General features: G+C 43.7%; 1 protein-coding gene, 1 non-coding gene and 6 pseudogenes across 2 annotated transcripts; 7 read left to right on the top strand and 1 right to left on the bottom strand.

The window, feature by feature from the left end:
* Nucleotides 1–6,018: 6,018 nt before the first annotated feature.
* Nucleotides 6,019–7,017, top strand: ORNANAV1R3193 (vomeronasal 1 receptor ornAnaV1R3193). The gene has a single exon (NM_001253585.2). It carries the CDS (start codon nucleotides 6,019–6,021, stop codon nucleotides 7,015–7,017), a length of 999 nt encoding a protein of 332 aa, NP_001240514.1.
* On the top strand, nucleotides 17,167–17,783 carry ORNANAV1R-PS3329 (vomeronasal 1 receptor ornAnaV1R-ps3329 pseudogene; annotated as a pseudogene).
* Nucleotides 31,070–31,952, top strand: ORNANAV1R-PS3330 (vomeronasal 1 receptor ornAnaV1R-ps3330 pseudogene; annotated as a pseudogene).
* Nucleotides 38,991–40,226, top strand: ORNANAV1R-PS3448 (vomeronasal 1 receptor ornAnaV1R-ps3448 pseudogene; annotated as a pseudogene).
* Nucleotides 47,675–48,307, top strand: ORNANAV1R-PS3447 (vomeronasal 1 receptor ornAnaV1R-ps3447 pseudogene; annotated as a pseudogene).
* On the bottom strand, nucleotides 51,622–51,757 carry LOC114808410. The gene has a single exon (XR_003756258.1). It is a non-coding gene; the product is annotated as a small nucleolar RNA SNORA7 (small nucleolar RNA).
* On the top strand, nucleotides 60,073–61,045 carry ORNANAV1R-PS3243 (vomeronasal 1 receptor ornAnaV1R-ps3243 pseudogene; annotated as a pseudogene).
* Nucleotides 65,157–66,061, top strand: ORNANAV1R-PS3242 (vomeronasal 1 receptor ornAnaV1R-ps3242 pseudogene; annotated as a pseudogene).

Genomic DNA, 72,089 nt, shown 5'->3' with positions numbered 1-72,089 from the left:
GAGCATGATGGGATATATTCTCTGTGTTCTGGAACTGTGATATACAGGCAATGGCAAATTCCAATTCTTGACACCTAGACAAATCCTCTAGACTTTAAACTCATTTTGGGCAGGGAATGTTGTATTGTACTCTCTCAAGTGCTTAGTTCTGCACACAGTAAGTGCACAATGAATATGACTGATCTATTGATTGATAATATTCATTTAGCTACTTGGTTAAATGCTCCATTCATTTCTTGCATCACTAATGCGAATTGGAGGTTTGGCAGTTGGGAGAGAAGTTTAGTCTTTCTGTGTAGATGTTACAAACTCCTTCTGCAGACATTGTCACAGCACCGTGAGTGACATGGTAATTGCTGTGCTGGAGGGAAATGAGCTCATTCCTCCTTGTCCCTATAATTGCTGTCCCAGCCAGGACCTTCCACACACACAGAAAGGCTGAATCCACTGATTCCCAGAGAGGTGGGAGCCAGGTGAGTGTCTTCCTGTGTGTCACACTTTGGTGTGGGGAGGGGAGGTAGAAATAGAGGAGGACAGAAGTAAGGCTAAGAAACACAGGACCGGGGAATGGGTCGGTATAATGGGGAAGTTTTTGAATGGAGTCTGAGGGAGCAGGTAGGTCCTAACCTGCTCTCAATCCTGCTCCCTGAGCATGACTCACCCAGGGGCGTTAGCACCGACTGAGGATTTTCAGGTTTATCTCTGTGTCGCTGCCCCAGTGACAGTTGTATTCCTGCTGTTCTCTAGTCTACACCTCCCTTAAACATTTCACATGGACCTGCACCAAGCCAAACCTTCACCTGCCCCATTTGGAATTTTCCTAATCTCAATTTGTCAGAATTTATGGATTCCTGTTTTTTATAGTTCTTCCCACCTATCTTGGAAGAGATTCCCTAGCTAAACTCTGTCATGACCCTTCAGATCAGCGGGGTACACCAGCCACCATGAGGCAAGTAAAAATTGTGGGTCAATCAATCAATTAATAAGTGATATCACTTTTAGTCAATCAACCAATTGATCACTTTCACTGGGGCCCATTTCGTAAAGGGGTGAGGAACATAGTGGAGGAGGAGGAGTTCAAGTCTGCTGGCAGAGCGATTCTGCCCTCAGAACCTCCGCCAGAAGAGTCCACAGTCCTAACTTGAAAAGCAGCTTGGCTCAGTGGAAAGAGCACAGGCCTGGTCATGTGTTCTAATTCCAGCTCTGCCGTTTGTCAGCTGTGTGACTTTGGGCAAGTCACTTAATTTCTTTGTGCCTCAGTTACCTTATCTGTAAAATGGGGATTAAGACTGGGAGCCCCACGTGAGACAACCTGATCACTTTGTATCCCCCCAGCGCTTAGAACAGTGCTTTGCACATAGTAAGTGCTTAACAAATGCCATTATTATTATTATTATTATTATTCTTAACTTTCTAAAATGGATTCAGCCATCCCAGGCTTCCTTCTGGACCTCTTCCCTCTCCTCCACATCAATCATTATTAGCCACTGGCCCCTTATTCCAGTGAGTAGCTTCCAATAAATCAGGCAGTGGTTCAGAGCCAATGAATTTGCAAATTGTCTGAAGCTTCCTTCTAATTCCTTGGCATGTGACCCTTGCCCTGTCACCTATATTTCTATGTGAAGGCTCTTCTACAGTTATGGCTTCAGAAATTCCCCATTGCTATTTGAAACTTTCCTCACACTTGAAAGTGTTTCCTACTTGGTTCCACTATCCTCGACACCCAAATACATATGTCTGCAATTAAGAAATTTATCTTTATTTTGAGCACTCTAGATGTAAATATCTTAGGTTTACCTCCCCCATGGGTATTAAAGCTCCTTGTGGGCAGGAAATATGTCACTTCTTTGTACTCACTGAGTGCTTAGTACATTTCCTTAAAACAAAGTAGGTGCACAATAAATGTGATTACTGCCATTACTGTTCTATGATTTATCACTGATCAATGTTATTGACATTTTCAGTTAATCTTTCAGACTGCCTTGTCAATACAGTTATCTGAATTTTTTAGCTTGCCCTTCCCTATTTTCTTCTCCTTCAAAATTGTTATGCTTCTTATATTTTTATCCATACTCAAGGGTCGAACATCCATATTCATCTTTTTTGAATTCTGTTTATTCCAGGAATAATGATCTGAATCAGCTGTTCTATTCTTCTAAACTACTGATAATTGTAAATTTCCAATCCCTATAGCAGATATGTATACATATCTAAAGGCTGTTGCTTTCTCCTTTAAGTAATTTATTTTAGTGTCCATCTATCCCACAAGGCTGTAAGGTCCTCGAGAGCAGGAATTACATCTAACAACCCAATTATACTTTTCCAAATGCTTAGTGAGGTCCTCTTCACAGTGTAAGTGCTCAATAAATGCCATTAATTGTAAACATTTTCCATTCTTTCTGTAAAACTGTGCCAGCATGATATTTGTGCCACTTCCACAAAACACTATTGTAATTCTCTCATTAGTTTCTATTTAAATGATCAACTTTATCCTCCTTTAATCTGACAAATTATGAGAACTTTCGCTTTCCCATACTTTTCTTGGAGTTTCTAGTCATTGTCACAGATCATTCTCTCATATCCTCTTTGTCCTTGAATTCATTTCTAAACTTGTTGCATTTCCTCTTTTGACTTTCTTCTTGAATCATCACTCTGTAGCCATCCCATTGCCAAATGAGTTGTTCAGTAATTCTACAATGCCTAGTATTGTTTCTCTCTGGACTGCTTTCCCCTCTGCTTTCCCCACCCCATCTTATCCCCTAAAAGCAATTATACCCACTCTTGTCCTGGACTTCACTGCACTGCACTGCTCTCCTCGACTGCTTATTCTTCACCTCTTCCTACAAGCCTCTCCTATGATGGAAAGTCTTCTCTGAATCAGAGAAGCAGTGTCACTTAGTGGATGGTGCTTGGGCTTGGCAGTCAGGAGGACCTGGGTTCTAATCTTGGCCCTGCCACCTATCTGCTGTGTGACTTTGGGTAAGTCACTTGAGTTCTCTGTGCTTCAATTAACTCATCTGTAAAATGGAGATTAAGACTGTAAACCTCATGAGGGACAGGAACTGTATCCAATCTGATTTGCTTGTATCCATCCCAGTGCTTATAACAGTATTTGGCACATTGCAAATGCTTAACAAAGGCTATTATTATTATTATTATTATTGAATCCCACTGCTCCTTCTAGCTAATACCTCATCTCCCTGCTCCCATTCCCATCTAAACTCCTCACTTACTCTCTACCATCTTGCTTTTTGACCTACTACAGTTACATTTCCACCCACTTCATCCCACTGTGACATACTTTCTAAAGTGACCTCAAAATAATAATAATAATAATAATAATAATTATTATTATTATTATATTCATTGAATCCTTAACATGTGCCAGGCATTGTTCTAAGCTGTGGGGTAGATACAAACAAATCGGGTTGGACTCAGTCCCTGTCCTACATGGGGCTCACATTATTAATCCCCATTTTTCAGATGAGGAATCTGAGGCCCAGAGAAGTGAAGTGACTTGCCCAAGGCCACAGAGCAGACAAGTGGCAGAACTGGGATTAGAACCCATGACCTTCTGACTCCCAGGCCCATGCTCTATCCACTGTGTCATGGGTTCTAATCGATAATAATGGTACTTGTTACTTACTGTATCAAGCACCTTTTCTAAGCACTGGAGTAAATACAAGTTAATCAGGTTGGACAGTCCCTGTCCCACATGGAGATCACACACTTAATCCTCATTTTACAGGTGAGGTAACTGAGGCCCAAAAAACTGAAGTGACTTGCCAAAGGTCACACAGCAGACCTGTGGAGGAACAGGGATTAGAGCACAGGCCCTTCTGACTCCCAGACCTGTGCTCTATCCACTAGGACATGCTGCTTCTTACCAAATCCTTTGCACTCTACCCAAATCCTCTTTGATTTCTGTGTTGCTTTTGACAATGTGAGCCACCCACTTTTCCTTGGATCATAATCAGATCTTGATTTTAATAATGATAATGATGGTACTTGTTAAGTGCTTAGCAAGTCAGGTCCTTCTGACTTCCAGGCTTGTGCTCTATCCACTAAACAACACTGCTCTTTTACTGATGTGGTGCTCCCCTGGTTCTCCTCCTGCCTCTCTGACTTTTCCTTCTCTGGATTTATTCTCTAGATTTGTATTTATTTCTCAACCTCAGATCATGGATGTTGTCAGGGCTTCCCTTCTGTGTCCCCTGGTTTTCTAACTTTATACCCATCCTCTAAGGAAGCTCCCACAGATCTATTTCCTTAACCACAAACATTCTTCTGCTACTCAGTCTTGCATTTCCTTTCACCCTCAAGGCATTTTTACTTTATTGGAGCTAGGGAAGGGAAACAAGCAAGGGCCTGGCTATATGAGGCCAGTAGCAGTTCTGAAGTTCTACTGATGTTTATGCTCAAAGGAGATTTAGAGGCATTACATCTTCATCCTATGGATGGTAGCTTCACCACATTGGCTCCTCAGATGGGTACAAGTGCTAATGTTTTCTTATCTGATTCTTGTTCTATCTACTGCTCTGATTATTTATAAACATTCTTGTCTAATTCCCCATGAGGTTTCGAGTGGACTTTTGTTGTACTTTCTCAAAGGCTTAGGACAATGCACTGTTCTCATTAACTGCAATCACTGCCCCTGCTATTTCTAAGATGACTGCTACTAATGCTTCTATATATGCATCTATCTATCTATCTATCTATCTATCTATCTATCTATCTATCTATCTATCTATCTATCTATCTATCTATCTATCCAGCCTCTGCCCAGCAGTGCAAGTAGCATGGCTCAGGTATATGACCCCCACTTTCCTCAATATCAGGCAGGATGTCACCTAGACAGAAACCATGTGCCTGGTTAACAATAGTATCAACAAAGATGGGAAGGTTAGGAGGAACTTTCTGTCTCCTGGAAGTTTTCTGGGTGCAAGGAGAACTATAAGATCAATAGCAAAGGAGAGGTAGATTGGGGTTTCAGCCACCTAGGGGTGGAGACTGTTTCTGTAGGTGTAGATGATCTCTCTGGGAGAATGAGAGTAGATAAAGAAGAGTAGAGGACCAAAAATGGAGCCCTGCGGAATGCCCACAGCTAGTGGATACACAATGGAATTGGAAGCTATGAATAAAGCTGAGAAAGAGCAGACAGTGAGGTAAGGGAAGCAGGCAAATACTCTTCCAGTGACACAAATGAGGTCATTCCTTGGAGCTCTCAAGATCCTATAGAGATCTAGATAAACACTAGGTCTTCAGTCATTCTCAACAATCTGGAAAGTCCTTGTCTTCCCCTTGAATAGATGAGTTTCTTCAGATAAAGAAGGGCATGTGCAAGATAGTTAACTGGGGACTACTTGTTGTCCGGGAAAGGATGACTGGATGTCTGTGTACCACCCCACTGAAACATAACCTACAACAATAACAACTGACAGAAGTCATTCTAGTTTGTCCTAAGACCAAGTGGAGTGATATCTAAGAAATGTTCTGGAAGGGTGAGCAGAGAATGTCTGAGCCTAGTTTCACGGTTCCCCAAATTCATTCATTTGTTCATTCAATCGTATTTATTGAGCTTTTATTGTGTGCAGACCACTGTACTAAGTGCTTGGAAAGTACAATTCAGCAGCAGAGATAATCCCTACCCAACAATGGGCTCACAGTCTAGAAGGGGGGAGACAGACAACAAAACAAAACAAAACAAGTAGACAAACATCAATATCATCAATATAAATGAATAGAATTATAGATTTATATACATCATTAATAAAATAAAATAGAATAATAGATATGTACATAGATACACAAGTGCTGTGGGGTGGGGGGGGTAGAGTAGAGGGAGGGAGTCGGGGCGATGGGGAGGGGAGGAGGAGCAGAGGAAAAGGGGAGCTCAGTCTAGGAAGGCCTCCTGGAGGGGGTGAGCTTTCAGCAGGAATACCTCCAAGTGAGTAACAGGCCCTTTCTTGCTTCTCCTTAGTGTGCTCCCTCCTCTTCGATGCTGAAGAAAATGAGAACATGTTCATTGAAGAGTTGGTTGTGGTATTAGTTGCTTTCACGCAGACTGGGATGGGCCTACTGGGGAACTCAGTATTGGTCTTGGGGTATGTCAGAATCCTCATATTTCAGCCCCAACTCAAGAAGCCCACTGACTTGATCCTCACACACCTGACTGCAGTCAATATAGTTACACTGCTCACCCATGGTGCCACAGCACTGGTATTTGCTACCGGGATAGAGAATAGATTGGAAGACTTTGGGTGTCATATTACAGGCTACATAAGGAGAGTCACACGAGGCCTGTCCATCTGCACCACGTGTCTCCTGAGCATGTTCCAGGCTGTCACCATTAGTCCCAGTACTTCTCGCTGGGCCCGGCTCAAACCCAAGGCTTCTGGTTACATCATCCCTTCCTTAGTTTTCTTCTGGGTCCTCCACCTCTCAATGTACATGAACATCCTCACCACAACAGTCGTCTTCCAAAATGTCACTAATCCAGTGAACAGATTGAATATGAAATATTGTTCTGATATGTTCTCAAAGAAATATTTGACCAACGTAGCATTTGTAGGTGTGATAACTTTCAGGGATGGTTTCTTTGTGCTCCTCATGAGCTGGGCTAGTGGTTACATGGTGATTGTGCTCTACCGACACCACAAGCAAGTTCAGCACATTCACAGTGTGAGTCTTTCCACCCATTCGTCTCCAGAAACCAGAGCCACCCATACAATCCTGCTTCTTGTCACCTGCTTCTTTAGCATTTACTGTATGAGCTGCATCATTAGCCTGGCATCAACACAAGTAGAGAATAAAAATTTCAGGATGACAGATGCAATAAACCTTCTTGGAGCCTGTTACCCAGCCCTCTCCCCCTGGGTGCTAATCCAAAGTGATCCCAGAGTCCCCAGACCTCGATGTGTTCTTGGGAAGGTGAGAAGTCCTTCTCCACCCCTGGATCCCAGTGGGAAACATCAGGTCAGCTCTTCACCCTATTTTTTGCCCCAGGCCCCACTGTGAAGTATCTCATCGTGGAGATGTAACACATTCTGGGAACACCTCTCCCCAGGAGAACCACACTCTATATTGCCAGCGCAATAGTAGTAATAGTGTGCATTAAACATTTCCTGCCTGCAGAGCACAGCAACAAGAGAACAGTAGGTTATGGAAAACTTGATTAGAGAACCTAGAGGGATACATCACTCTCCTTTTCTCTGATTTCACATCTGGGGTGGAACATCTCAACTGATTCCTACTTTATGCCATTTGTTTTCCGACTCCATTGACTCATTGAAGAAGAGCATATTTTGAATGCAAGACAGGTGGTAGTGGAATGACCATGCAGTCTCTGGACATCCTCTATCTATTGTGAGGAGCAGATTTGAAAGGGAATCATTCTCAACAGCAGCAAAGCAATAGCAGTATCAAAATCTGCCCTATTCCATTAATGTAATCTCATCAAAAGACTATAAAAGTCATAAGTTGAAACTGGGGCCCTGCGAGGTAAGCTGAGGCCTCCAGAAAATGTTAATGGAAAAATAAAATCAGAATGATGTGCAAATTCATATAACCAAGTTCTGTTAGCCTGCAAGACAATAAACTGTGTTCTCTGGGGCAAAGCTGCAATACTATCCTTGGATGTTGAATTCCAGTCGTTAAGGTCACTTTCAGGGAGAATACAGAGGTGACAGCTCACTCCAGAGCACCAGACCTGTAACCCCCTTCTGTAACCCTCAGACCATTGGGGTGCACTTTAGGAGAGAGGGGCCGGAGGAGGGTGGGGAGGTATCAGCTCTAGGGTGGTGACAGCATTGAGCCCCCTCTTAGCACAGCGAAGCCCAATCTAGGCCAAGGGGATGACAGTGTGGATAGGATTTCCCTTCCCACACTGTGGAGCTCAACACAGACCACATTTTAGAATGGGGGAAGGGAAGGAGGGGGTGGGGAATCAATCATTGTGGCAGCCCAAGAATGCTCTGTGGCAACAGATATTCCATGCTCAGTACTCCATGGTGGAAGCACCGGGGGACTCTCCTCTCTACCACAGAGACGGACCCTGAGAAGGATAACAAGCAACTGAGAAGCAGACTGGTATAGTGGAAAAGGCACTGGCCTGCGAGACAGGTTCCCTAGGTTCTAATACTGGCTCTGCCATCTGCTTACTGTGTGACCTTTGGCAAGCAATTTGGCTTCTCTAGGCCTCAGTTTCCTCATCTGTAAAATGGGGATTAATTGTCTGTTCTCCTTCCCCTTTATAATGTGAACCCCACGTTGGACAAGGACTGTGTTCGACCCAATTATCTTGAGTTCACCCGAGTACTCAGAATAGTTCTTGGCATGAAATAAGCACTTAATATAATAATGTTGGTATTTGTTAAGCACTTACTATGTGCCGAGTACTGTTCTAAGCACTGGGGTAGATACATGATAATCAGGTTGTCCCATGTGAGGCTCACAGTCTTAATCCCCATTTTACAGATGAGGTAACTGAGGCACCGAGAATTAAGTGACTTGCCCAAAGTCACACAGCTGACAGGTGACATAGCCGGGATTAGAACCCATGACCTTTGACTCCTAATCCCATGATCTTTCCACTGAGCCACGCTGCTTCTCTCACTTACCAAATACCACGATTATAATGTTAGTATTATTATTTTCTCATACAGTTTAATCTCAAGCTGAAGTGGTGTGTTGTGAGAAATGTCACAAGCAAAGGTCATGCCATGAGGAAATCCAAGTTCTAGTCCTGACTATCCTTTTATGTTTGATGAAACACTTATGACTTTAATTTTTCAGTATGAAAAATCACGGTAATAATTGCTTCCCCATCTGACCTCACAGGGTCAACATGAGGGTAGATTGAGACAATGACTGTGATTTAGTATCATTCCTCGAGACCTTAAGCTCTTCGTAGGCAGGAGCTTAACATCTCTGTTGCATTGTAATAATAATAATAATAATTATGTCATTTATTAAGTGCTCGCTATGGGCCAAGTACTGTTCTAAGTGCTGATTAATATAAGTTAATCCTTCTGTCCCACGTGGGGCTCATAGTTTCAACGCTCATTTTACAGATGAGGTAATTGAGGCACAGAGAAGTTAAGTGACCTGCCCAAGGTCACACAGCAGACAAGTGGCAGAGCTGGGCTTAGTACACACGACCTCTGACTCCCAAGCCAGTGATCTTGCCACTGTACTCTACCAAGGGCTTAGTACAGTTCTCTGCACACAAATGCTCAATAAATACCAGTAACTGTTCCCTTATCTAACCCATTTTTGTGTCTGGAAAACTGTCTTTCCAAAGGACTTTAGTAGCATGGCCTTGATTGTACAGGCTATACAAATCTCATGTATTGAATTCCCTAGGAAAATGATTATATAAAAGCATATTCCTTAGATTAATAGGTAGATTCAAAGGCTAGGTAAAAGCAGGAAACTGATCAACATGCCAACGAGAATGCACTTAAAAGGAAATTAAGCATTTGCCTCTCCAGGCTTCTTTTTGGAAATTCGGGAGGGCTAAGGATAGGGGATAGGATGGGCTGTGTTGGCCACATTAGCCAGGTCTTAATCCAGGGGGCTAGTAAAGTTTAGATTCAAACATGGTCGACGTGCTGTAGCACAGTGAGGTGATAAACAGTTGGAAGCCATAGAACATCTGCTGCTCGAACCCCTTTCTCTCTGCCTCCCCACCTGCCTGCTGTCTCATTGGTTTTGCTGCTGCAATGTCTTGAAAAGACAGGGACCTAAGGAAACTGGTCTACAAATTTGTGCTCATGTCCCAAAGAAGCTAAGCATTATTGATTCACTTTACAATGAAAAGAATAGACATATTACAGTGGAGTGGTATCACTCCATAATTAGATTTGTTGCTGGATATGGAATGCACAATCTGTAAACCCCAGTGGTAAGACCACAGAAGTGGAAAATTTCCCTGGATGAAGCAATATCAATTAATTTCTACATTCAAGGACAATGGCAATCACAATTTCCATTTTTTATATGTGTCACACAAAAGAAATGTTGCCTTCAATTAGTCACTTGCTTACCTCATCAATTAATTTATTGCATCACGAATGTGCTTTGAAGGGTTTGTAATGAGAAAAAAGTGTGTGCCTTCTTTGCAGCTGCCTTATACTCTCCTTGCAGACAGTCACAGCAACAGCAAGTGATGCAATAATTGCTGCCCTGGGGGAAGATGATCATAGAACTCCTGGTCCCATAACTACTGTGCTGGTCTGGACCACCTCTACACACAGGCTAGCTGAGTCCTTCATCTGAAAAGCACTGTGTGTGTCAGCAGCACTGACAAGACCAGGTGAGAGTCTTCTTACATGTCCTGTTCTGATGCCAGATGGGGAAATAGAAATGGAGGAGTGGAGGAAAGGATAAGAAACTCGGTGGATGGGGTGTGTGGTGTTATAATGGCTTTCTTCCCTCCTTGACCAACATCTTCAACTATTTACTTTCCAGTGTCTTCTTCCCCACTGCTTTCAAACTCACTCATGTACCCCTTGCCCTAAAAAAGCAAACAGACATCAAAGCCTTCTCTTGACCCAGTGACCCCTTCCGGTTATCATCTCACCTCCCTCTTATCATCCAAACACCTTGAGCAAGCTGTCTACATCTCCTGCCTCTATTTCTTTTCCTCCAAATCTCTCCTTGACCCACTCCAGTCTGGCTTCCACCCCTTTCACTCCATGCCATGGATACTTCCCTCTCTAATGTTGTCAATGACTTCCTTCTTGATGGCTTCTACCCCATCCTTTTTCTCCTCAATCTCTCAATTGCCTTCGTTAGTGTGGACCCCCCTTGTACTTGAAATGTTATTTAACATTAATTCACTGAAAATAACCTCTCTTGGTTATCTTCCTCTTTTTTTGGCTACTCCATCTTAATTCCTTTTGTGGGCTTTTCTTCTGCCTCCCCGCATCTAACAGTGGACATTCCGCAAAGCTCAGTTCTGGGTCCCTCGCTATTCTCCATCTAGACCCACTTCCTCAGAAACTCATTTGCTTCCATGTTTCCAATACTATCTTTCCACATATGATTCCCAAATGTACCTTGCCACCCCTGACCACTCTCCTTCTCTGTATTCGTGCATTTCCTCTTGCCTTCACGACATCTTTTCTTGGAGGTTCCACCAACACCTCAAACTTCACAAGTCCAAAACAGAAATCCTCATCTCTACCCAAACCCTGTCCTCCCCTGGTCTTTCTCATCACTGTACATAACACCAATATCCTCTCACAAACTCATAACCTTGACATTATCCTGAATTCATCTCTCTCGTTCAACCCACATATTCAATTTGGCAGTAGATTCTATTGGTTCTATCTTCACAACATCAATGAAATCCTTCTTTTCCTCTCCACCCAAATAGTTAGCATGCTGATACAAGCACTTATCATGCCCTGCCTTGACAACTCCATCAACATCCTCACTGGCCTCCCTCAATCCTGTCTTTCCCCATTTCAATCCTTACTTGTCTTTGCTACCCAGATCATTTTTCTAAAAAAAGTTCAGTTTACGTCTCATCACTCCTCAAGAACCTTCAACGATTTCCCACCCACCTCTGCATCAAATAGAAACTCCTTACCATTAGCTTTATCACATAGTAAGCACTTAACAAGTATGATACTTATTATTATTTTTATTACCTTATCTCACTGATTTACTACTCCACCCAGCACAGAAGATTTTCTCCTCTAGTACCAACATACCCTCTGTACTACGATTTTTGCTATCTCACAACTGACCCCTTGCCCACATCTTCCCTCCTTCCTGGAACTCCCTCCCCTTTCACATACAACAGACTACCACTCTCCCCATCTTTGGAGTCTTATTAAAACCATATCTCCTTCAAGAGTCCTTCCCTAATTAAGCCCTGTAATGACACATGCCGTCGAGTTGCCCAGATTCCGGAAAAGGAAGCAGACCATGCCACTCAGGCTTAATAAGATATATATAAACGTGGTTTATTTGGGGAAGTTACTTACGGGACAGCTCTGGGTGGTGGCAGGGCACAGGAGACACACCACGCCCCACCTAGCTAGGGCCACCCCTTTATATGCCACGTGACATCACTACAAAAGCAAAATAGCTTACATAAGGTGTTTACCTGCCCAGACTGCGTATGCCCAGGGTGCATACCATAAAAGCGAGGGTGCAGCGGTGCTCATGACTTGGCCTTGAGACCGTGGCGGGTCAGAGCCGGGGCACAATCACCCCTACAGCCCTCATTTCCTCTACTCTCTCTCCTCTCAGCATTGCCTATGTACGTGTGTTTCTATCTTCAAGTTCTTGATATTTATGTTACCCTCTGCTCCATAGAACTTTTGTAAGTATCCATAATTTATTTTAATGCCTGTCTTCCCCTCAAGAGTGTGAGCTTGCTGTGGGCAGTGAGAGTGTCTACCAGCACTTTCTACATTATATATCATATTGTCCTCTCTCAAGTGCCTAGTACATTGCTCTGCACACAGTATGTGATCAATAAATACCAATAATTGATTAAGTGAAGAGATTAAATAATGTGGGGAAGTGAGGGATACAATGTTCTCCAAACCACAAGTCCTCAAGTTTTTCCTTGTCTATTCCCAATTTCATTCCATTTCCAAGAGTTTCAGCCCTGACACCCATCTTCCCAGCAGGCTTCACTGACTCTTGCCAAATCAATCCCCTCCAAAATCATTGAGATCATGGTAAATATCACAGATTTTGAATTCATCCCACTCAGTAGGCGGAATCTCCTTCTCATCTTTTGCAGATGGAATGTACTGGCTGACGCTATTAAAATCAGAGATTCCAGAGATGCATCATGGCCTAGTGGAAAGAACATGGGCCTGGGAGTCTGAGGACCTGGGCTCTAGTTTTGGCTCCATGAATTGTTTCATATGTGATCTTGAGTAAGTCACTTGGTTTCTCTGTGCTTCGATTTCCTCAACTGTAAAATGGGGGGTAAATACCCATTCTCCCTCCTACTTAGAGAGCCCAATAAGGTAGAAAGTTTGTATATAACCTGATTAACTTGTATCCAACCTGTGATTAGAACAGTTTTTGAACAGTCTTATGCTGTCGAGTCATCTCTGACCCAAAGCAACACCATGGACACATCTCTCCCAGAATGCCCCACCTCCTTCTTCAATCATTTTGGTAGTGTATCCATAGAGTTTTCTTTGTAAAAATGCCATTGCCTCTTTCCAAGCAGTAAACTTGAGCCCAGTCCGCGACCCTCTCCCATGCTGCTGCTGCTCAGCACAGGTGAGTTTTGACTTTAGTAGATTGCCTTACACTTGCTAGCCACTGCCCAAGCTAGGAATGGAATGGGTATGCCTCTGTTTGACTCTCCCTCCTGTAGTCAAAGCTGGTAGAGTACTGGAAATTCTCCAGGTGTGACACTGAGAGGGGCTTGGACCCATAGCAAACTCTTTTTTTTTATTATCATTTTTCCAGGACAGATAAATAGTTCACTTCATTAATATACATCAACTTCAGTGTAAGAGTCTTCCTCCATAAATGTTTCCACCTCCCTCAGTTCCTTTGTGCTTCACTTCCTAGAGCAGAAACATTCTCCTTTGTGGCCAGCAATAACAACAGGCTTCCAATCCCCTCTTACCCTTCAGCATTCTAGTAAGAACAGCATACTGTGGGGCTGAGGGAGGGGTAAATAAAGGGAGCCCATCAGGGAGATGCAGAGGGAGCAGGAGAAGAGGAAATGGGGACTTATTCAGGAAAGACGTCTTGGAGGAGATGTGCCTTCAATAAGGCTTTGAAAGTGGGGAGATTAATTGTCTTTCCATTAGGAATAGGAGGGATCTTCCAGGCCAGAAGCAGGATGTGCGTGAGAGGTCAGAGGTGAGATATACAAGACCGAGGTACAATAAGAAGTTTGGCATTAGAAGAGCAAAGTATGTATGCTGGGTTGTAGTAGGAGAGCAATGAGGTAAGGTAGGAGAGGGAGGGGTGAATGAGGGCTTTAATGCCGATGGTAAGGAGTTTCTGTTCGATGCAGAGGTGGATGGGCAACCACTGGAGGTTCTTGAGGAGAGGGGAAATATGGACTGAAAGTTGTTGTAGAAAGGTGATCTGGGCAAAGGAATGAAATATGAACTGGAGTGGGGAGAGACAGGAGGCTGGGAGGTCAGCAAAGAAGCTGATACAGTAATGAAGGCAGGATAGGATAAATCCTTGGGTTAGTGTGGTAGCAGTTTGGACTTTGAGGAAAGAGCAGATTTTAGTGATGTTGTGAAGGTTGAACCAACAGGATGTAGTGATAGACTGAATGATAGAGATGAGTCAAGGATAATGCCAAGGTTATGGGCTTGTGAGACAGGCAGGATGGAGGTGAGACAGTGGGGGGAAAATCAAGGGGAGGACAAGATTTGGGTGGGAAGATAAGGAGTTCTGTTTTGGACATGTTAATTTTGAGGTGTGGTTGGGACATCCAAGTAGAAATGTCCTGAAGGCAGGAGGAAATGTGAGACTACAAAGAGGGAAAGAGATTAGGGCTGGAGATGTAGATTTGGGAATCATCCACATAGAGGTGGTAGTTGAGGCCATGGGAACGAATGAGTTCTGCAAGTGAGTAGTTGTAGATGGAGAAAAGAAGGGGAACCATAACTGAACCTTGAGGGGATCTCACAGTTAGGGGGTGGGAGGCAGAGGAGAAGTCTGTGAAAGAGATTGAGAATGAGTGGCTGGAGAAATAGGAGGAGAACCAGGAGAGGACAGTGTAAATGAAGCTGAGATTGAACAACATTTCCAGAAGACGGGAGTGGTCAACAGTGTTGAAGGCAGCTGAGCAGTTGAAGAGGATTAGGATGGAATAGAGGCCATTGGATTTGGCAAAAAGGAGTTCCACACACTTGTTGCCCTCCATTTTGCCCATCCCAAAATGATTGAATAATCAAGAAGTTGGTACTAAACACTAAAACACAAAGCTGTGTTCATGGAAACCTAAGGTTTTTCCTTAAGACCTGAACCCCAGTTCCTTCAGAGTAAGAAACAATAACAGATTATACATTCCCTCTCTTCCTAATCTCTCACTTATGTTGATTCTGCCTTTCATGTCTCTTCTCCTAAATGGAAATTTAATCTAGGAAATCATAGACCATTGCCAATCATTTTAACCCATTTACATTTTGCAAAGTCAGAGATAATTCCATTTGTTCTGCTCACTACCCGAATGGGGCTCAATAGTCATAATTGACCAAAAAAGGATTGTATAATAATCAGTGATTCATATATATAGATATATATATACAAATATATATATATATATTACCATCCTATGCACATAATTATTTTCCACTTGTGAAGAAAATTTATTCTTGGTACTACTGCTGATATTTTTGAGGTATGAAATAATATTTCATCATTCTCTATCTCCATTAATTTGTAGGCAGTATGAAACATCTTTTGCTCTTTTATGAGATATCCCTATACCTAAAAGATGTCACTTTAATGTGTCCTACAACAGGACATTAGACATCACTACCAAATTACTTATAAAATGGTATTTGGCATTTTTGAGCACTTAATAGACTAAGCAATTAAAATTTTGCAGGCAGAAGGAATGGAATCAGGATATTTGACAGCATGATAGAGTTAGAAGGTGTGTTGGGAAGAAGTAAAGATTGGAGCTGAAAAATTGTAGATAAAGAAAGTAAATATGGTATGATGGGAAAACATGTAGAAAGCCAATAATAATTAGTTTTTTATGTGATGTAGAGGAAAATGGACAGCTATTAGAGTTTCTAGAGGAGGAAAGAAAGTACAGTACGACGGAATTAGCAGTCACATTCCCTGCCTACAATGAGGTTACAGTCTATACATTAATATTAATGCAGTCTCGACATTGATATAAATGAATAATTCATAATAAATGATTAAAAGATCCCACATGGGGCTCACAGTCTAAATAAGAAGGAGAACAGATATTGAATCCCCATTTTGCAGATGAGGAAACTAAGGCACAGATGAGTTAAGTGACTTGCCCAAGATCTCACACATGAGGTATGTGGTGGATCTGGGATTGGAACCCAGGTCCTCTGACTTCTAGACTGAGGCTCTTTCCACTAGGCCATGCTGCTCCTCACTACTTGTTTATAATTGGCTTCTGGGAGGAATGATGGTTCATATACAAATGAGTGTTCTTAGTAGTATAGAGAAAAATGTTAAAGTTTCCTTCTGTATTTGAGGTTAATGTCTATCTCCCTCACATTCCTAGTCATAGTTACTATAGACCACCACTCTAAATCATATTTTTGGCATGACAAATAAAGCTACACTGGTTTGAAGAATCCGAAGACATTTTGGGTTCTGTATTGGCAATTACTGTGGACAGTATTCCTTGACATACCACGGACCTGTTTTATGTTTGTTTGCTTTGTGTTGTTATAGTAAATTATTTGCATAACTTGCCCTTTCTCCTAGAGTTATAAGTTCCTTTTCATTAGAGTTGAATATGCCCAATGGCTTTTTAAGCCCTCTTCAACTTTTGGAAGAATATTCTCCTGATTTGTGTTTTGGACTATTTTGTTATGACTATCACTACTACCGATATGAGTATAGAGAAGAAGAAGCAAGGCAATCAAATAGAGTAGTTGCCAAAAAGGGCAAAAGAACGATTTCAGAGGAAACACAGACATTACTCATTAAGTTGGTCAGGGTTGTTAAACACACTGCTTGGATTCTCAGAGGAAATGGGTGGGAGGTCTCAAGAGGTCTCAAAGCTTCAGCTAGTGGAATGGTGTCCAAGTGAGTAACAAGCTCTGTCTGTCTCTCTTTAAGGTGCTCTGTCTTCTTTGGCGCTGCAGAAAACAAGAACATGATCATGGAAGAGTTGGTCTTGGTAATAGTTATCTTCACACAAACTGGAATGGGGCTCCTGGGGAACTCAGCATTGCCCATGGTGTATGTCAGAATCTTCATTTCCCAACCCCATTGCAAGAAACCCATAGATGGGATCCTCACTAACCTGTCCATGGCCAACACAGTAACATTGTTCACTCAGGGGGTCGCCATAGTGATATTTGCCACCAGGATGGAGAATAGATTAGAAGATGTTGGGTGTCATATTACAGGCTATATAAGAAGGGTGACGCGTGGTCTGTCCATCTGCACCACATGTCTGCTGAGCGTCTTCCAGGCCATCACCATCAGTCCCAGCACCTCTCACTGGGCCCAGTTCAAATCCAAGATTTCTGGCTACATTGTCCCTTTCTTAGTTTTCTTCTGGATCCTCCACCACTCACTGTACCTGAATATACTAACTACAGAAGTTGTCTTCCAAAATGTCACTATTCTAGTTAATAGGATGAATATGAAATACTGTTCTGATATGTTCTCGAAGAAATTTTTGACCAGTGTAGCATTTGTAGGCATGATAACTTTCATGGATGTTTTTTTCGTCCTCTTCATGAGCTGGGCAAGTGGCTACATGGTGATCGTGGTCTACCAACACCGTAAACAAGTCCAACACATCCACAGCAACAGCACCATCTCCACAGCCTCTCCAGAGACCAGAGCCACCCACATCATCCTGCTCCTAGTCACCTGCTTTATCTTTTACTTCATAAACTGAATCATTAGTTTGACATCAACACTGGTGGAAAACAAAAACTTCAGGATGACGGATGCTATGACCATTCTTGGAGCCTGTTACCCTGCCCTCTGCCCCTAAGTGCTAATAAAAAGTGATCTACGAGTTACCAGGCCTCAGTGTGTCTCTGGGACAGTGAGAGGCCCCTCTCCACCTGTGCTTCTCAGTGGAGAACAACAGGTCAGCACTTTGCCCTGTTCTTTGTCCAAGGGCCCACTCTGAAGCAGCCCATCAAAGAGCATTCTGGGAAAAGCTCTCCCCAGGGGAATTGTAATAAATCAACCAATCATTTTATTTCTGAGTCCTTTCTCTGGGTACAACATTATACTGACTACTTGGGAACATACAATGGAGATAGTAGAATTGATCCCTAATCTCAGGGAGTGTACAGCCTACTGGGGAGACAGATAGTAACTTGGTTCCTCTAAAGTCAACCTGCTTACCGTACCTCAATCTCATCTTTCTTGTCATTGACCCCTTGTCCATCACCTCCCTCTTGCCTATAGCTCCCTTCCACTTCATATCCAACAGATTACCACTCTCCCCACCTTCAAAGCCCTACTTAAGTCACATTTCCTCCAGGAATCCTTCTCTAAATAAACCCTCATTTGACATGTTCACCCTCCCTTTTTCTTCACCTATGCATTTGAGTCTGTAACCCTTAAACATTTTGAATGTCACCCCAAATCCATGGTATTTGTACATATGGATAAGTACATATCCATCTGTAATGTACTTTAATGTATGTCTTCCCCCTTTTGTCTGTATTCTTCTTCAATTAATCAACTAATCAACCTTACTATGTGCAGAGCACAGTACTATGCACTTCAGACCGGAAAATACAATAGAGTTGGTAGACATGATCCTTGCCCCTAATGAGCTTATAGCCTTAAAGGGGAAGACAAACATTGAATTAAGTTACAGGAGTGGAAATGTCAGGGTATAAAGATATCAAATGAGAGAGACCTGGTTAGAGAGAACAATTCCACATGGTTTTTTTTTTATTCCATTTCTTCAGAAGAGATGGGAGTATTCCGAACTCAAGAGGCATGACAGAGGAATGACCACCCATTTCCCCTGAACATCCCTCATCCAACTTTCTTGGGAACTGATTTGCTATGGAATCTTCCTCAACAGCAGCATCCTTAACTTCTTCCTTTGACTTGAAATATCTGTTAATATGTTCGTGCTTGTCTCCCCCTTTAGACTGTAAGCCCTTGGTGAGCAGGGAATGTGTTACTTATTTATTTTTTATGTCCCTAAGCACTTAGTACAGTGTACTACACCGAGAAGTGCTCAGTGAATACTAATAATACTATGACAACTGCCCCATTTCTTCAACTCAATCCTTACTTTTGAACAAAAATGAAAAGTCATATGTAAAATTGGGAGTCCTTCATCGTAAGCAATTGGCCTCTAGGAAATAGCAATGGGAAAATAGAAAAAATATATCTCTGGTCATAGTTCCAAAATGATATTCAAGTTGATAGTATACAATTCTGTTGAGTTGCCTATCAGTTATCTGCGTTATCTGGGTCAGTGCCACAGTACTTTCATGGATGGGGATTCTGATCAATACATGTTCATAACTGTGATCTAGGACAAGTAAGAGGTACATAAATCTATTTATTTATGTTGATGCAATTGATGTCCACTTGCTTTGTTTTGTTTTGTTGTCTTTCTCCCCCCTTGTAGACTGTGAGCCTTTTGGGTAGGGATTGTCTCTATTTGTTGCCTGAACTGTACTTTCTAAGCATGTAGTACAGTTCTCTGTACAAAGTAAGTGCTCAGTAAATGCGATTCAATGAATGAACATACATTAATGTAACTGAGAGATTAAGGGGATGATGGCACCAGAGGTTACAGGTAATAGTCAAAGGGTCAAGAAACCTGATGTCTAGTCCTGATTATACTCTGGCATCTGATGGAGTCTGAAACACAGTCACATTTCCTTCAGGGCTTCTCTTTTTAAATAGGTAGGATTGTAATAATAGCTGCTAACCCTCCCAACCCTACAAAGACAATGTCTCTGAAGACTGAGGGAATGAATGAGGAAAAAAAACTAAGGAAAATTCAAGCGGCATTCAATTGAGCAGAAAGAAAGTCATAATATCATGTTCTATTATGTTCATTCATTCATTCAATAGTATTTATTGAGTGCTTACTATGTGCAGAGCACTGTACTAAGCGCTTGGAATGAACAAGTCGGCAACAGATAGAGACAGTCCCTGCCATTTGACAGGCTTACACTCTAATCGGGGGAGACGGACAGACGAGAACAATGGCAATAAATAGAGTCAAGGGGAAGAACATCTCGTAAAAACAATGGCAACTAAATAAAATCAAGGCAATGTACAATTCATTAACAAAATAAATAGGGTAATGGAAATATATACAGTTGAGCGGACGAGTACAGTGCTATGGGGATGGGAAGGGAGAGGTGGAGGAGCAGAGGGAAAGGGGGAAAAGAGGGTTTATCTGCGGAGAGGTAAAGGGGGGGTGGTCGAGGGAGTAGAGGGAGAATAGGAGCTCAGTCTGGGAAGGCCTCTTGGAGGAGGTGAGTTTTAAGTAGGGTTTTGAAGAGGGGAAGAGAATCAGTTTGGCGGAGGTGAGGAGGGAGGGCGTTCCAGGACCGCGGGAGGACATGGCCCAGGGGTCGACGGCGGGATAGGCGAGACCAAGGGACGGTGAGGAGGTGGGCGGCAGAGGAGCGGAGCGTGCGGGGTGGGCGGTAGAAAGAGAGAAGGGAGGAGAGGTAGGAAGGGGCAAGATGATGTAGAGCCTTGAAGCCTAGAGTGAGGAGTTTTTGTTTGGAGCAGAGGTCGATAGGCAACCACAGGAGTTGTTTAAGAAGGGGAGTGACATGCCCAGATCGTTTCTGCAGGAAGATGAGCCGGGTAGCGGAGTGAAGAATAGACTGGAGTGGGGCGAGAGAGGAGGAAGGGAGGTCAGAGAGCAGGCTGACACAGTAGTCTAGCCGGGATATAACAAGAGCCTGTAGCAGTAAGATAGCCGTTTGGGTGGAGAGGAAAGGGCGGATCTTGGTGATATTGTAAAGGTGAAGCCGGCAGGTCTTGGTAATGGATAGGATGTGTGGGGTGAACGAGAGAGTCGAGTCAAGGATGACACCGAGATTGCAGGCCTGAGAGACGGGAAGGATGGTCGTGCCATCCATGGTGATAGAGAAGTCTGGGAGAGGACCAGGTTTGGGAGGGAAGATGAGGAGCTCAGTCTTGCTCATGTTGAGTTTTAGGTGGCGGGCCGACATCCAGGTGGAGACGTCCTGGAGGCATGAGGAGATGCGAGCCTGAAGGGAGGGGGAGAGGACAGGGGCGGAGATTTAGATCTGCGTGTCATCTGCGTAGAGATTGCTATCCATTCCTTTACTGTTGGCTTTAAAACCGTCAGTCGCTTTGCCACCTCCTAACGTACCTCACTGATTTCCTATCACATCCCAGCCTGATCACTTTGCTCCTCTCACACCAGCCTACACACTGTACCTCTATCTTGCCATGGGCCCCTTGCCCATGCCCTGCTTTTAGCTTGGAATGCCCTTCCCCTTCCTAGCTGACAGAAAATCACTCTCTCCAACTTCAAATAAAAATCACATTCTCCTCTAAGAGGCCTTCCCCAATTAAGCCTTCATTTCCCTTACTGCTTCTCCCAGCAACATCACCCTTGCACTTGCAACCTTTATCGATTCCACCCTCAGCCCCAAAGCACTTATGTACATATCTGTAGTTTATATTGTCTGTCTCCCCTCTAGACTACAAGTTACTTATAGGCAGGGAACATGTCTAACAATTCCGTTATATTGCATTCTCCCAAGTGTTTTAAAAGTGCTCTGCACTCAGCAAGTTTTCAATAAAAATTATTAATTGATTGATCCACAAAAATATAGCTGGAAAAATGTCTGAACTAATAATGATAATTGTATTATTCGTTTAGGATTTATGATGTTCCAAGCACTATGCTAAATGCTGTGGTAGATACAAGTTAATCAGATCATCCACAGTCCCTTTTCCACAGGAGGCTCACCATCTATGGGGAAGTGGGAACTCACATTTCACCCCCATTTAACAGAGAAGGAAAATGAGGACCTGAGGAGGTAGATGACTGGGCCACGGTCAACTGTGGTCGGCCGAAATGGGATTAATAATAATAATGATAATTATGGTATTTGTTAAGTGCTTAACTATGTGCCAAGGACTGTACTAAGCGCTGGGGTGGACACAAGCAGATCGGGTTGGACACAGTCCCTGTCCTACGTGAGGCTCACAGTCTCAATCCCCATTTTACAGATGAGGAAACTAAGGTCCAGAGTAGTTAAGTGACTGGCCCGCAGTCACACAGCAGTCAAGTGGCAGAGCCAGGATTAGAACCCATGACCTCTGACTCCCAAGCCCGGGATCTTTCCACTGAGCCACACTGCTTCTCAAAACAGATAAGAACAAAAGTTCACTGACTCCAGGTCTGCACTCTTTCATCTAGGTGAGGCTGCTTCTCTCGAGAAAGCAAATAAAGCTAACCCAAGGGAGATTGTTTATCTTTTATCAGAGGAGTGTTTTTGATGAACAGAAGAAGACCAGATGGTATGGAAAAAACAACCTAGGCTTTCCTAGAATGACCTGATCTTCCTCAACATACTTGTTCCACATGACCCAAATAATTAAGCATTATTAATGTGCACTATAATAAGTAAATGGACATTTTACTTTACAGTGCTATCACTCAACAATTAGATGTCTGGTTGGCCATGCACTCTAAAAGCCCCAGTGAGAAGCCACTAGATATTTACGGTGGCCAAAGATCAAAAAGGGAGGAAGTAGTAGATGGGGAAAGAAGCTGGTGGAGAAGTGGATGGGTCCTTTGGTAGGCATTGAGAGATTAATGGACTATGGGCAGCCTAGGGAATACATAAATACTTCTGAAAGTTTTTCATTTTTAATCCTATAGTCTTCTCACTTGTAAAGGTCTTGTTAGGTCAACCATATGCCTGCAGGTAGGCCAGCAATATAGGTGGCTGTCTCTCATTATGCTAAAAATCTCTGTCCAGGTAGTTTAGTAGACCCCTAAATCGGTCAACCAATCAATCAACCAATAGTGTTATTGAGTTCTTACCTTTGCTGAGCACTGTACTAAGTGCATGGGAGAGTAGAATAAATTTGGTAGGTTCTATCCCTGCCATAAAGAAGCTTACAATCTAGTGGGGGAGGCAGGCATTAAAACAATTTCCAGGCAGGGGAAGCAGTAGATTATAAGGATATGTAAATAAGTGCTGTGATATGTAAATAATTGCTGTCATGGTAGGGGTGGGAAGAGTACCAAAGCGTATAGAGGGGATGGACCTAAGTGCATACTTGATGCAGTCGGAGGGAAATTAAGGTGGGCAAATGTGATATTAATTAGGGAAGGCTTCCTGGGGGAGATGTGGTTTTAGTGGCCTATGAACATGGGGAGAATGGCGATCTTCTGGAGATGATGGCAAAAGGAGTTCGAGGTACCAGAGAGGATATGAACAAGGGGTCAAGGGTGAGAGAGGAGACTTAGAGGCACAGTAAGTACTTTGGTGGTAGAGGAGCAAAATGTGTGGGCTGGGTTATCGTGGGCATTGTTGTGGTGGCAAAGGAATGAGGATACCTAAGGGTGAGAGAGTCTTGACCCTTGGTGACTCTTGAGATGCAGCGGGGCTCAGTGGAAAAAGCCCGGTCTTGGGAGTCAGAGGTCGTGGATTCTAATCCTGGCTCTGCCACTTCTCAGCTGTGTGACTCTGAGCAAGTCACTTGACTTCTCTGGGCCTCAGTTACCTCATCTGTAAAATGGGGATGAAGACTGTGAGCCCCCCGTGGACAACCTAATTACCTTGTATCTCCCCAGCGCTTAGAACAGTGCTTGGCACATAGTAAGCACTTAACAAATACCAAAATTATTATTATTATTTATATTTAATTGCACTGTCTCTTGCCTTTTAAGCCCCTTTCCCATCATTGATCATTGGTAAAGAAATGGTCAACTAAGATCAAATTAGGCAAGGATTTGTGTTCAGTCCAAAGTGTGGATCATGTCAGTAAATGACCCAGGCTTACTTTGGTCAGCCTTTCTGGGCCCCACACAAACTATTTTACAGTGGATACAGACAATGGAAAATTCTGGTTCAGTTCCTTGAAAGCAGGGATTATGTCTACTTACTCTGTGGCATTCTCCCAACTGCTTAGTACAGTGCTCTGAACAGAGTAAGTGATGAACAAATAAGGAATGTGCTTCCAACACACTTAGTAGAATGCATTGCACCAGGTGAGCCCTCAACGAAAACTAACATTACCAGAGGGGAATCTGGTATGTTATTCCATAACAGAAGCTAATTCTTCCCAAGACAGAGTCTAGGCAGTGCAGTGTATTGGTGTATTGTCCAAGTTCAGTAATGCAGTGAAATCAAGGTAAGCTTCTATAGGCAGGGAACGGGTGTATTCATTCATTCATTCATTCAGTAGTATTTATTGAGCACTTACTATGTGCAGAGCACTGTACTAAGCGCTTGGAATGAACAAGTTGGCAACAGATAGGGACAGTCCCTGCCGTTTGACGGGCTTACAGTCTAATCGGGGGAGACAGACAGACAAGAACAGTGGCAATATACCCATCTGTTATATTGCTATATTGTATTCTTCCAAGTGATTAATAAATATAAATAGTATTTGTTAAGTGCTTATTATGTGCCAAGCACTGTTCAAAGCACTGGGATAAATACAAGGTAATCAGGTTGTCCCACGCAGGCCTCATGGTCTTAATCCCTACGTTACTAATGAAGTAACTGAGGCATAGTGAAGTGAAGTGACTTGCCCAAGGTCACACAGCTGATACATGGCAAATTAGGATTAGAACCCATGACCTCTGACTCCCAAACCCGTGCTCTTTCCACTAAGCCACGCTGCTTCTCTAATGTTCTGCCCACAGTAATGCTCAATAATTATGATTAATTGATTGATCAGTTGAAGCTCAAAACAAGTGGGAGCCCATGTCCTTGCTGACCTTTGGTGGTACTTGTTTTCTGTTACTGTCTCTGCCCTAGATAGCGTCTATATTGGAGGTTTGAGGGAATCACCTTTATAGAAAGCTTGCACTGGATGAAATGATCACTGTAACTCGCTTCTACTTTAAGGAACAATGACCATCCCACTCAGAATGCCAATTTACATTCAGTTAGCCACTTGATTACTTTCTTATTTTGTTCATTGCATCATCATGTGATCTGGAGAAGATAGTGCAGTGAGTAGAGAAGTTTGTCCCTTCTCTGCAGCTGTCTCAGACTCTCACCACAGATGGTGTCACAGCAACAGTGAATGATACAGTAATTGTTAAGCTGGAAGGAGATGATCTCACACCCATCTAGTCCATATAATTGCGGCCCTAGCCGGGACCTTCCCAACACATAGACTGGCTGAGCGCTTCATTGCGGTGTGTCAGGAACAGGAAACCCAGGTGAGAGGCTTCATTCATTTATTCATTCATTCAATCAATCAATCACATTTATTGAGCGCTTACTCTGTGCAGAGCCCTGTCCTAAGCACTGGGGAGAGTACAATACAACAGTAAACAGACATGTTCCCTCACAACAATGAGCCTACGGTCTGGAGATGGGGAGACAGACATCAGTAGAAATAAATTACAGATATGTACAAAAGTGCTGTGGAGCTGGGAGGGGGAAAGAACAAAGGAAGCAAGACAGAGTGTTCATGCAGAAGGGAGTGGGAGAAGAGCAAAGGGAGACTTCCCATGAGTCCAGTTCTCATTGTGTAGAAAGGGGAAAGAATGGAGGAAAGGCAATGAGAAATGATTGCGTGGCAATAAGCTGCAGTACCCAAAAAAGTTTCCTAATAGAGTCTGTGGGAACAAGTGGGTCCTCAGCATCTCTTCCCCCTTTCCTGTCTCCCTGCCATTCGTGGTTCTGCTCCCCGGGCAAGGCTCATCCAGCAGAGTCTTCCCGGGATGAGGATTCTCAGGAACAGCTTTGTATCTCTGTTACTGGGCAGGCTAATCCCTCAAAGTTTCCATTCTAAATCATCTGCCAGTTTCACTTAGGTCCCAGTCAAGCTTTTCTTCACCTGGTACTAGAAAGAGTTTTCAACAATTTATCTTTGTCAGAATTTTCTTCAGGTCATAGTCCTTGGGGTTCTGTTCCATGCAGGGGACGTATAATGCATGACTCACCATGAGATTGCTTGTTGAGGCTGGCAGCCCGGTGCATGCTTGCAGTCAGTCTGTCAACAAGAGATGACTGTTTCTCCTTATGGTAAAGATCTCCATCAATGACACTTCTTTGCCTCTCCACCTAGCCTACACATTTTACTCCTCTAACACTAACCTCCACCCTGTTCATTAATCTTGTCTGTCTCACAGCCAACCCTTTCCTCACATCCTTTCTCTGGCGTGAAACTCCCACTTCATATCTGATAGATCATCACTTTCCCCATCTTCACAGCCCTACTTAAATCATGTCTTCCCTGAATAATTACTCTTTTTTTTTCTATTATCTCATTTCCCCTCCCCTCTGCAACATCTATGCACCCTCTAAGCTCTTAGGTTTAAAATTCTTCCCAAGACAGAGTTTAGGCAGTGCAGTGTATTGGTGTATTGTTACCTTTAAACCCACCTTTAAACCCCCACCATTACTTAGGTACATATCTTTAAATTTGGTGAACTCCCTAACTTGTAATTTATTGCCCCTCACCCAGGCTAGGTCATAAAATAATTGAAGGCAGGGATAGTGTCTGTCATATTCTCCCAAGCACTTAGTATAATGTTCTGCACATAGTTAAGTGCTCAATAAATGTGATTGATGGATTCATTCACTATACTGAACCAGGAAGTTATTCATATACAACCAGATTCTCTTTCTATAATTTAAACCCCTTTTCCCTGTTGTCTGTCAATGATGGAGAAACTGTGTTTTTTGCCTTGATTCTCTTTAACTTTAATCCCAATTCCAACTCTTATTCTGAGTGCCCCAGGCAGGACAGAGACCACCTCTGATCTGACTGTATCATATCTACTCCTGAAACGCAAGCCAGAGGTAAAAGCCCAGTAGTGCCTGCTCTGTGATGCTGGGCAAGTCACTTTATTTCTCTGTGCCTCAGTAACCTCATCTGTAAATGGAGGATTATCCTTGCCTATTTGGACTGCGAACCCCAAGTGGGACAAGGACTATATCCAAAGTACATGTAATGTACCAGTGGCCAGTACAGTGCTTGGCAAATAGTGAATATTTAATAAATATCACGATTGATATTATTACTATTATTAATTCAGTGCTTGGCACAAGGTAAGCACTTAACAAATACCATTTCTATCATCATTACTATATCATACCCAATTCCTGGACTGTCACTGGCTGGCCTTCTCTCTTCCCTAGTAGTTGTGTACCATAAACTATGCACACTTTGAAGTATGTCAGTAGTCTGTCACCTGATCCCCTCTCCCCAGTCTGCCACAAACAGCCTCCTAACTAGAATCCACTTCCAGCCCCAGGTCAACTCAAAAAGTTCCTGGATCAACATGACTCAAGCCAATACCATCAATCCAGCAATATTAATACAACAAGAAACCCATTTGTAACCCCCCAGAGATCTGGTCCAATGAACAGAGGATGCATCCATTGTAGGCTAGACTCTAAAAGGCTAGAAACATGGACCTAGGGAGAGACTTTATAGGGAAGGCAATAATGCTCTTATTATTGCTTGGTGCGGTTCTAGAAACTTTTCAGAGGTGGAGAATCAATATCCTTATTCGGACAGATCAATCCATAGTATTCAAAGTGACCTTACTCTGTTTGGATCCCTTGGGCCAGTATCATACATTTAATAGAAATCATCCTTATCCTCTAAGACCTTAAAATCTAGCAGGGTAGAAAGACACTAAAATAAGTTGCAGGTAGGAGGAAGCTATAAAATCTAAAGATACATTAGCCCAACATAGTGGAAAAGGATTAGGACACTGTGAGTCCATTGTTGGGTAGGGATTGTCTCTTTCTGTTGCCGAATTGTACATTCCAAGCGCTTAATACAGTGCTCTGCACACAGTAAGTGCTCAATAAATACAAATGAATGAATGAATGAATGACTTGGGTTTCAGAGTCTTTCATTCTAATCCTGGCTCCAACATTTACATGTTCCTGTGACCTTGGGCAAATCAATTAAATTATCTGGGCCTCTTGTCCTCATCTCTAAAATAGGGATTAAATAGATGTTCTTCTTTACCATTAGAATTGAGCCCAATGAGAGACAGGGACTGTGTCTCATCTAAATGAATGATATCTAATCCTGAGCTTAGCCAAGTGCTTTATGCTTAACAAATACTAAGCACTCAATAAGTATTAATGAATGAATCATTATTATCATTTACATATGTGCTTTAGAAAACCAGAGTGATATACACAAATGCTTGGGTGGCTTCAGGCAAATAGGTTGGGGAGGTGAAAGAAGCAATGTCCCTGAACCCTAGGGGTCTGTTAGGTGAAAATAATAAAAATAATAATTGTGTTGTCTGTTTAGTATGACCTTACAGTGAGCCAAGGACTCTATCAAGGACAGTGGTAGATACAGTATGATCAGATCAGTTACAGAATCTGCTTGCTTAAAAGCAATTTCAGTAAGAAATGATCTTTCTTAGTTGTACAGAAAAAACCTTTATAGGATCCTTCTCCATTTGAAGTTACTGTTTCTATCTTCTCTGTACCTCTATATATCATCATTATTATTATTATTATTATTACACTTGTTAAGTGCTTGCTTTGTGACAAGTACTGTACTGAGTGCTGGAGCAGATACAAGATAATCAGATTTGACACAGTCCCTGTCATTCACTCACTCATTCAATCGTATTTATTAAGCACTTACGGTGTGCAGAGCACTGTACTAAGCAATTGGTAGAATACAGTACAACAACAAACAGACACATTCCCTGTCCACAATGAACTTACAGTCCAGAGAGGGGGAGACAGACTTTAATATAAATAAACGAATTACAGATATGTGCTGTGGGGTTGGAAGGGGGGGATGAGTGGAGCAAGTCAGGATGATGCAGAGGGAGTGGGAGAAGAGGAATGGGGGGCTTAGTCAGGGAAGGCCTCCTGGAGCAGATGTGCTTTCAAAAAGGGTTTGAAAGCAAGGAGAGTAATTGTCTGTTGGATCTGAGGGGAGTGGGCATTCCAGGCTAGAGGCAGGAAGTAGGTGAGATGTGAACAGTGAGATAGATGAGATTAAAGGAGAGTGAGGTTAGCGTTAGAGGAGCAAAGTGTGTGGGCTGGGTTTCAGTAGGAGAGTAGCAAGGTGAGGTAGGAAGGGGCAAGGTGACTGAATGCTGTAAACCCAATGGTGAGGAGTTTTTGTTCGAGGCAGAGGTGGATGGACAACCACTGGAATTGCTTGTGGAGTGGGGAAATGTCTTGTAGAAAAATGATCCAGGCAAAAAAGTGAAGTATGGACTGGAGTGGGGAGAGAGAGGAGGCTGGAAGGTCAGCATGGAGGCTGATGCAGTAATCGAGGTGGGATAGGATGAGTGACTGTATTAACGTGATAGCAGTTTGGATGGAGAGGAAAGGATGGATTTTTTGTGATGTTGTGAAGGTGGGACCAACGGGATTTAGTGATGGATTGAATGTGGGTTGAATGAGAGAGAGGAGTCAAAGATAACTCCAAAATTATGGGTTTGTGAGACAGGAAGGGTGGTGGTGCCATCTACAGAATTGGGAAAGGCCGGGTGTCGAAAAATTTGTGTGGGAATCTAAGGAGTTCTGTTTTGGAAATGTTAGCTTGAGGTGTTGGGAGGACACTCAAGAAGAGATGTCTTGAAGGCAGGACGAAATGCGAAACTGCAGAAACTAAGAAGGAGGGAGTAGAATTTAATCCCCATTGTTCAGATGAGTAAACTGAGGCAGGGAGAATTTAAGTGACTTGACCAATGTCACACAGCAGTCAAGTGGTTTTGGATAAGCGCAGGCCTGGGTGTCAGAGGATCTGGGTTCTAATCCCAGTTCTGCCACTTGTCTGCTACGTCTCCTCGGACAAGTTACTTAACTTACCTGTGCCTTAGATAATTCATCTGTAAAATGGGGATTAAGATTGTGAGCCTCATGTGGGACATGGAGTATGTTCAACCTGATTATCCTTGTATCTACTCCAGTCCTTGGTGCAGTGCCTGGCTCATAGTAAGCATTTAACAAATACCATTTTTTTAAAAAGTGGTGGAGCCAGAACTAGAACCTAGGCCCATGTTATCTCCATTAGGCCATGTTATATGTCATATCTGAATCATACACCTGCCTGACATTGAGGCTTGTCTATGTTTTGAAGCATCTGCAGCATCTGTTAGTGTCAAGGTACTTTTCTGTTACTACATATCTGGCCGATCATTTCAAGCCAATAAAATCCTTTTGGGACATGTCACTGTCCCTTTTGTTTATTTGTTTGCTTTAATGGTAAATCATTTCCAAGTCTTACTCCTTTTGCTAGATTTGTAAGTGATTTTCCAGTGGATTTATAAATACCCAATGGTTTCATTTTTGGAAGAGTAATCACTTGACTTGGGCTCAAGGGTATTTTGATATCATTTTTTGAAGAATGATGATTATTACTACTACTGCTTGTTTTGCTACTACTACGTCTGTACTCATTCATCAACAGATGGCCCTGAATCTTCTCTACTGGAAAGTAACTTACAATTCTATGACAGCAGTGGCAGTAGTAAAGCTATTTATTATCTATAGATCAACCTACCTAGCCCTCCTTATTCAGTTAATAGTCAACCAGTGGTATTTCTTACCAACTAGTGAATGCTAAGCACTGAACTTAGTGCATGGAAAAACTCAATGGAGGTCAACCCCTGTCTCTACTCATAAGGAGCTTCCAATCTAATGGGGGAGAAAGACTTACAAAGGAAGGTAGTCAGGGTGGTTTAAATGCTACGCTTGGATGCTATGCTTGGTTTCTTGGGGCAAATGAGAATCGGAGAGAGTGGGGGGGGGTGTCATTCCCATGAGATCTCAAAACTGGGGTAGAGATTCATTCATTCAATTGTATTTATTGAGCACTTACTGTGTGCTGAGCACTGTACTAAGCACGTGGAAAGTACAATTCAGCAATAAAGAGAGACAATCCCTGCCCACACCAGCTCTATCTCACACTTTGGCTTAGAGCATACTCCAAGCTCTGTGAAGGTCTTTTGCCTTCCATTTAAGGGTTAGGCACAAAGGGTCTGTGCAAGGTGCTGTCCAGGGAAAGACTGGCTTTCTTGAAAGCATTACTGGTTCCCTGTGTCCTCTTGCAGTGTGACATGGCATACAGCATTGACAACTTCCAGCAGCCTTTCTGGTGAGAGTTTCAGTAGTAGAGTTAGTGTCCTAGGGAGTGACCAGCCCTTTTCTATCTCTCTTTAAGGTGCTCTGTCCTCTTGGATGCTGTAGAAAACAAGAACATGATCTGGGTAGAGTTGGTTTTGGTAATCATTGCTTTCATGCAGACTGGGATGGGAATCCTGGGTAACTCAACGCTGTTTATGGTTTACCTCAGAATCTTCCTTTCCCAGCCCCATAGCAAGAAGCCAACAGACCTAATCCTTACCCACCTAACCGTGGCCAACACAGTGACACTGCTTACCCAGGGTGTTCCTGCATTGATATTTGCCATTGGAATAGAGAACAAATTAGAAGATGTTGGGTGTCATATCCTAAGCTATATCAGGAGAGTGACACGAGGCCTATCCATCTGCACCATGTGTCTCCTGAGCTTGTTCCAGGCCATCACCATCAGTCCCAGCACCTCCCCGCTGGGCCCGGCTCAAATCCAAGGCTTCTGGTTATATTGTCCCTTTCTTAGGTTTCTTCTGGATCCTCCACCTCTTGATGTACATGAATATATTAGCCACAAGAGTTGTCATCAAAAATGCCAATGTCACAGTTAATCATTTTAATATAAAATATTGTTCTGATATGTTTTCAAAGAAATATTTGACCAGTGTAGCATTTGTGGGTATGATAACCCTCAGAGATGTTTTCTTTGTGCTCCTCATAAGCTGGGCAAGTGGCTACATGGTGATCGTGCTCTACCGACACCATAAACAAGTCCAGCACATCTGCAGCACCTGCAGCTTCTCCACAGCCTTTCCAGAGACCAGATCCACCCACACCATCCTGCTCCTGATCACCTGCTTTATTACCTTTTACTTCATAAACTGCATCATTAGTCTGACATTAGTACTGGTGGAGAATAAAAATTTCAGTATGACGGATGCTATTAATGCTCTGGGAGCCTGTTACCCAGCCCTCTGCCCCTAGGTGCTAATCAAAAGTGATCCCCGAGTTCTCAGGCCTCAGTGTGTCCTTAGGAAGGTGGTAGGCCCCTCTCCATCGTGGATCCTGGTGGTGAACAACAGATTTGCTCTTTGCCCTATTCTTTGTCCAAGGACCCACTCTGATTCACTCCATCACAGGGACATAGCACATTCTGGGAACAGCTCTACCCAAGAGAACCATACTCCATGTTGCTGAAGAACAATCATCAATCATAATTAATCAATATAATCATTCATTTTTAAGCCCTTGATACATGCAGAACACTATTCTAAATACTTGAGGGAGAGTGCAGTAGAAGCAGTAGACCTGATCCCTGTCCTTCTGGAACTTAAAATCCAGTGGGGGAGATAGACACCAAAAAAAACCCAAAGAAATGTATAAGGAAGAAGCAATGGAATATAAATATATAAACATAAGTATCATGGGGGTAGGGGGTGCTTATCCAAATGCATACGTGATAAAGAATTGCAGAAGTCACAGTTGAGGGGGAAATGGGGTGGGGAGATCAGACATTAAACAGGAAAGCCCCTAGAAGGAAATGAGATTTTAGAAGAGCCTTAAAGACAGAAAGAAGAGTGGTTCTCTGAATGAGGAGGGGGAAGAGTTTCAGGTAGAAGAGAGGGTTTGAACCTAAGGTCAGCAGTATGACAAGACTGAATAGGTGGCTTGAAAGGAGCATAGAGTGTGAACTGTAAGTCCATAGTAAGAAGAGCAGAGAGAGCAGGTTGAGTACTGAGAAATCTCCACAGTATATCTTCTCAGTGGGAACAAGAACATTTTGAACTCAAGGTGGATGGCAGAGGAGAGACCACCCATTCCCTCTGAACACCCTCCATCTAACATTCCCGGGAACTGATGTGATATGGAATCATTCTCAACCACAGCCAAGCAGAAGTGGCAGCATCAGTCTCTCCTTTCTTTGATATCTGTTTGTAAATATTTCAGGCTTATCTCCTCCAAGAAGACTTACCAGACTAAGCCCCACCCTGTCCTCTTCTCCCACTCTCTTCTGCATCTCCCTGACTTGCTCCCTTTATTCTTCCTCATTCCCATCCCCAAAACACCTGTGTACATATCTGTAATTTATTTATTTGTAGTCATGTCTGTCTCCCCCTGTCTAGACTGTAAGCTTGTTGTGGGCAAGTAATGTGTTTGTCTATTGTTGCATTGTACTCTTCCTAGCACCAGGTACAGTGCTCTGCATACAGTAAGCACTCAATAAATACAATTGAATGAATGAGTAATATGCTAGATAAATTTAGTACCCAGTAGTGTCAGCTAGCCTGGCAAAATTGATAGTTGGAAAAAACAGCTCTTTCCCAAAAAGGGAAGCAGTTTTGTCCAGTAGAAAGAGCATGGGCCTGGGACTCAGAGAACCTGAGTTCTAAACCTGGCTGTACCACTTACCTGCTGTGTGACCTTGGGCAAGTCAGTTAACTTCTTCGTGCCTCCATTGCCTCTTCTGCAAAATGGGTATTCAATATCTGTTCTCCTCCTATTTAGAAAGTGAGCCCGATGTAGGAATTAATTTTCTTGTATCTACCTGAGTGCTTAATATGGTGCTTGGCACATAATAAGTGCTTAACAAATACCACCATTATTAATAACAATTAACAATAATGCATATTGCCAATTATCAACCTTCTGCCATTTTCCACATCCCTAGGATTCAGTGCCCTACACTTTCCCCAGTCCCTTTAAACGAAACACATTTGCAAAGACAAACAGGCATCCAGACATTTTCCTTTATCAGTGACCATAACCTTTGCAGAGTGACAAACATTTCTCCACCATTAGACCCCCTTTGCCAAGCTATAATAGTGATACCGCACACTGTTTGCCCTTAACTCACCCTTAGCTCTAACCCTTAGCATCACAGACATCTTACATTAAAGATAATTTGAAACAAAAGATCAGTGGAACCAGCAAACTTGAACAGATAAACTTTTTTCTTTACATATACCCGCACATCAAATTTGTAGTGCTCAGGAAATAAATCTCTCTCTTGTGTGCAGCTGCGTGCTTAACACAGTTTCCCCAGGTCCCTGGATGCACCAAATTAAACCATCCATGTGATTTGACACATCAGGAGTTTTGCAATGGGGAGGAAAGTTGGGTCATTCTTTGGGGAGGTTTCATTATCTGCCTGGACAGTGTCACAGCCAAAGTGAGTGACACACTAATCAGAGACCTGGGGGAAATGAGCTCTCACCATACTCTCCCCAAAACTGCTGCTGCCCAAGTGTAACTCAGTAAGACACACACAGAAAGAACATGCCTTCCATTACATAATCCAGTGAGAACATAAGGAGCAGTGGGTGAGTCTCTTTTAGGCTTGGGGCTCTTCTCTAGGAAGGGAATGGAGAAATGATAAGAAAGAAAGTTTCAGCTCAGGGTCATGGGATGTGTTGATATAACAGAGATATTTCTGAATGGGATCTGTGTGAGTAGCTAATTTCTCAGTATCTCTGCCCTGCTTATTTCTGCTTGTGCTAAACTCAGTCGGGGGAGCCTGAGCCAATAGGGGGACAGAATCACTTGAGTCCGTTGACCTCGTTAGATAGCAAATATAGATAGATTCTCAGTTTAAAATTTCTGCTGTTTCTTTGTGTTGCCTTGCTTACCCTGATTCTGTGTGTTCCCTCTCCATCAGAAATTCATGTGCTGCAGGGAGCCTGGGAAATTAATCAAGGGTGGGTGAAAAGGAATATGAAAGAGGAATCTTAAGAAATGATCGTAATAATGACTAACTCTTCTTGAAATTAATATTCTGTCCTTGGATTTCCATAACCTATATCTTTCTGAAAATGCCTTCTTGTCTTCGATGTTATTTTGTCTTCACTTCATGGTGCAGCATAGGTGATCTCTTTTATCCTGATGGAGAAAACAAATATCAGAGATGTTGAGTCTCATTTCCGATCACACAGCATAATCAGTCACAGAGCCAAATTAGAACCCAGAATGACTCAGTGTCTAGCCAACCACTGAACCACACAGCAAGAAATGCCAATATGTTTTATCATCCTAGTGAAGCTTTCTGAAGTATATACTCTAAGGGATTGATGTTTTATCTTTGAAGTGATCCTCAAAGTTTTCCCCCACAGGGGCTAGAACTGATTTTCCAGAGATTTCACTTCTACCAAGCAAAAATTGCTTCTTCTAGAAGTGATTGAAGCTTTGGTCGCTCCTTGATCAAATTCACTGTAGAAGCATCTTCTACTCTGGAAGTACTAGCTCAATTCTCCCTGTTTCTTTGGGTTCCTGGGAGCCTTACCCACATCCTGGAATCAACCCCTATTTTCTCCCATCACACCACATCCCTCTCTATATCCCAAATGAACTTTTGTATTTAATAGATGTCTGCTGCTGCAGGCACCAGCGATGCTCTTGCAGTCCCCTCTCATTTAAGCTATAAAGTTGTGGGGCTGAGGGGCTGGACTGGGGAAAGCTGTGTTGGAGGAGGTGGAGGAGGAAAGTGGGGCCCAGAGAAGAAGATCTATGATCCTACCTCATCCCAGGCCTCAACTTCCTTCTCCTCTCTTGCTGCCATCACCTGCTCATCCCCATCCCATCCTGGCTGAGCTCCAGCATCAGTCCACCAACTCAGTGACTCCAGTGTAGGAAAGGGGGTGCAATAAGATCTGCAGCAGCCCTAGAGGGGTCTTCTGCTTTGGGGTTGCAGGGTGGAGGGAAGCGGAGGAGGGAAGATTCAGAGTGCATGGGATGAGAACCTTTGAATGCCATAGAGTAGGTTGGAGCAGAATAACTTTGCAAAGCTAGAAGGGAAAAGGCTGGAATACATAAGTTCTGTGGCTCCTAGAGGAGTAAAATTCTCTCCTTCAGTAGTAATATTCCAGACAAAAAGCTGACTCACAGCAGAGGTTGGGGTAGATGGTATTTGCAAACCTCCGTCCTGGCTGTAGCTGAATGTAGCATGAGCAGCCATCAGGAATCACAGTGGGGGTTACTGCCCAGATTGCATTACCTCAGGATGAACCAATGCCAGTTGTGAAACTTGGTCTGGGGGCTAGGAACAAGGATAAGGTGAGGGTCCCTGCTGGTCAGGTCAAGGTGAGCTCAAGTGAGGAGAGCAGCAGGGGGAGCTGCTCAGAGGAGCCTGGAAAAGCCCAGTGGAGAGAAGAGCCCATGGCAGAGGAAAGAGGAGCCCAGATCTGCATCAGGCTGCAGGCTGCATTAACTAAACTGCTTAGGACTAAAGGAGCCACAATTTATCATTCAATAATAATAATTAATGACCATGGTACTAGAGAAGTGCTTGCTATTTGCCACACACTGTGCTAAATGCTGGGATAGATACACTATAATCCGGTTGAACATAGACTTTGTCCCATTTGGGGCTCACAATGTTAAAGGGAGGGAGACATTTAATTGCAGTTTAAAATATGTGGAAATTGAGGCACAGAAAATTCAAGTGATTTACCAAAGGTCACACAGCAGACAAGTGGCAGAGCCAGGATGAGAATCCAGGTCCTCTAACTCCCAAACCTGTGCTCTTTCCATTATGCCACACTGCATTAGGAAATGACCAGATGCTACATGATAGATTATAAACTCGTTATGGGCAGGGAATTTGTCTGCTAATTCTGTTGTATTGTACTCTTCGAATTGCTTAGTACATTGCTCTGCACATAGTAAGTGTTGAATAAATATGGTTGAATGATTGATTGATTTATTATTGAAGTTCAGTTGGTGTCCTTTTAAGCTAGTCTTGATCCTGTTGTAAAATGTGTTGACTTGTTTTTGACTACTCTTTGAGGGTTATACCCAACACCAAAACCTGCCTTTAACTTTACTAACATGCTTACTTCATCTGAACTCTAAATGAAATACTGGTGGGTCTGGAATCATGTGTTTCTCCATCTCATTTGAGAGTGGGAGTAAGGATGGAAAAAGTCCCAGCAAAGCACCTCTTTTCCAAGTTCTTAGGTTTGTCAAAGAGTGGTGAACACCCACTTTGTCTTGTGCTGATTTCAGATGAATGGACAATCACAGGAATTGAGTGAGGTTCTCAAGTGAGGTTCTATCACTTTCACCAGCGAGAGGATGAAGCTGCCTCCAACCCCCACCCCCTTATCAAGGCATTCAGTAAGTGTTGTTGATGGGAGAGAAAAGCTTACAAACTGCTGGGCGAAGAAATATTTCCCTTTCATTTTTAAAACTACCAGGCTTCAATGGACTTTCCCATTTCCAATTGTGTCTTCACCCCTTCCATATCACATAGACCGGTCAGAAACTTCACTCATTTCCTCTTTCAGTCTTTACCTTTCTAAACTGAACATTGCTAAGCTTTTCAGTCTATCCACATCTGCCTCCACCCATTCTCATCCATCCTCCTCCACCCTGGTGGCAAGCATTCGGTCACCTTCATAGCTACTGAGAATAGCAATTATGGAAACTGCTACCTTCATTCCTGTCACCAAGGGTACCTGGCTCCTGACATGCTATTTGCTCAGTGGGTCAGGGATAAAACCTGCTGATGTGGGCTCTTATCATTTACATCACTGGGCAGCCAGACATGCTGCCTAGCCTGGAAACAGCACTGCCTCTCCTCTGTACCATAGAGAAGACGCAGTTTGGCCTTCCACCACCCTGACAGGAAAGACAAAGTCACTCTCAGACTGAGGCCTTCCCAAGGCCCAGAAAGACTGGTAGTTGCTGTAGCACTCACACTGTCCATGTGTGGGCCCTGAATTCTGAGCCCTGTGGAGCCTGCAATTCTACTCCTCTAGCCCCAGAACCATGCTGAATTTTGTTTTTATTTTAGGTATTTGTGTTGTGGTTTTATGTCTCATCATTCCTGATCTATCTTCAGGCCCATCCCCCACTTCTACTCTTAGATTGTGAACTCCCCCTTGAGACTGGAACCATGTCTGATTCCCACTTGGGTATTCTCTCCCAGTTCAGAGTACAGTACTCTGCCAGTTCAGAATACGGAACTCAGCAAGGACTCCTCCTTCCACCTCTCTAACCTCTCCTTCTTCTATGCAGATGACTCCTTAAACCTCCTATCTCTGACTTGCTCAACAAGCCTGTATTTCTTCTTGCCCCCAGGGCCTCTCCACTTGAATGCCCCAAAGTCTGGGCAGTTGGAACTCCACTTTTCCAAATCGAATGTGTAAGTTTCTTTCCTAAGCCCAACTCTTTCCTCTCCACCATTGCCTGCCTTGGGAGCTGACAGACTGGGAAGCTGCCCCTAAGCGTGTTCCCAGATAGGACTCCAAGGGGCAGAGCCTGGGCTCCCGCCATATAAAAATGGACCAACCTAAGCTGCTTTCCTTCAGGCTCCAGTGACTGTGATTCAAGGGTTTCTTCCTCCTCCCAGGCCCCAGCTTTCCTGTTCCTGTCTTCCCTCAGACCCACTCTTCCTACTTTATCTTTGATTGGTAAGTCCCCTGCCATCCACCCCTCCTGCTGGGGAGTTCCCACATTCAAATAACCAATATCGTGTCAATAATTACAACCTCTTAGTGTCCTTTTCCTGTACAGCTGCACCACTTTCCCAGTGCCCTGCTCAAAAAGAATGTTTTTGATTCCAGATGGTACCAAGCTGCAGGGTCCAAAGGTCTGCTCCAATAGCCGGGGAAGAGAGGAAGCTGCAGGGAAATTGCTTCCTCCCACCCTGGCCTCTGGACAGGATCATCCCAACTGGGGTGGCCTGATTCCAAAAGAGTTTTGTCTGGGGTTCCAAAAGTGGGCAAGGGAATCATCTGTTCTCCTCTTGAGCCCTGCACCGTATCTCTAACTCTTCCATCTGTGGTCATTCACGTACTGACCCTTAAGTTTCTCTGCACTCTGAGTGGTTTTAGTTACCTCTGCCTCATCATTTGATGTTGATTACCAAAATGACCACTTTAGGTTTTGACCTCCTTGGTCATCTTTGTTGTCTTTTATTTGCCCTTGTGCAGATGATGAACATGACACTATTCTGGAAAGTTAAAACATAAAATAAAATAAAACAAGGGTCATCATTGGATTTACTTTTGGGAATCTCTGAGTAACCTGGTAAGAAGAATTCTGTGGACAATGCTATCCAGTGACATAGTCTTTGGAATTATTTTCCTCTACTGGAGTATCTTTGGATTCCTAGGAAACTCAACCATGTTTCTGGTGTATATGAACAGTTTCATAATTCAGCCCCAGCAGAAGAAGCCCACAGACCTCATCCTTACCCACCTAACCGTGGCCAACACAGTGACCCTTCTTACTCGTGGGGTCCCAGAGACCATGGTGGCCTTTGGGATGAGGAATATTTTCAATAATATTAGGTGTCAGAGTGTCCTGTATATTGAGTGTCTCATGGCCTTTCTGTCTGCACCACCTGTCTTCTGAGTGTGTTTCAAGCTGTCATTAATTAATGTTGGTATTTGTTAAGCGCTTACTATGTGCCGAGCACTGTTCTAAGCGCTGGGGTAGACACAGGGGGAATCAGGTTGTCCCACGTGGGGCTCACAGTCTTAATCCCCATTTTACAGATGAGGTAACTGAGGCCCCGAGAAGTTAAGTGACTTGCCCAAAGTCACACAGCTGACAAGTGGCTGAGCTGGGATTCGAATATCGATACAGTATGATATTCGAACCCATGACCTCTGACTCCAAAGCCCATGCTCTTTCCACTGAACCACGCTGCTTCTCTATCATCAGTCCCAGTACCTCTCAGTTGGCAAGGTTCAAAGCCAGGGCACCCAAATACATCCTCCCTTCCTCCTCTTCTTCTGGATCCTCAACATGTTGATCTACATCAAAGTGATTACCGCCAATCGAGCAATCAGAAATATCACCATCGTGGGGCATGGATATTCTTTGAAATACTGTTCCACTGTCCCTGATGTGGATTTAATCCCTTCAATTACCTTTCTAAGTGACATGACTATCTTAGATCGCTTCTTCGTATTTCTCATGAGCTGGTCAAGTGGCTACATGGTGAATGTGCTCTATCAACACCGTAAACAAGTCCAGCATATCCACAGCACCTGTCTCACTCCCAGCTCCTCTGTAGAGACCAGAGCCACCCAGACCATCCTGGTCCTGGTCAGTTGTTTTGCTTGCTTTTACTGGATCAATGGCTTTATAACAGTCTATTTGACCAATGTAGTTGATAAAGATCTTCAGCTCGAGAGTGCAGCAGCTTTTCTCTCTGCCTGTTACCCCACCCTCTGCTCCCTGTTCCTGGTCAGCAGAGATCCCCGTGGCCAGGAAGAACCGCTGTGCCCTGGGGAAGAGGAGATGTCCCTCTCACCCCATCAGGGCCTTGACCAATAAAGTCATTCCTGAGCACTAACCTCTGCCTTCGGCCCACCCGTGAGTGGTCCAATCCCTAGGCAGAAGCAGATTCTGAGAGGAGGCTCTCCCTCTGTGGGAGACCTCTGTCCTTGGACAACCATGACAGTGGGAGTTAAGTTTGAGCAAATGAAGTGGCATGCGTGCATGGGTGTTTGTCTCTCCCCTGCCTGCCTTTGCTCAATCAATAAATCAATCAATTGCTTTTACTTTGCACTTACTACATGGAGAGAACTGTATTCAACTCTTGGGAGAGTACAATGAAATTGAGTTGGTAAACACAATCCCTGCGGAGGAGGAAATCAATCACCTCTTCATATTGCTGACCTTCTTCTCTTGCTAACCATTTCACTAGATTCTCAGAATACAAGCATCTGTCTGAACTCTTCACAGTCACTTGCACACAGAGAGACTTAAAGGAAGTAGCAGGAGGCAGAAGAGACAGAAGTTACATGGGTCAGGGACTGTGGTCAAGCCAAGATCTTTATGGGGAGGGATCACATCTACCATAAGCTTGGCATTATCTTCTACTTATCTCCCTCATTCAGCCCACCTGTAAAAACTGTCACTGAATTCTCGTTCTACCTGCATACTTTTATTCATTCATTCGTGCATTCAATCTTATTTATTGAGTGCTTACTATGTGCAGACCACTGTAATAAGTGCTTGGGAAGTATAATTTGGCAACAGATAAAGATAATCCCTACCCCACAATGGGCTCACAGTCTAGAAGGGGGAGACAGACAACGAAACAAAACAAGTAGACAGGCATCACTATCATCAAAATAAGTAAACAGAACCATAGATAAATGCACATTATTAAAATCCACTCTTTCCTCTCCATCCAAACTGCTACCATGTTGATCCAAGCACTTAGCATATCATTCCTTGACTACCGCACCAGACTCCTTGCTGAACCTTCCTGCCTTCTTTCTCACACCACTCCAGTCCACACTTCATTTAGCTGGGCAGACTTTTTTTCTAAAAAGACATTGTGTCCACGATTCTCCACTCCTAAAGAATTGCCAGTGGTTGTCAATCCACCTCCACCTCCCAGACCATTGTGAGCCCTATGTGAAACAGGGACTGTGATGGATTTGATTGCATTGTACCTACCCTAGTTCTTGGTAGGGTGTTGGGCCCCCCAAAAGCAGCATGGCTTCGTTCATTCATTCATTCATTCAAGTGTATTTATTGAATGCTTTCTGTATGTGGAGCACTGTACTAAGCACTTGGGCAAGTACTATACAACTATAAAGAGGCACATTCCCTGCTCATACAGATAGAGCATGAGCCTGGGTTCTAATCCCAGCTCTGCCACCTCTTTGCTGTGTGCTGGGCAAATCACTTCACTTCTCTGGGTCTCAGTTACCTCATTTTAAAAATGGGAATTAAGACTGAGAGCCCCTTGTGGGAAAGGGACTGTGTCCAAAGTGATTACATTTTATCTATCCCAGCACTTAGTACAGTGCGTGGCACATAAGCCCTTAACAAATTCCATAAACAAAATAAAATGAAGGTGGTATTTACCAATCCCATGATGATTAATTATTAGGTTCTCCATCCTGAGGTGTCATCCTGGCACCTCACCCTAAATTGAAAATCCATCAAGTATGTATGTATGGGATAATGTGCTTGGTTGTAAGAGAGAAGCCATCATGCTTTCTAATGTATTAAAAATTGTAGCTGGAACATGAAGGATCCATAAGAAGAACATGAAAAAAGTGATTGAGAGATGGAAGTGGTGTGAAATGAGTATGGAAAACATTCACTATAAAATTGCATCATACGTTAGACTTTTAGCTCACTGTGAGAAGGGAATGTGTCTATAAACTCTGTAATACTGCACTCACCCAAGCACTTATAACAGCACTCTGCATAGAGAAGTGCTCAATACAATGATGGATTGATTTCTTCAGGACTTTTAGCTGCTAATATCTGTCTTGGACATTATAGTTATTCATCATCTTGTAGAGAAGGAGCTGACTCAAATGAACTTTTTCCTTTACTTCTGGGTCCATTTATTTGTGTTTAACAACACCCCAAGTTCAACCACAGATAAAGCTGCAAAATGTTTCTTCCCATGCAGCGTGGCTCAGTGGAAAGAGCCTGGGCTTTGGAGTCAGAGCTCATGAGTTCGAATCCCAGCTCTGCCACCTGTCAGCTGTGTGACTGTGGGCAAGTCACTTAACTTCTCTGTGCCTCAGTTACCTCATCTGTAAAATGAGGATGAAGACTGTGAGCCCCACGTGGGACCACCTGATTCCCCTGTGTCTACCCCAGCACTTAGAACAGTGCTCTGCACATAGTAAGCGCTTAACAAATACCAACATTATTATTATTATTATTATTATGGTAAGATTTCTGCCTTCATTAAAGAATTTCTCAATTGAAAAATTAAGCCATCCATGTGATTTGACCACACAGAAGTCTTGCAATGGGAGGAAAACATTTCTAATTCTTGGGAGAGGTCTCAGACTCCAACTTCAAACAGTGTCACAGCCACTGCAAGTGACACAGTAATCATAAGCCTAGGGGAGATGAGCTCGCACCATCCGGTCTCTATAACTGTTGCTTCCCAACTGATTATTTCAGGGAAGAGCCAGGATGGGCCTTCCATCACATGATCCAGGTGAGGACCTCTTAGCTTTGGGGCTTTTCTGGATGAGGGGAAGAGAGCAATGGAGAGAAGAGAGTCTAGGGCCAGAGGCATGTGAATGTGATGATATAATAGAAGAGATTGCTGAATCTGTGTGAATGGAATCAGTGCCTCTACCCTGACTGTGTCAGACTGCTTTCATTAAGCTCAGTCTGGGGAACCTGAACCGAGGGAGGATTATGGGGAACAGAATCAGTTGATCTCATGGCCCTTGGTAGAAGACAATTGTAAATCAATTATCATTTTACATTTTCTGTTCGTTTCCTGGATTGTCTTGTTTACCCCAACTATGTGAGTTACCCTCTTAGTCCTGAATTTAGGTGCTGCAGGGAACCTGAGAAAGTAATCAGGGGTAGGTGAAAAGGAGCAAGGAAGAGGAATCTCAAGAAATGATCATGACAGTGACTCACCATTCCTGAATTTGACATTACGTTCCTATATTTCTATAGCCTATATCTTTGTGAGAATGCCTTCTTGCCTCTGATGTTATTTTGTCTCCACACCACGGTGCAACACCAATGATCTCCATGTTACTAATGTAGAAATCAAGGATCAGAGATGTTAAGGGTCTTGGTTCAGATCACACAGGTTATCTGTCCACAAAGTTGGATTAGAACCCAATGACTCAGCGACTAGCAGGCCACTAAACCAGGAAAGAACCAAGGCCAGTGCGTTTTATCTTTGAAGTGAAGCTTCCTGAAGTTTAGCTAACTCACAGTAAAAAGTGGACAGGGAAGACTGTTTTGGTGAACATGCCCGTCCTGGTTGCAGCTCAATTTAGGGTGAGCAACTGTCTGGAATCTGAACGGGATCTCTCATTGGGAAAGTTTTCCCACAAGGAAGAGGATGCTGAGGATCCAAGGATGACAAGCATTTTGAGGCATTGGGGAAAGAAATAACCTGGTGTGCAAAGGCTCAGTAAAGCTCTGGCTTATGGTCAGTGAGTCTCCCAGGAGTCACAGGCAAGAAAGTCCCAGGGGTTGGGCATGGAGCATCCTTGGCACTTGGCAGCTGGTACCCAGTTAACCATTTAGTAAATGCCAGGTGGCCTCCTTCCTTTGTTAGGCAAGACTGTTCCACACACATAGCTGAGCAAGAGCAGCAGGGTATTCCTGCCCTTCCTTCAACTCCAGGAGGAAAACTGTGGAGAAAGAAAAGAAAACTGTGAAAGATCTGCAGTTATTAAACTCCTGCCCCTGAATTTGTCCTCTGAGTCATACTGCCCACCGTCAAGCCCTTACCATGCCCTTGGCATTAATCATCTCCCTGTCTTGCTAGAGAACATTCCCTATGCCAGATCTTGGGCAACTCACTGTATTTATTTGGACCTCTGGTTCTGCATCTGTAACAGTGTAGATTAAATACTTACTCTCCCTCCCTACTAGACTGTGATCCCCTGATGTGGGACCGGGGCTATGTCCACCCAAATTAACTTATGTCTACCCCAGCACTAAGTACAGTGTTTGGCATATAGGAAATATTTAATAATAGCGATTGTATTTGTTAAGCGCTTACTATGTACCAAGCACACAGTTATTATTATCATTACAACTCTCACTCTTCGTAAGAGTGTTCATGGCTCATCTTCACCTCTTTCTGTAAGTGAATAGATTCATTCAATCATTCAATCGGATTTATTGAGCATTTACTGTGTGCAAAGCACTGTACTTAGCATTTGGGAGAGTACAATATATCAACAGACACATTACACATTCCTGCTCACAACGAGCTCATAGTCTAGAAGGGGAAATAAGACATTAATATAAATAAATGAATGCATAAATAAATTACAAATAATAATAATAATGATAACAATAATTGTGGCATTTAAGTGCTTACTATGTGCCAGGCACTGTACTAAGCACTGGGGTGGATGTAAACAAATGGGGTTGGACACAGTCTCAATCCCCATTTTACAGATGAGGTAACTGAGAACTAAAGTGACTGGCCCAAGGTCACATAGCAGACAAGTGGCAGAGACAGATGATGAAATCTAAATAAGAAATCTAAATACATGAAATCTCAGTATTCCATGAGAGGATGAAAAAGATTAATTTCATTATAAGTACTTATGAAACTGAGACATCTCATCAGATTTTTCTTCTTCTCACAGACCTTTGTGTCCTTATTTTATGATCCACGTAGGGAGAGTGGCAAACCTTCATATATCACTTTCTATTACAATTCTTTGGGTGTCAATGAGTACATGCCCATATGTACATGCCCATATGTGTATTTGTGTGTGTGTGCGTGTGTGTGTGTTCCTGGTGGGTCTCTATATAATTTGTTTGTGTTAGTGATTATGACTCAATTGTAGATAGACTATGACTCTCTATATTTGTGTGATGAATTGTGTGTGCTGACATGGATATTTTTCTGGATATTCCATGTCAAAGTTACAATGAAACTCACCATTTGCATTGCCTACCTATATTAATGAGGATGAAGGGGAAGGAAAAGTCAAAGATAATTCCAAGATTGAGGGATTGAGGGATATTCATGTAGAGATTTGTTGGAGGCAGAAGGAGATGCAAGATTGCAGAGAAGCAGAGAAGGATTATGTGTTCTCAATTATTTATCTTGCCCAATTTAATTATAAATAATTTCATGCTTGCTCTCCCATTAGGGTGCAAGTTCCTTGTGGGCAGGGAATGTGCCACTTCTTTATTCTGTACTTTCCAAGCTCCTGGTACAGTGCCCTGTATCTGGTGGGTATTCAGTAAATACTGCACTTCCAACTACTATGAAATGTGCCATCAATCAATCCTAATATTTCAGGGGTAGTACTGAGGACCACTGAGAGCAATGCAGTGTACTAAACACTGTTGCATGCAGTTCAAAGCAAAGCTGCCACACATATCTAATCCTTTTTTTTTAACATGGAACAAAAATGGAAACATTGTCAAAAGGAATAAAAGTAAGTACAGTCGATTAAACCTATTTACAAAAGTTACTGAAAACCCTGATCTTGCCCCCAGTAAGCCACTATGGACTCCTCATCCACAGAACCCTCTTAAACCTACTGGCAGAGCCAGGTCCTCTGACCCTCATCCTCTAGGCTGTAAGATCGTTGTAGGGAGGGAACCTGCTTACCAACTCTGTGATACTGTTGTATCGTATTCTCCCAAGTGCTTGCACATAGTAAGAGCTCAATAAATATGATTGATTCGGCCTGTGAAAATGGATTCTAACTTCTTCAATCATTATTCTGTGTCTGAACAGGTATACACACCTGCTCACTGCATAAATTCCTTCAATATTCAATCTGACAGAATGCAAACTTACCCATGTTCAAGGCTGACCAAGAAAAGAAAAATAATCCTCCCATAGAGATTCCCTAATGCATCCTGTTCTTCCTAATCATGCCATCCCATTGACACCATAGCAGAGTTGTGTATATTTGCCCATTCCATTTATTTCTTTAATTGTCTATATTTACTCATATTTTCATCACTTGTATTTTGTCCCTGTTTTACCTATAGCAGGCTGATAGAATGGTGGTTGTGTAGCTCCTCAATTGTATTATAAACTCAAAGGCAGATTTCAGGTTTTTAACCTGTTCAGTATGTTCCAAGCAAGATGTCTGTAAGTGGTCTGTAAATGTTATCAAAACACTTGCCCCCTCTCTTCTTATCCCCACCTCCCCACCCACCCAACAGTCACCTTTGACTGTTCACTGTCCACTGGCTTCTTCCTAACTGCTTTCAAACATGCCCATGTCTCCCTTATCCTAAAAAACTCTCCCTTGACTACATGGCTCCCTCCAGGTATTGCCCCATCTCCCATTTATCATTCCTCTCCAAACTTCTTGAGCGAGTTGTCTACACCCAATCTCAAATTCTTCTCCTCCAATTCCCTTATTGACCCCCTCCAATCTGGTTTCTGTCCCCTTCACTTCACAAAACCCGCCCTCTCACAGGTCACCTCCTTGCCAAATCTGATGGCTTCTATTCCATTCTAATTCTCCTCGACCCCTCAGCTGCCTTCAACACTGTTGACCACCCCCTTCTCCTGGAAACATTGTCCAACTTTGGCTTCACTGATACTGTCTTCTCCTGGTTCTCCTCTAATCTCTCTGGCCATTCATTCTCAGTCTTCTTCATGGGTTCCTCCTCTGCCTCCCATCCCCTAACTGTGGGGGGTTCCTCAAAGTTCATTTCCAGGTCCCCTTCTATTCTCCATCCACACCCACTTCCTTGGGGAGCTCATTTGATTCCACGGATTCAACTACCACCTCTATGCAGTGGATACCCAAATCTACATCTCCAGCCCTGATTTCTCTCCCTCTCTCTAGTCTTGCATCTCCTCCTGCCTTCAGACATCTCTACCTAGATGTCCTCCTGTCACCTCAAGCTTAACACGTCCAAAACCAAACTTCTTATATTCCCACCCAAATCCTGTCCTTCCCCTCACTTTCCCATCACTGAACATGGCACCACCATCCTTCCCGTCTCACAAGCCAGTAACCTTGGCGTTATCCTTGACCTCTCTCTCTCATTCAACCCACAAATTCAACCCATCATTAAATCCTGTCAGTTCCACCTTCACAGCATCGCTAAAATCTGCCCTTTCCTCTCCATCCAAACTGCTGCCATGTTAATACAGTCAGTCATCCTATCCCACCTGGATTACTGCATCAGCTTCCTTGCTGATCTCCCAGCTTTCCATCTCTCCCCACTCCAGTCCACACTTCACTCTGCTGCCCAGATCATTTTTCTATAAAAACTTTCAGGACATGTTTCTCTACTCCTCAAGAAACTCCAGTGGTTGGGTTCCCTGGTTAAGAAAAATTTTGCTGAGAATGCTATCCAGTGATGTAGTCTTTTGAATTATTTTCCTATATCAGAGTTTCTTTGGATCCCTAGGAAACTCAACCATGTTTCTGGTGTATATGAACGGTTTCATAACTCAGCCTCAAAAGACAAAGCCCACAGACCTGATCCTCACCCACCTAACTGTGGCCAACACAGTGACACCTCTCACCCATGGGATCCCAGAAACCATGGTGGCTTTTGGGATGAGGAATATTTTCAATGACGTTTGGTGTCAGAGTGTCATGTACATTAACAGAGTGTCTCGTGGCCTTTCCTTCTGCACCACCTGTCTTCTGAGTGTGTTCTAGGCCATCACCATCAATCCCAGCACCTCCCAGTTGACCAGGTTCAAACCCAGGGCCTCCAAATACATCCTCCCTTCCTTCCTCTTCTTCTGGATCCTCAACATGTTGATCTATATGAGAGTGATTACCTCCATTCAAGCAATCAGAAATGTCAGCATAGTGGGGCAGGGATATGCTTTGAAATACTGTTCCTCTATTCCTGATGTAGATTTTATCTACTTGATTACCTTTCTAAGTGCCATGATTACCTGAGATGTCTTCTTTGTGCTCCTCAAGAGCTCATCCAGTGGCTACATGGTGATTGTGCTCCACCAACACCGCAAACAAGTCCAGCACATCCACAGCAGCAATTTCTCCCTGAGATCCTCTGCAGAGACTAGAGCCACCTACACCATCCTGCTCCTCGGGAGTTGCTTCATTTACTTTTACTGGATCAACAGCTCTATTACACTCTATATGACATATGCATTTCAAAAAGATCTTTACCTTGAGAGCACAACAGCCTTTCTCTCTGCTTGTTACCCCCACCTCTGCCCCCTGGTCCTGCTCAGCAGCAATCCCTGGATCCAGAGGAACCACTGTGGCCTGTGGAAGGGGAGACATCCCTCTCACCTCATGAGGGCCATGACCAATCAACTCATTCTTGAGTGCTAACCTCTGCCTTGGGCCCACCAGGGGGTGGTCCAATCACTAGGCAGAAGCAGATTCTTGAGAACAGACTCTCCCTTGGTAGGAGACCTTCTCTGCCCTTGGACAACCAGGACAGTGGGAGCTAATGTGGATCAAATGATATGGTATGTGTGCTTTTGGATTTGTCTCTCTCCTGCCCACCCTTCCAAGTCAATCTGTCAATCAATCAATGGTATTTCTTGAGCACTTACTGTGTGCAGATCACTGATCTGATATGTCTGATCTCTTCATGCCACCAGAAGGAGGTAGAGGAGATAAACCTGCCGGTCTCACCTCTATAATATCGCCAAGATCCACCCTTTCCTTGCCACCCAAACGGCTTTCTTACTGTTACAGGCTCTCATGATATCCTGGCTACATTACTGTGTCAGCCTTCTCTCTGATCTCCCTTCCTCCTGTCTCTCCCCCCTCCAGTCTATTCTTCACTCCGCTGCCTGGCTCATCTTCCTGCAGAAACGCTCTGGGCATGTCACTCCCCTTCTAAAAACCTCCAGTGGTTGCCTATCAACCTCCGCACGAAACAAAAACTTCTCACTCTAGGCTTCAAGGCTCTCCATCACCTTGCCCCCTCCTACCTCTCCTCCCTTCTCTCTTTCTACTACCCACCCCGCACGCTCCGCTCCTCTGCCGCCCACCTCCTCACTGTCCCCCGTTCTCGCCTATCCTGCCGTCGACCCCTGGGCCACATCCTCCCGCGGTCCTGGAATGCCCTTCCTCCTCACCTCCCCCAAACTAATTCTCTTCCCCTCTTCAAAACCCTACTTAAAGCTCACCTCCTCCAAGAGGCCTTCCCAATCTGAGCTTCCCCTTTACCCTGTGCTCCCTCTGCTCCCCCTCAACACCCCCTTCACCTCTCCTCAGCTAAGCCCTCTTTTCCCCTCTTTCCCTCTGCTCCTCCCCCTCTCCCTTCCCCTCCCCTCAGCAATGTACTCGTCCATTCAACTGTATATATTTTCATTACCCTATTTATTTTGTTAATGAGATGTACATCACCTTGATTCTATTTATTTGCTATTGTTTTAATGAGATGTTCATCCCCTTGATTCTATTTATTGCTATTGTTTTTGGCTGTCTCCCCCGATTAGACTGTAAGCCCGTCAAAGGGCAGGGACTGTCTCTATCTGTTACCGATTTGTGCATTCCAAGCGCTTAGTACAGTGCTCTGCACATAGTAAGCACTCAATAAATACTATTGAATGAATAAAGGCTCAGTGGGTCAGTGTCTGTGACCAGTCTACAATCCTTGTGGGCAGGGATCACATCTACCATAATCTTGGCATTATCCACAATTCATCTCTTTCATTCAATCCACCTATTCAAACTCTCACCAAATCCTGTCAGTTCTACCCCCACAAGATCACTAAAATCCACCCTTTCTCTCTATTCAAACTTCTACCACATTGAACCAAGTGCTATCTGATCATGCCTTGACAACTAAATCAGTCTTCTTCTTGACCTGCTTCTCCCCACTTATGCTCACTCTGCTGCCCATATTATTTTTCTAAAAAGGTTCAGTCCCCCGATTCCCCATTCCTCAAGAATTCCCAGTGGTTGCCCATACATTAAGCAGAAGCCCCTTATCAATGGCTTTAAAACACTCAATCTGCTTGCCCCACCTATCTTACCCCACTATCTTAGTCCACTGACTTCCTACTACAACTAACTCACTAAACTCCTCTAATGCCTACCTACTCACCCTATCTTGATCGAATCTATCTTATCAGTGATCCCTCTCCCACATCTTAGTTGCAGCCTGAAACTCCTTCCACCTACAAACTCCTTCCACCTACATATCCAACAGACTATCACTCACCCCATCTTCAAAGCCTTATTAAAATCACATCCTCAAAGAAACCTTCCCTGACTATGCCCTCATTTCCTCTTCTCCCTTTGCCTTCTGCATTGTTCTTGCAGTTGGATTTGCACCTTTTGTCCACCCCAACCTCAGCCCCACACTACCTATGTGCATAACCATCATTCATTCATTTATATTAATGTCTTTCTACCCCTCTAGACTGTTAGCTTATTGTGGGCAGGGAATGTGCCTACCATCTCTGTGATATTGAACTCTCCCACATGCTTAGTACAGTGCTCCACACACACTAAGTGGTCAATAAATATGATTGATTGATTTATTGATCGATTACAACTCAATTGTGTTGTACCTTCCCAAGCACTTAGAACAGTGCTATGCACACAGTAAGCGCTCAATAAACATGATTGAATGAATGAATTCTCCCCAAAGTCTAAGTTTCCATAGTGTGTAAATTTATGATAAAAATCGCATCCCCACTCAAAACTCACAGGGACAATGCACCTGTGGATTAAAAAAGCACTGTGATAAGTGCTTTGGAAAATTTAAATGGTGCTCAAATGCCTTTCCAGGTGATACACAATACCCCCAAATCTACCCCTACTATTTGTTATAACAATAATAATAATGGTGGTACTTGTTAAGCACTTACTATGTGCAAATCACTGTTCTAAGTGCTGGGGGATACAAGGTGATCAGGATGTCCCACCATGAGGCTCACAGTGGTTAATCCCCATTTTAGAGATGAGGTAATTGAGGCACAGAGAAGTTAAGTGACTTGTCCAAAGTCACCCAGCTGGCAAGCGCAGGAGTTAGGAGTAGAACCCATGACCACTGACTCCCAAGCCCAGGCTCTTTCCGCTGAGCCACGCTATGCCTTACGCTGCCGAGTCGTGTCCAACCCATAATAACGCCATGGACACTTCTCTGCCAGAACGCCCCACCTCCATCTGCAATCGTTCTGGTAGCATATCCATAGAGTTTGCTTGATAAAAATACAGCAGTGGTTTACCATTGTCTCCTTCCACCCAGTAAACTTGAGTCTCCACCCTTGATTCTCTCCCATGCTGCTGCTGCCCAACACAGGTGAATTTTCATTTGTAGCAGATTGCCTTCCACTCGCTAGCCACTGCATCAGCTAGGAATAGAATGGATATGCCTCTGCTTGACTCTCCCTCTTAGTCGAGACTGGTAAAGTACTGGAAACTCTCCAGGTGTGATCCTGAGAGGCCTACTACTTGTACCTATGTATTATATTATTCATTTATTTATTGGTATGTTCAGTAATTTGTTCAGCTATATCATCTGGATATTTGTATGGCTTCCTGTTGTACTTTCATCCTTCCACCTGCTCTCACTATCTGTAAATGGTCATTGTCTACCCCCTTCACAAAACCGTAAAATCCTGGTGGGTAGAGAACACCAGATTAGATCAGTTCTTTATCCTGTTCTCAGGGCGCCTTTTCTGCTCTTGTCCATGAACTGCAAAGTGCTTCTGGCAGAAATCCAGACAGCAGGTTGACCTCATCCATCTCAACTTCATTATCTATCTTTCCTTTGCCCGCTTCTCCACCTGGCAACAATTCTTGTCCTTCTTAATTACACGTATTAAAACTTCATTCCTTCCTCTTAGTTGTAATTCATTTTAGTGTACATCTCCTCTGATAGAAATTTGACTCTTTGAGGAGTGATCCTTGCCCAATAGATAGTGAGCTGCATGAAAAACAGGGACCATGACTGATCTGACTGCATTGTATCCACCCTAGTGCTTAAGACAGTGCATGTCACCTGGAAGTATCGTCTATCAAATACCACAATGATTATTAGTTCCTCAGTTCTGAGGCATCTACCTGAAGCTTTGATGTTTGAGAGAAACTACAAGGTTTTCCAGTATAGTAAATATTGTGCTTGCAACCTGAAAGACTCCTAAAAGAAACATGAGAAAAGTGGGTGAAAGGAAGGAGTGGTGTGAAAAGGATATGGAGCTAATTCACTTAAAACTTTGCTTAAAATAATTAAATTACATTACATTAAAAATTCAATTGAAACTTCAGGACTCTCACAATTTCTTTTCTGTCGTGCTTATTTTAAGCAATCACCATCCTGGAGGCTGGGGCTGAGTTAAATGACTTCCTATTGCCTTCTGCATCTAGGAACCTGTGCTTGACACCACTTCTAGGTCAATCATAGATTAAGCTTCAAAAGGTTTAACTCTCATGCAATGATATTAAGATTGTTACCTACATCAAATAATTCCTCATTTGAAAAATTAAACCATCCATGTGATTTGACCTCATAGAAAGCTTGAGAAGGGGAGGAAAGATGGCTTATTCTTTGGGGAGGTCTCAAACTCTTCCTGGAGACAGTATCACAGACACAGTGAGTGACACAGTAATCACAGCTCTGGGCAAGATGAGCTCACACCATCCTCTCCCTATAACTGCTGCTGCCCAAATGTGTCCCCACATGATCCAAACAGGACAAACCTTCTATTGCATGATCCAGTAAGAACATAAGCAATGACAAGTGAGTCTCTCGTTAGCTTTCAGGCTCTCTGCTGAGGGGAGGGAGAAATGGAGAGAAAAAGAGACTAGGTTGAGGTTCATGGAGATGTGGTGATGTAATAGGAGAGATTCCTGAATGGAATCTGTGTGAACAGCTAAGTTCTGAGTGTCTACCAGACTACTTGTGTTAAGCTCAGGCAGGGAAACCCAAAGCGAGAGGGAAAGAATGAGTTAAGTCCTGTGGCTCTCAGTAGATGACAATTATAGTTCGATTCTCAGTGTAATTTTTCTGTTAGTTCTCTGTGTTGTCTAGCTTGCCCCTCTTTATACCTCTCCTTATCCTAAATTCATATGTGCTGCAGAGACTCTTGGATAGCAATCAAGGGTGGATGAAAAGGAATATGGGAGAGGAAACAGAAGAAATGATCATAATAACTAGCCGTCCTGAAATGAATGAGGTGTCCTTTGATTTATATAGCTTATATCCTTTTGAGAATACTTTCTGGTCCTCGATGTTATTTTATCTTTACGTCACAGTGCAGTGCAGATGATCTCCATGATGCTGAAGGGGAAAGAGAGGATCAGGGTTGCTAAGTGCCTTGGTCCAAATCACAGAGGATATCTGACAAAGAACCAGACTAGACCCCAGAATGATTCAATGCTTAGCAGGGAATTAAACCATCCAGCAAGCAATATCAGTGTGTTTTATATTTGCAGTGAAGTTTTCTGAAGTGAATATTCTGAGGATCAGCATTGATATGATCCTGGAGTTTTTCTTTAGGGGTAGAACTGACATTCTAGATATTTCATTTGAACCAGCTTGGCATCACACCTTTTAAATTGCATCTCCCCGTAAACAAATTTGCTTGAGAAGTAGCCCCTGCACTGACTTTTCTAGCCCAATGCTCCCTATTCCCCTGGGTTGCCAGAGCCTCCTCCACATCCCAGGATCACCTTCCTGTCTCTTCAGCATCCCTACATCTCTCTCTAATTTTAAATACCTCTTTGATACTGAGCCACAGGTAAGTTCAGTGATGTGCCTCAGGTCACAGAGCAGACAAATGGCAGAGCTGGAATTATCACCCAAATCATCTCACTCTCAGACCTGTGCTTTTTCCTTTAGACCACACTGCTTCAGAAAATGACTAAAGGAGGGAAATTATATGATTTGAGTTTAGTTTATGCCTTTACAACCCGCTTCAACTTGTAGTTGTACCCAACACCGAAACCTATCTTTAACTTTGGTAACATCTTTATTTGCCTCCAAGCCTAAATTGAAATCCTGGTGGGTCTGGTGCCCTGTGTATCCCCATCTTATTTCAGAGGGTTCTCCTAAGAGAGAGGATAGAAACTGCCTCAGGAAAACCCCCTTTTTCAAGACTTAAGGTTGGGCAAAAGTGAGTCCCCACTCTGTTCTGTACTGGTTTAAGATGAAAAAAAATCGAATCACTAGATAATAGCAGGCAATTCTGAGTGAATGAATTAAAAATCAACCGAGAATTGAGCAAGTGGGAATCAATCAATCAATCATATTTATTGAACACTTGCTGTGTGCAGAACACTGTACTACATGCTTGGGAAAGTACAATATAACAGAGTCAGTAGCAGTAGTCAGAGAAAAGGTGTGGCTCACTGGAAAGAGCCCGGGTTTGGGAGACAGAGGTCATGGGTTCGAATTCCGACTCTGCCACTTGTCAGCTGTGTGACCGTGGGCAAGTCAGTTCACTTCTCTGTGCCTCAGTTACCTCATCTGTAAAACGGGGATTAACTGTGAGCCTCACGTGGGACAACCTGATTACCCTGTATCTACCCCAGCACTTAGAACACTGCTTGGCACATAGTAAGCGCTTAACAAATACCAACAGTATTATTATTAGACATTTTCCCAGCCAGCAAGGAGCTTAAAGTGGGAAGTAGACATTAACAGAAATTATGGATATGTAAGTAAGAGTTGAGGGGCTGAGGGTGGGGTGCACAAAATGTACAGATCTAAGTGAAAGGGAGACAGAGAAGGGAGAGGACATAGGGGAAATGAGGACATACTAAGGGAAGACCTCTTGGAGGAGATGTGGTTTTAACATGGCTCTGAAGGTGGAGGGAGTGGTCATCTGTCAACTATGAAGGGAGAGGGAAGCCCTTGCCAGAAGCAGGATATAGGTCAGTGGTGAGAGAGATGAGACCGAGCTACAATAAGTAGGTTGTTGTTAGAGGAGTGAAGTGGGCATCTTGGGCTGTAGAAAGAAATGAGAAAGGAAAGATGATTGAGGTGACTGGAGAGGGCAAGGTGATTGAGTGCTTTAAAGCCAGAGGTTAGGAGTTTCTGTTTTACTTGTCCTCATCTTCAAATATGTTCACTGTTCATCTTCACTGATTCACTTAGAGGAATGTGTTGTATACTTTTTAAACAAATGGCATTTGTTAAGCACTTTCTATGTCCCAAGCACTGTTCTAAGTGCTGGGATAGATACAAGTTAATCAGGTTGGACACAGTCCACATCTCACATGAGGCTCACAGTCTTAATCCCCGTTTAACAGGCGAGGAAACTGAGATACAAAAAGTGAAGTGACTTGCCCAAGATCACACAGAAAACAAGTGGCAAGGTGGGACTAGAACCCAGATAGTTCCAATTCCCAGGCCCATACTCTATCCACTAGGCCACACCGCTTCTAAATTTTAACAACTAAACTAAATTAAATCCTTTAACCACTAAACATAGAAATCACCTGGAATGCTGTAACTATTGCATTTCATTTGAAGTAACAGATGAAACTGAATTTTCATCGGATTTTGTTTCTCTCTCCATGTCTTGCCTCTTTGTTTTTCTGTCCATTCATGAGGGAGAAAGGGAATGCTTGTTGTGCCACTTTCTACACAAATCTGTCTGTATTGGCAGGTGGCTTCCCCTTTATTTACGTCTATTGGGGATCTGCGGCCTCTGTGTATTTGTAGTGGGGAGGAGGGCAGGAAGGATGTTGAGGAAGAAATGGAGAGAGAGAACGAATAAGACTAAGGGGATTTCTTTGGGGGAAGGATTTCACCAGAGGCTCTGTGGGAGGATAGGAGGGCAAACCAACTCCAATTCCACATTTATTCTCATTCAACAGTCTACCAGTCTGTGAGAAGCAGCGTGGCTCAGTGGAAAGAGCACGGGCTTTGGAGTCAGGGCTCATGAGTTCGAATCCCAGCTCTGCCACTTGTCAGCTGTGTGACTGTGGGCAAGTCACTTAACTTCTCTGTGCCTCAGTTCCCTCATCTGTAAAATGGGGATGAAGACTGTGAGCCCCACGTGGGACAACCTGATTCCCCTATGTCTACCCCAGCGCTTAGAACAGTGCTCGGCACATAGTAAGCGCTTAACAAATACCAACATTATTAGGCATATATTCAACTTTGGCTTTCAATAGCAAAGAAGATGACATTCAGTTGTCACAATTTTAACTATAAACATTTCAGGGTGGGCAGTGAGGGAAGGAGAATGCCTTGTGTAGGAGAAAGTGTTTGCTGGAATGAATGAAGGAATGACTGAATGAATAAGGGTGGGAATTGAGATTGGAGAGCCCTGTTGAGGCTGGGAGGGATTCAGGGCAGAGGATCCAGGGAGTTCCCGTCAATGGGGAAAGCTTCTGGGCAATGTTGCCCTTCTCCAGAAGCTCACTGAGCTCCCTTTGCCTCCTGCAGCCCACTAATCAATACTGGAAAAGGAGTCAAAACCATTAAAGGGTGAGCAGGGGAGATGGGGGAAGAGCCTCCAACAGGTCCTCACAGAGCTTCGGCTTAGCAGAGAAAATCTGCAGAACTTGTCCCTATCTCCCCCTCCCCACAAAGGGCCCTGCTTCTACCTCCTTTATTTTTACCCCTGCAGGAAATATCAAGAAAGAAAATCTCCCAAATAAAAACAACACAGGCAAAAATACAATCCATTCTTTATTAAAAACAGGTTATACAGTGTATCCAGGTAAGAGAAAAATGGTATGGCATACTAGAAAGAGCACATGGCTGGAAGTCAGAAGACCTGGATTCCAATTCCACCTCCACCTCTTACCCGCTATATGATCTGGGGCTTAATTCTCTGCACCAGCATTTGTAAAATCTGCAAAATGGGGATTAAATAACAGTAGCCCTTCTGTCTTGGACTGTTAGACGATTGAGGGACAATAATTTGGTCTGATCTGATCTTATAGATTTGACCCCAGTGCTTATCCTATTGTTTGGCACACAGTAAGACTTAACAAGCACTACTATTAATAATCATGAGGCAGGCTAATTGATTGAAAAGCATCTGACTTAATCAGGCACATTAAATGTCTCCAACTCTTTTGGAATTTCTCTGAGACAGTTTTTTTTTCCCTCCATTGGTCTCCTCTCCTTGACCCATCCCTTGGGGGGGATCTCATTCTAAGATATAGTAAAACTGAATGGTCAATAATAATCCCCTGTTAGAGACAACAGGGACTGATAAACTCTATCACCCCAGTGCTGATCCAGCCCCACTGCCGATCCTTCCAACCTTAGCAAAAATGGGACCTGGGAAAGGGCTTGTGCAGCGTGCCTCTGCAATGTGCTCTCAACATTCCCTGCACTGAACAGCCACACATGCTGTTTCAGCAGCGTGGCTTGAAAAGCCATGAAGAGCCTTGAAGAGCGTGGAGAAGCAGCATGGCTTAGTGGAAATAGCACGGGCTTGGGAGTCAGAGGTCATGGGTTCTAATCCCAGCTCTGCCACTTTTCAGCTGTGTGACTTTGGGCAAGTCACTTCACTTCTCTGTGCCTCAGTTTCCTCATCTGGAAAATTCATTCATTCAATAGTATTTATTGAGCGCTCACTATGTGCAGAGCACTGTACTAAGCACTTGGAATGAACAAATCGGCAACAGATAGAGACAGTCCCTGCCATTTGATGGGCTTACAGTCTAATCGGGGGAGACAGATAGACAAGAACAATGGCGATGAATAGAGTCAAGGGGAAGAACATCTCGTAAAAACAATGGCAACTAAATAGAATCAAGGCGATGTACATTTCATTAACAAAATAAATAGGGTAATGAAAATATATACAGTTGAGCAGACGAGTACAGTGCTGAGGGCATGGGAAGGGAGAGGGGGAGGAGCAGAGGGAAATGGGGGGAAAAGAGGGTTAAGCTGCGGAGAGGTGAAGGGGGGTGGTAAAGGGAGTAGAGAGAGAAGGGGAGCTCACTCTGGCAAGGCCTCTTGGAGGAGGTGAGTTTTAAGTAGGGTTTTGAAGAGGGGAAGAGAATTAGTTTGGTGGAGGTGAGGAGGGAGGGCATTCCAGGACCACGGGAGGACGTGGTCCAGGGGTCGACGGCAGGATAGGCGAGACCGAGGGACGGTGAGGAGGTCGGCGGCAGAGGAGCGGAGCATGTGGGGTGGGCAGTAGAAAGAGAGAAGGGAGGAGAGGTAGGAAGGGGCAAGGTGATGGAGAGACTTGAAGCCTAGAGTGAGGAGTTTTTGTTTGGAGCGGAGGTTGATAGGCAACCACTGGAGGTGTTTAAGAAGGGGAGTGACATGCCCAGAGCGTTTCTGCAGGAAGATGAGCCGGGCAGCGGAGTGAAGAATAGACTATAGCGGGGCGAGAGAGGAGGAAGGGAGATCAGAGAGCAGGCTGACACAGTAGTCTAGCCGGGATATAACAAGAGCCTGTAGCAGTAAGATAGCCGTTTGGGTGGAGAGGAAAGGGCGGATCTTGGCGATATTGTAAAGGTGAAACCGGCAGGTCTTGGTAACGGATAGGATGTGTGGGGTGAACGAGAGAGACGAGTCAAAGATGACACCGAGATTGCGGGCCTGAGAGACGGGAAGGATGGTCGTGCCATCCACGGTGATAGGGAAGTCTGGGAGAGGACCGGGCTTGGGAGGGAAGATGAGGAGCTCAGTCTTACTCACCTTGAGTTTTAGGTGGCGGGCCAACATCCAGGTGGAGACATCCTGGAGGCAGGAGGAGATGCGAGCCTGAAGGGAGGGGGAGAGGACAGGGGCAGAGATGTAGATCTGTGTGTCATCTGCATAGAGATGGTAGTCAAAGCCGTGAGAGCGAATGAGTTCACCAAGGGAGTGAGTGTAAATGGAGAACAGAAGAGGGCCAAGAACTGACCCTTGAGGAACTCCAACAGTTAAAGGATGGGAGGGGGAGGAGGGGCCTGTGAAGGAGACCGAGAATGACCGGCCAGAGAGATAGGAGGAGAACCAGGAGAGGACGGAGTCCGTGAAGCCAAAGTGAGATAAGGTGTGGAGGAGGAGGGGATGGTCGACAGTGTCAAAGGCAGCAGAGAGATCAAGGAGGATTAGAATGGAGTAGGAGCCATTGGATTTGGCAAGAATTTGAGCCCCACGTGGGACAAACTGATTACTCTGTTCTACCCCAACACTTAAAACAGGGCTTGGCACACAAGTGCTTAACAAATAACATCATTATTATCATTGTCATTATTATTATGCTGCCTCCCTCAGAAGAGGCACTGGCTCTCCTCTGCACCATCAACGAGAAACCATCCCATCCTCCTTCCCACCTCACCGACAGGAAAGAGAAAAACACCCAGAGCATGGGGCTGGTCACAGACTTCCAGGGAAGAGTGGTGGTTGCTGTAATGGTTACTGTGACTACCGGTGTGCTTTGAAGTCTGAGACCTGAGAAGCCTGAAATTCCACTCTTCCAGGCACAGCACTGTACTGATTTTTTAAGTTTTATTTCGTCAATCCTGTCTCCAGGCCCTTCACCCCGACCTTACACCCCTGAATTTGGAGTCTCCAAAAGGACTGGTAACATGTCTAATCCCCAAGTATGTGTTCTTTCCCAACTCATAGTACAGTTCTCTCCACACAGTAAAATTTTAATAAAAAATGTTGTTACCATCACTACTACTCCTTGTTCAACTTGGCTAACCTTCTTTATGCCTTCTGGTGATTGATATGAAATCATTATGCATTTTTAAAAATGTAGAACTCTGATGTATTCATTTTGGAAAATGTCTTTGGATTTCTCCTTAGGGACTGTTGAACTTCCTGGTTAAGAAAAAATTCACTGAAAATGTGGTCAAATGACCTGATCTTTGGGATCTTCTTCTACTACCAGACTGCCTAAGGCTTTCTTGGAAATTCAACAATGCAGATGGTGTATATCAACATTTTCATAACTCAGCCCCAGCAGAAGAACACCACAGACCTGATCCTCACTCACCTGGCCGTGGCCAACACACTGACACGTCTCACCTGGGGAGTTTCAGAGATGATGGTGGCCTTTGGGATGAGGGATGTTCTGAATGACGTTGGGTGTCAGAGTCTCATGTACATTAACAGAGTCTGCCGTGGTCTTTCCATCTGCACCACGTGTCTCCTGAGTGTGTTTCAGGCCATCACTATCAGTCCCAGCACCTACTACTGGGTCTGATTCAAATCCAGGGCCCCCAACTACATCCTCCCTTCCTTCCTCTTCTTCTGGATTCTCAATATGCTGATCTGCATCAGAGTGATTACCTCCATTCAAGGCCTCAGAAACTCCACCATCTTTGGGGGAGGTTATCTTTCAAAATAATGTTTTACTATCCCTGATGGGAGTTATATCCACTCAGTTGCCAGTCTAAGTGCCATGACCCTCCGAGATCTCTTCTTTTTGTTCTTCATGAGCTGTGCCAGCTGTTACATGGTGATCGTACTCTACCGACACCAAAAATGAGTCCAGCACATCCACAGCACCAGCCTCTCCCCCACATCCTCCCCAGAGACCACAGCCACCCAGACTATCTTGCTCCTGGTCACTTGCATCGTTTGTTTTTATTTCATCAATAGCTTCATTACCCTGTACGTGATATATGTGGTTCAAAGAGATGTTGATTTGGAGAGCAATGTAACTTTCTTCTCTGCCTGTTACCCTGCCTTCTGCCCCCCTGGTGTTGATCAGCAGTGCTCCCCGAGTCAACAGGAACCACTGCACTCCGGGAAATGTGAGACTCCCCTCTCTTCCCATGAGTCCTATGCCCAGTCAAGTCATTTCTGAGCATTAACCTCTGCCTCAAGCCTACCAGTGAATGGTCCAATCAGAGGATGGGTCAGATCTTGAGAATGTGTCCTCTGCATGGATGGAAACATCTCTGATTTCTAGAGCAAGGGCAACTGGGGTAGTTGATGGACAAATACAATAGGACATGTCTTCTCTGTAACTCCTTCCACCTTTTCCCAGACTAATCAATCAATCAATCAATCAATCAATCAATCAATGGTATTACTGAGTACTTACTGTGTGCAGAACACTCAACCAAGCAGTTGGGAGACTTCAGTACAAGAGTTGTAGACAAGATAATTGCCCTCAAGGAGTTTATAGTCCAGTAATTTGAATCATACAGTGAAATGAAAAATGGTACTCACTGGCCTAAAAGTAAAAGAAATTCCCAAGAGGCCAAGTGACCAACTTTGCTGCCAAACAGGGACAGTGCCTCCCTCCCAAAACACGTAATCACACTGGCAAAATAAGTAGGGAAAAGTGACTGAATTCAAGACATCTGCTGCCAGAGAAACAACTTGAAAAGAGGGAGTGAACATCTGATAGACGTCAGGACAAGACCTTGAAAGTGGGAAAATTTGGCCTATAAACATTTCCTTGATCCCCTTGTTCAGAGATGTTGACATTCATGCTGCAAAATGAAGATCTCATTATCAAAATGCCATAAAAAGGAGAAGGGCCTTTTTAAGTCACTGGGAAATAAAGATCTAAAACACCATCTCAGAGGGAATTCCTTATTGTTATGTTTGATGTTTGTGAGGTTGCATTCCCACATAACCCTCCAGTCATCAGGGACTGCAAGAATAGGTGGAAACCACAAATCCTTTTCCATCACTGATCCACTCCCCCAGCTTGCGATTCATCCCAGCACATCAGTCCATCATCACTCCAGTCCTTACCAACCTGCCACAATGGTGGCATAGTGGAAAGAACCCATGACCTGAAATCAGAAAGCCTGGGCTCCAATTCCCGCTCTACCACTTGCCTGCTAGGTAAAATTGGGCAAGTCATTTAATTTCCCTTTGCCTCAATTCCTGCATCAGTAAAATGGGGATTCAATACTTGATATCCCTCCCTCTTAGACTGTGATCCTCAAGTGTGACAGAGAATATGCATAACAAATATTGTTATTTACAACCCTGGAGCCACTGATGGCTGACTGAGCATCCAGATTTGTCCAGGGTGCCAGTGCCCTTTCCTTTCCCATAGAAGGTTTAGAATTATTGTAAGAGGTTTACACAATCAAACTCCCAAATGTTTATGCTATAAATGGCTGCCACCATTACATGACTTTCAGGTTTGAACCCCAAATTTGTAAGACTGCTGAATATGATTTTTACAAATAGTATGGACAAAAATAACCTACTTCCAAAACTTATAGTGACATAATTTGACATTACATAAGATGGTTCAATATGAATTAACTAAACATTTTATATTATATATTCATATATATACAGCAGAGTACATGAAATATTGTAAGCATATATATAATTATATATACCTATATTCATGTATTATCATATACTATATATACATGTATACATGTGTGTACATTTATGTATATTTATACATTCATATAGCCACTGTAGTTCTGCTATTCATACTTGTCTAGATTAGCATCACCAACATTTTGTCATTTGTGATTGTGCATTGCCACATTCCCAAGAAGACATTGCTATGCTGAGAGGGACGAGACTGTTTGGGATTGTTCGGGGGTGCTCCAACTCCAAAAGGGCATCGACAACCACCCTGACTCAGGACTTGGACTATCATCAGTGGTATTTATTGAGAGCTTACTGAGCAATTGAGCGAGTAGAATTCAACAAAGTTGGTAGATACGTTCCCTGCCCACAATGAGCTTACAGTCTAGATGAGGAGATATACATTGATATAAATAAATCATTTATGATATATAATTTACATATCTGTAGGGTTGAGGGTAGGGTAAAAACTAAATGCCCAAAGGTCACAGATCTAAGTCCGTAGACAATGAAGAAGGGAAAGAGAGCGTGGGAAAAGAGGGCTTAATCAGGGAAGTCCTTTCGGAGAAGATGTTGGTATTTGTTAAGCGCTTACTATGTGCAGAGCACTGTTCTAAGCGCTGGGGTAGACACAGGGGAATCAGGTTGTCCCACGTGGGGCTCACAGTCTTCATTCCCATTTTACAGATGAGGGAACTGAGGCACAGAGAAGTGAAGTGACTTGCCCACAGTCACACAGCTGACAAGTGGCGGAGCTGGGATTCGAACTCATGACCTCTGATTCCAAAGCCCATGCTCTTTCCACTGAGCCACGCTGCTTCTCTAATGGCTTTGAAGGTGAGGAGAGTGGTTGTCTGGCAAAGTGAGGGCAAGTAAAAACAAGTGACCTGGGTCTTGGCTATAGAACATGTCTGCAGGACTGAATTAGGTTGTTTGTGCCACAGGAGGAATAAGACTGCCAGGGATGAGAGAGTGCCAGTGAAAATAGGCAAGCCACTAGCATTAGAATCAATTGCTTAATAGCAGCTCAACCTAATGGAAAATGCATAAACCTGGTAGTCAGGAGATCTGATCTTGTTTCACCACGTGCCTGCTTTTGACACATGGCTGCAAGTCAATTAGCTTCTCTGTACCTCAGTTTCCTGCTGGGAAAAATGGAAATAAATCCCTGTTCTCCCACCCCTTGAGATTGTGAGTTCTATGTAGGATAGGGACTGTGATGGTTCTGATTGCATTTTCTCTACCTTGATACACTTGGTACAGCGCTTGGCACATAAACAAATCCTCAGTGATTAATTACTAGGATCTCAGTCTCTCATTCTTGAGGTGTTTTCCTGGAGCCTCGCCTTGACTGGAGAACCCATCAAGTGTGTATGCACAGCGTGGGAGAACGTCCTTGGTTATGAGAGAAACTAGAGTGCTTTCGAACATATTAAAAATTGTAGTCTTTCCTCCCAACTGATGCCTGCCTCGGGGGCTGACAGAAGGGGAAGCCACCCCTAAATAAGATCCCAGGAAAGTCTCCAGGGGCCAGGGCCAGGGCTCCCACCATCTAAAAATGACCAACATAAGCTGTTTCCCTTCAGGCTCCGATGAGTGACTGTGGTTCAAAGGTTGCTGCCTCCTCCCAGGTCCTGGCTTTCCTGTACCTGTCTTCCCTCAGACCCATCCCTCCTGCTTTATCTCTGATTGGTAAGTCCCCTGCCCTCCACCCCTCCTGCTGGGGAGTTCCCACATGCAAATAACTAACAACATGTCAATAGTTATAACTTCTTCTTGTCATTTTCCTGTATAGCCATACCACTTTCCAGGTACTCTCCTCAAAATGAATGTTTTTGGTACCAGGTGGTAACCAACTGAAGAGCCCAGTGATCCTCTCCAATAGCTGGGGAAGAGAAGGAGCTGCTGGGAAATTGCTTCCCCCACCCTGGTCTCTGGGCAGGATAGTCCTAACCGGGGTGGCCACTTCTCTGATTCCAGAAGAGTCTTGTCTGGGGTTCCAAAAATGGGCATGGAGAATTGCGTGTTCTTCCCATGAGCCTCTCACCATATCTCTACCTATTCCATCTGTAGCCATACACATCCTGACCCCCTAGGTTTCTTTGTATACTGTGTAGTTATAGTTACCTCTGCCTCCTCATTCTTCATTGATAACCAAAATGACCACCTTGGTTTTTGATCAACTTGGTCATCTTTGTTGCCCGTTTCTTGCCCTTCTGCAGATGATGAACATGACAGTATTCTGGAAAGTTAAGAAAAGTGAAATAAGGATCACTATTGGAACACTATAGAGAGAATCGCTTAGTGGATAGTGCACAGGCTAGGGAGTCAGAAGGTAATGGGTTCTAATCCTGGCTCCACCACTTATCTAATGTGTGACCTTGCCAAGTTACTTCACTTCCCTGGGCCTCAGTTCCCTCATCTGTAAAATGGGGATTGAGACTGTGAGCCGCATGTGGGACAGGGACTGTCCAACTTGATTTGTTTGTATCCACCTCAGTGCTTAGTACAGTGCCTGGGACATAGTAAATGCTCAGCGAATACTATCATCATTATTATTATTTCCTTTTGGGTATCTCTGGGTTCCCTGGTTATGAAAAATTTTGCTGACAGTGCTACCTAGCGACTTAAGTCTTCAAAATTATTTTCCTCTACCAGGGGATCTTCAGATTACTAGGAAACTCAACCATGTTTCTGGTGTACATGAACAGTTTCATAACCCAAGCAGAAGAAGTCCATAGACCTGATCTTCATCCACCTAACCGTGGCCAACATAGTGACACTTCTCACCCATGGGGTCCCAGAGAGCATGATGGCCGTTGGGATGAGGAATACTTTCAATGTCCTTGGGTGTCAGCATGTCATGAACATTAACAGAGTGTGCCATAGCCTTTCCAGCTGCACCATCTGTCTTCTGAGTGTATTCCAGGCCATCACCATCAGTCCCAGCACCTCCCAGTTGGCCAGATTCAAACCCAGGGTTCCCAGATACATCCTCCCTTCTATCCTCTCCTTCTGGATCCTCAATATGCTGATCTAAATCAGAGTGACTACTTCCATTCAAGGCCTCAGAAATGTTACCATCGTGGGGCATGGATATGCTTTGAAATACTGTTCCACTATCCCTGGCATGGATTTTATCCCTTCGATTACCTTTCTGAGTGCCATGACTACCCCAGATCTCTTCTTCATATTCCTCATGAACTGGGCCAGTGGCTACATGGTGACTGTGCTCTACCAACACCACAAACAAGTCTAGAACATCCGCAGCAGCAACCTCTCCCCCAATTCCTCCTTAGAGATCAGAGCCACCTTCACCATCCTGATCCTGGTCAGTTGCTTCACTTGCTTTTAACTGGATCAACAGCTTTATTACACTCTATCTGACTAATGCATTTTAAAAAGCTCTTCACCTTGGGGGCACAACAGCTTTTCTCTCTGCCCGTTACCCCACTCTCTGCCTCCTCGTCTTGTTCACCAGTGAACCACTGTGCCCTGGGGAAGGGGAGACAGAGGAGAAGGGCCTTGACCAGTGAAGTCATTCCTGAGCACTAACCTCTACTTTGGGCCCACCAGTGAGTGGTCCAATCGCTAGGCAGAAGTAGATTCTGAGACCAGGCTCTCCCCCATAGGGAAACTTCTCTGTCCTCAGAGAACCAGGACAGAGAACTAACGATGATCAAACTAAATGGAAGGGGTGCCTGCATTTTTCTTTCTCCTGCTTGCCTTTCCCCAGTCATTCAATCAGTCCCTGGTATTTGCTGAGCACTTGAGATGCACAGGTCATGGTACTAAGCTCTTGGTAGGCACAATCTTTGCTGACGGGTGAACCAATCATCTCCTCTTCACATTGCTGACCTTCTCTTTCCATCTACTCCACTAGATTATTAGAGTACATACATCTCTCTGAACTCTTCACATTCATTTGCATGCAGAACTACTTAAAGGAATGAGAAGGAGAGAGAGGAGGCATAGGCTCAGTGGGTCACAGACTGGCCAATCTGAGATCCTTGTGGTCAGGGATCAAATCTACCATAACCTCGCCATTATTCTCAACTCATCTCTCTCATTCAACCCACGTTTTCAAAATGTCACCAGGTCCTGTCATTTCTACCACCATAGGTTTGCTAAAATCCACCCTTTCTACTCATCCAAACTTCTTCCATATTAATCCAAGCATTTATCCTATCACACCTTGACTACTGCACCAGCCTTCTTACTGACCTCTCTGTCTCCCGTCTCTCCCTACTCCAGTCCATATTTCACTATTTTACCCATATTACTTTTCTAAAAATCAGTCAGTCCAGGTTATGAAATAATTATAATAATAATTGTGGTATTTGTTAAGTGCGTACTATGTGCCAGACATTGCACTTCCCCTCCCAAATGGGGCTCACAGTCTTAATCCCCATTTTACAGATGAGGGAACTGAAGCACAGAGAAGTAAAGTGACTTGCCCAAGGCCACACAGAAGACAAGTGGCAGAACTGGGATTAGAACGCATCACCTCTGACCCCAGGCCTGTGCTCTGTCCACTAAACCATGCTGCTTCTCATGAAACTGAAAATATATTACTCAATTGGTGTTGGAGTGTGGGATTCTTACCCTTTCTTCCTGATCTTCCCTTTCTGGATTCTTGCACCTTAACCATCACATTTATCCAGTTACTTTGTGTACTAGGAATCATTTGGCAAAAAGTGTGTTTTTAGTGGATAGAATGCAGGCTTGGGAGTCAGAGGATGTGGGTTCTAATCCCGCCTCTGCCTCTTGTGTGCTGTGTGACCTTGGGCGAGTCACTTAACTTTTCTGTGCCTCAGTTACCTTATCTGTAAAATGGGGATTAAACGTGAGAGCCCCATGTATCTACCCTAGTGCTTAGAACAGTGCTTGGCACATAGTAAGTGCTTAACAAATACCATCATTATTATTATTATTATTATTATTATTATTATTATATGTCATTTTATGTTATTTCACTGACATTGTCCTGTCCTGGTTCTCCATCTATCTCTCTGGCCACTCAGTATTTCAGTATCTTTAGCAAGCTTAGCTTTAAAGCACTCAATCACCTTGACCCCTCTATCTCACTCCACTACTCTCCTGCTACAGCTCAGCCCACATACTTCACTCCTCTAATGCTAACTTTCTCACTGTACCATGATCTCATCTATCTCACCACCAACCTCTTACCCATGTCCTGCTTCTGGCCTGGAATGCCCTCCCTCCTCATATCTGGCAGATAATTACCTTTCCCTCCTTTAAAGCCCCATGGAAGGCACATCTCCTCCAAGAGTCCTTCCCTGACTAACCCCTCCTTTCCTCTTCTCTCACTCCCTCTACATCACCCTGACTTGCTCCCTTCATTCATTTCCTCTGTCAGCCTTACACCACTTATGTACATATCTGTAATTTATTCATTTATATTGTTTTCTCCCCCCTAGATTGCAGGCTCATTGTGGCCAGGGACTGTGCCTGTTAAATTGTTATATTGTACTCCTCAAAATGCATGGTACTGTGCTCTGAAAACAGTAAGCCATCAATAAATACAATTAACTGACTGACTGACTTTATAATGGAATTGTTTTGTTTAATGTAAATGCCTGAACCACAGGCCAAAAGGTGAACCAACACCCAAGTCCATTTTTTCGATGTTTTTTCTGTAATTCATTTGTCTTTCTGAAGAGCATATCCTCCCCAGTCAAGATTGTGAGCTTTTGGTGGGATGGGTCATGTACCTGAGAAGCAGCCGGGTCTAGTGGAAAGAGCACAGATGTGAGAGACAGAGGACCTGGGATAAGCAATATAGCTCAGTGGAAAGAGCACGGGTTTGGGAGTCAGAGGTTGTGGGTTCTAATCCTGGCTCTGCCACTTGTCAGCTTTGGGACTTTGAGCAAGTCACTTAACTTCTCTGTGCCTCAGTTACCTCATTGGTAAAATGGGGATTAGGACTGTGATCCCCACGTGGGACAATCTGATTACCTTGTATCCCCCCAGTGCTTAGAACAGTGCTTGGCACATAGTAAGCGCTTAAGAAATGCCATCATTATCCTTATCTAATCCCAGCTCCACCACTTGTTTGCTGCATGACCTTGGACAAGTCAATCAACTTCTCTTTACTTCTGTTACCTCATCTGTAAAATGATAATTAAGATGGTGAGCATTATGTGGGGTGGACATTGCATCCAAACTGGTTATCTTATATCTGTCTCAGTTCTTAGTACAGTGCCTGGAACATAGCTCATGCTTAACAAATACCATTTTTTTAAAAAACATGTATTTCTTTTTTAACTGAAGAGATGTGCCTTTAATAAGGCTTAGAAGGTGGGGAGAGTGATCATCTGTCAGATATGAAGAGGGAAGGTGTTCCGGGCTAGAGGCAGGATGTGGGCAAGAGACTGGTGGGGAGATAGATGAGATCAAAGTACAGAGAGTAGATTGGCAATAAAAGAGCGAAATGTATGGGTCTTAGTAGTAAGTCAGGGAGGTAAGGTTGGAGGTGGCAAGGTGATTGACTACTTTAAAGCTGTTGGAAAGGACTTTCTGTTTGATGCGGCAGTGGATGGGCAATCACTGGAGCTTCTAGGGGAATAAGGAAACGTGGACTGAATGGTTTTGTAGAAAAAATAAGGACTTAGCTGACTAGGTCCTCTTTTCCTTTTCTTCAACTCCCTTCTGCATCACCCAGATTTACTTCCTTTATTCATCCCTCCACACAGCCCCACAGCACTTAGGTACATACCTGTAATTTATTTATTTATATTAACATCTGTCTCCCCCTCTAGACTGTAAGCTCGTTGTGGATAGGGAATGTGTCTGTTATATTACCATATTGTACTCTCCCAAGCACTTAGTACAGTGCTCTATACACAATGAGCACTCAATAAATATGATTGATTGACTGTTCATCTGTTTGTGTGTACACAAGATATTGGTGTATGTTTCTAGGCAGATGAGAGAAACTCAAAGGGGATCCAAACTATTCAAAATAGTGTTTCAGGTCTGAAAGTTCACAAACAATTGATATTTATTAATGGTATTTATAGTAGTATATACAGACCACTTACTATGTAGCAAGGACTGTGCTAAGATCTGCAGTAGACCCAGAATCATTGGAATGGCCAGCGAGAGAGAGAGAGAGATAATGAGAAAAGAAAAGAATACTTTAAAATTCCATGAAGCTTTCATAATGCTCAGTTGTTTGTATTGATCTTAGGTAGTCACTGATATAGAGGCAAAGGGATGAATTGAATGCTCTTTTGTATCCTAATACCTGTAGGATTCTCTGACGAACACCACCCCATTGTACACCACTGATAAACTATCAAACTTTTATGCCACCTAAGATTAATGAGTTCACACATAAATTCCTCAATTAAATAATGAAATCGTCAATTATCTGAAGAAGGGTTTGCAATCAGGAGAGAAAATTGCTCATTCTTTGGGGGCACCTAAGACCATGATTCCAGACATTGTCACAGCAGCTTCAAGTGACATAGTAATCACAGCCCTTGGGGAAGATGAGCTCACCTCATCCTGTTCCTATAACTATTGCTGTCCAATAGTGTCCCCTCAAGGCAGAGACAGGACAAGACTTCCATTGCATGATCTGGTGCAAACAGCTCCAACCCTGGTTAGTTTCTCTTTGGTTTGGGGCTTTCTAATAGGAGAAGAAGGGAGAAATGGAGAGAAGCGGAGTGTAGACTCAAAGCTATGGGATGTGGTGATGTGACAGAAGAGATTCCTGAATCGAATCTGTTTAAGAAGTTGAGTTCTCAGTGACTCTGCCCTGTCTCTCTTGGCCTGTGTCCTTGGGTTAAGCTCAGTCAGGGGAGGTTGTGCTGAGGGAGGATTCTGGGAAGCAGAATCAGTTCTTCCTTGATAGGTAGTGATTACAGATCAATTCTTAATATAAGCTTTCTGCAGGTTCCTGTTGTTGCCTTGTTTACCCCAACCCTGTGCAGTCTCCACGTATCCTCGATTCTACTGCTGGAGGGAGTCTTTGGTATTTATCATAAGCAGTTGAGAAGGAATAAGGTAGCAGAAACTTAAGTGATAATACTATCAAAATATTTCTGAGATTCATCCTATGGCCTTTGACTTTTAACAACCTAGTGAGTCCAAGTTCACTGAACTAGTGGCTGTATCATGTGTAATGTTTGCCCATATCCTTAACAATTCATAAGTTAGGGCCCATTTCAGAACCACTCCCAAAACCTGAGGCTATTTTTAAACTTTGGTAATTTGAAATAATTATTGTAGTGTTTGTTAAACACTTACTATGTGCCAAGCAGTGTAATAAGGCAGATCAGGCAGTACCTATAACAAATGGGCTCCACAGTTTAGGAGGGAGGGAGAAAAAGGAATCCATATTTTATAGCATACCACTTACATTTCATTTTCCTAACCCAAAAGTCAAAGAGAAAGATACTCGATTTTTTTTCAGCACAAAGTGGATTTTTACGAAGGAGAGGCATAATGCGCTCATCCTAATCCTGGGATTTCACAGTTACCCAGTAGCTCAGTGACACTTCTGGGCTGTCCACATCCACAAAGGCTACTAACCAGACTGTGCTTCAGACTGTGCCGGGACAGGACTGTGATTTGCATGACAATTGTGTGACTGATCTCTGAGGTCATCTGGGCTCTCTCAAGCCTACCAACCTCAAGGTGTTGGGTTTGAATACTCTCGTACATCATGATGCCTCCCCTCTCCTTCCCCCAGTTAAGATGCAATCCAGACATATTTCTATGGTGCCCACCCTCAGCCCCCCCTGCAAAGCTGTCCTGAAGGCAACAGTCCCGGAGCAGTCATGGAGGTAGGGGCAAGCAAACATAGAAGAGAATTAAAGTATTCCCTTTTTATTATTTTTTATTTTTCATTTTGTTTTCCTTTTCTTTTTTTTTTCTTTATTCTGAAGGGTTTAGTTCATAGGCAAGATTGAGGTGGAGAAATGGGGGAGGTGAGGGTGTGCAGGCAGACAGCAGATTCAAACATCATTTGAGGGTGGGCAAATATCAAATGCCCAAAGGTCACAGATCCAAGGGTAAAACTCTTCCTCCGGTGTGCCGGCCTACTAGTGAATATCAGCTTCCATGTTGCCCTGCTGAAGCTGCAGGCTGTTAGGGAAGGCAGGCTGACCTCAGGCTCCTCAGGCTGGGACCTGGAATGGTCTCAATTGTATCACATGACTTTCAGCTCAAGTCCCGACTCCCTCTCCGCCAGTGCCGCCTCTCTGCTCAGAACATCAGGTGACTTCATATTTCCAACTTTGCAGAGACGTGGTAAAGATACTTCATAAGCCACTGCTTACTGGGATCATTTTGAAGGATCATTAACATAGCATAGAATGAAGCCTGGAAAAACAATGTGGAACCCTTTGGACTGGGTGAATGCTCTCTCCTGGCCTCCTCCTGTCCCTCTGTCTTCTCACTCTCATGCTAACTTTCTACTCATCCATAGTCTCTGTCTGTTTTTGATCCTTTGTTAAATGTTCCATTTCTATCTTGGAGGTAGCTAAGGAGACCACTACTATTTTCCCTTCCAACACCATGCTCACTTCCCAT

Source organism: Ornithorhynchus anatinus, chromosome X5 (genome assembly GCF_004115215.2).
Source record: "Ornithorhynchus anatinus isolate Pmale09 chromosome X5, mOrnAna1.pri.v4, whole genome shotgun sequence".
NCBI classification, from domain to species: domain Eukaryota; kingdom Metazoa; phylum Chordata; class Mammalia; order Monotremata; family Ornithorhynchidae; genus Ornithorhynchus; species Ornithorhynchus anatinus.
The sequence above is the reverse complement of the archived record's forward strand: the minus strand, read 5'-3'. Positions and strand labels throughout refer to the sequence as shown.

Bases quoted from the DNA above. Each gene is read 5' to 3' on its own strand.
- ORNANAV1R3193 (NM_001253585.2), top strand. From the start codon at position 6,019: ATGTTCATTGAAGAGTTGGTTGTGGTATTAGTTGCTTTCACGCAGACT.